Source organism: Amia ocellicauda, chromosome 10 (assembly GCF_036373705.1).
Source record: "Amia ocellicauda isolate fAmiCal2 chromosome 10, fAmiCal2.hap1, whole genome shotgun sequence".
Lineage (NCBI taxonomy): Eukaryota > Metazoa > Chordata > Actinopteri > Amiiformes > Amiidae > Amia > Amia ocellicauda.
Genome location: NC_089859.1, coordinates 18,281,393 through 18,342,340, shown reverse-complemented (window position 1 = coordinate 18,342,340; position 60,948 = coordinate 18,281,393). Strand labels below are relative to the sequence as shown.

The following is a 60,948-nucleotide window of genomic DNA, read 5'->3' as shown; positions in this document are numbered from 1 at the left end:
GTGTGCTTTGATTGTGTGTAGCCTTTCTGGGCAGGATCTATCTGGAAAACTAGATTTTTAACATCAAGTAAAAAAATAATTATATATATATATATATATATATATATATAGAGAGAGAGAGAGAGAGAGAGAGAGAGAGAGAGAGAGAGAGAGAGAGAGGACGAAATAAACAACAGTGACTCGCCCCAGGGGTTGCTGGCTCCTCCCTTTGTCAGTGCCAGGGTGCGGCGGGGACTAGACGAGCGACTAACTGGCTCAGCTGCACCTGTAGTTACCTGCACTTACCTGCTGCTTACGGGAGACACCTGTGTTCCCTCAAAGAACTCCAGGACTCAGCTGCATCAACTCACAAGCACACGCAGTGGCTTAGGACAGACTGACAGACTCGGGATATTAACGGGACTCTACAGGTAAGCTTTGTGTGTGTGTCTGTGTATGTCTCTTTGGTGTTGTGGCAGTGTCAGGGCAGGTGTCTGTCAGAGTGGAGGCTGTGAGAATCAGTCTTCTTCTATGTGGAGGAGTGTCGCAGAGGGAGAGAGAGGAGTGCAGCTGTCTGAGTCAAACTGGGGGAGCAGGGATAGAGAAAGAGGGTGTCCAGGCAGGGCTGTGAGTGTGTGTGTGAATGTCTGTGCAGAGACTGACATTGTTATCTTCTCTCTGTACCCTCAGCACAGTTCCCTGGCCTTAAATTTGCACAGACAGTAAAAACAGTCTGATTCTGACTGCCTGTCTCCAGGCTGTTCCCTGAGAGCATTCCTCTTCTCCTTCTCTTTCTGATTTCTGTCTGTCTCTGTAACTGTGTGCCTGACTGTGTAGTTGTCTCTGTCTCTTCTCCTGTCTGTCAGTCAGTGTATGTCTGTCTGTGTCCCTGCCAGTCTAGCCCCAGGGAGTTGTTTATGGTGTACATATATGACTGAGGTTTCTCCTGTTCTCCTGGGTGTGTGTGTTTGTGTGCATGACCGAGTGCATGTATTTCTCAGTGCAAGTATTTGCGTACAACTTAGTGACTGAGTGTGATTGTGTGTGTGTGTGAGGTAAATAAGTGAGTGTGTGTGTGTGTTTATGGGAGTTTCAGGGAATGAATCACTGAGTGTGTGTTAGTGTGAGTTTAGTATTATTATTATTATTTTTATTTCTTGGCAGACGCCCTTATCCAGGGCGACTTACAAACTTACAAAAGTGCAATACAAAGTGCAACAATACAGTTCAGTACAAGGCATCAAACATTACAAATTCAAATTTACATAATACAAAGCAATTCAAAGCATAATACATTTTACAACTTCCAATTTACACAAGTAAATACAAAAAATAATTATTTCTCAATTTCATAGCAGACTCCCTTATCCAGGGTGACATACGATTGTTTCAGTATATCACATTTTTAGATTTTACTGAATTATACAGCTGGGCGTTTACTGGAGTAATCTAGGTAAAGTACCTTGCTCAAGGATACAACAGCAGTGTCCCCCACCTGGGATTGAACCCATGACCCTCTGAGTCCAGAGCCCTAACCAGTACTCCACACTGCTGCCCTCTGTGACTAAGTGAGTGAGTGTACATTTATGTGCTAGTAGGACAATGGAAACAATTATGCTGGTAATTATGCAATTACGGGTGCTGGTAGATATGCTATTCAGACGGTGGTGTGTGATGTTCTTGTGGGGGTGGGAGGTCATTGGTCACAGTCTCAGCTGGGCTATGCGCTGGCTTTAGTGCAGGGTGCTGGTCTGTAATCAGACACTTAAAGACAGAGAAGCCAAGTGGAACATGCAGAGCCCTTGTAGTCTATCTGGGTGAGAGGGACTACCCCAGGGTCAGGGCATATGCAGTGACAGTCAGGGTTAGGCTTAGGGTTAGTGGTTATTTTCAGGCTCCAAGGCAGTGTAGATACTCCTGGTTATTTTCAAAGGGAATGAGGCAGCCTGGTGTGAGGTCAGCTTTGAGGAGTGAGAGTTAAACCACCCCTCAAGCTCCTTTTCAGGGTGTACTCCCCCCCGAGTACACCCTGTGTACCTACAGCCCACAGCTCATCAGAACATAGAATATCTGTTTGTGTGTGTGAGAGAGAGAGAGAGAGAGAGAGAGAGGATATGTGTGTGATTGTTTGTGTGTGAGAATGTATGCATGAGTGTGTGAAGCAGTGCTAGGCATTCCTCAGTGCAGAATGCAGTTGGACTTGCTGGGCTGCATGTCTTATGTCTCTTAGGAATGTGGTGGGTTTCAGTGATGATGCCTGAGTGCTGGTGCTCTGAGTGGCCGATCCCTCTCCCCTGGTCACAGTATTACCACTATTCACAGTTGGGCCTGGGTTGAGTTTTTATGTTGACAGTCAGCTCAGATTTTCAATAAGGTGAGGGTTGAGTTCTTGCAGGTGAACTAAGATTGGATGAGTTAGACTGAGTGTTGCTTGGAAAAAACGAAAGTACAAAGTTTTGTGGTTGTGGTGCTATTTTTGCGATTGTTGTATTTAAATATTTTGCTAGGGTTAGGGCTTCATATTTACAGTCAGCTCAGGCAAGTTTTCATTTCTACTTGGCAACTGAGACACAGTTTGGGCATTGCTTTCAAAAGAGCAAAATAGTCTGTGTTGGGGGTTCTGTGCTCTGTACCTCTCCAGTCACCATTATGACTGCACTCTGCCTCCCTGCTGTGCTGCAGTGCACTATTGTGAGGGCCAACTGTCCTGCTCTTGATACAGCTGCAGGGAGACAGGGGGCAGTGCTGTGTACTGAGGCCCACTTGCTCTCATGTCTCACCTCAAACCCACTTGTTGCTGGCCATGATCTCTGTTGGATTGCTAAAGTCCGGATTGCACTAATCCGGACTCCTGATCCTCAGCCACCTCTGCCTGTGTTTCAGTCATTCATCTGAAGAGACTCCACACATCTGCAGGGGCAGACTTCCACAATGCAGAAAGGTGAGTGTCAGTGCATATCTGTGCATGTCTGTGTGTGTGTGCACATGTCTGCATGGGTGTGCATGTATGCATGTCTCACTGTTCCCCAAATTTGTTGCATTGTCTCAGTGTCGCTCAGTGTGTGGGAGTGTGTCAGAGTAACAGAGTGTCAGCTTATCCTGTACTGCGTTGTTGAGTTTGACCCCTGTGTCCCTATTTCCTCAGCAGGTGGCGGGAAGCAGGAGGGGGACAGGCAGGCTGTTCTGCAGAAGGTGAAGGTCCGCACATCACTGAAGGGAGATCAGAGCTGGATTCAGCACCATGCCGGAGAGGGCGATACTGGGCAGCCCGAGGCGGACAAACCCTGGTAACGCAGGGGGATTGTGGGTCAACAGGCCTGTGAAAGTTACTGTTTGGTACAGAATGTGTGTCAGCTGATGTCAGAGTCTTGCTGGTTTCTGTCTATGTATGTGTGTGCATGTTGTCCTGTGTGCATGTGTGACAGTGACAGTTACACTGTGTGTGTGTGTGTGACAGTGACCGTGAGTGTTTCTATTCTTCTGGGACACCGACTGTGTATGTCATTGTGTGTGACTGTTCTCCAGTGTGTGAGTGACACTGTTGACAGTGTCTTACCATGTGTGTGTGAGTGTGCATGTGTGTGTGTAACAGTGACTGACTGTATCTGTGACAGTGGGTGTTTGAGACAGTGACAGTGTGTCTGCTTGCAGGTTAGCGGAGGTCAGAGAACGACGGATTAATGGATCCTTGGCTGAGCCAACGGTCACCTCCACCCCCACAGAGAGGTACCTGCACTGACACACTCATACCCTGATGCACTGACATGCTGACACACTGGTACGGATTGGTCAAGCAGATGGACTGACAGATGGATGGGGTGAGGTGGTGACTCTTTACTCTTGTCTCCACAGCCCGAAGCCGCCCACCTCAGGATACCTGATCAGGTAACCTGACCCCAGTGCAGGCAGAGCAGCTCAATCCATGAAAACACAGAGCTGAGCATTTATTCTGACAGTTGAACAGCTGAGATTTATTCTTGTACAGAAGGGTCAGCTTCTAGTTGTTATTGTCACAACAGGGTTCCTGAACCCCCCCACGCCCACAGTGTTTGTGCACTGCAGTGCTCCCCAGCCTGATAGGGCTGTCTGTGTTATTGTGTGAATGTGGGAGTGTGTGTTTATGGATGTTTGGTTTCATGCAGGGGCGTGTTCACAAAGACTGACCAGAAGACTACAATCTCCTCCACCTCCAACGGACACAGCACCAGGTCAGTTGACTTGTACTTGGACTTGTGGAGGGAAAGTGGTGGAGTGTGTGTGTGTGTTTGTGTGCGTGTATGTATGATTTCCTATAATTTGCTCATAGAGTTGTGGGATTAGGTGTAGGTCAGTCTCAACATCATTTGGGTGTTGCCACTGATTGTCTTGATGTTTGTGTCTCTGAGTTTGACTCTGTCTTTCCATGAATGTCTCACTGTCTCTGTGTCTCTGTGTGTCCATGTCTCTCCATGTCTCTGTGTCTGTATGTCTGACTGTCTGTCTCTATTGCAGTACCAGCCATTCAGACAGCCCCTCACCCATCTCCATCAACAAGAAACCATCGGAAGAATACAAGAAAATGTGAGTGCTGTGCTGAAACACACTACACCCACTCTCTCCCTTCATCCCTCTGTCTAATTCAATGTGTGACTATGTGGTTATATGACAGTGTACTGTGTTGTTTCAGAGCCTCTCACGTGCTCTCACACCCCCACAGCATCACCCAGGATGAGCCCCAGCTCTCCCCTGAGAAGCAGAGCAAGCGGTGAGAAAAGCCTGACAAGCTGACACTCCACACTGAGATGCTGAGACACTGATACTGCACAACACAGACACAATTTCACATTGATACAGTGTGACACTGATATACTGACATTGCACTCCACACTAAAGTCACTGACACACTACCACTGCATTCAACCCCTCTCTCTCCCACTCTTTCTCTCACCTGCTCTCTTTCCCTCCAGCACGGAAGCTGCCAGCAGTACCCTGAAGAGCTACCAGCAGCGTTCATACGTCCTATCAGCAGCCAAAAAATATGAGTGAGTCAGTCAATCAGTCAGACAGTCATCACCACTTTGACTATCATGCTGTCCGTCTGATTTTTCACATCCCTCTTTCTCTCTCCCTCAAATTTAAATTAAAAGGTGTCTTTATTGGCATGACTTACATGGGCAGTGTTGCCAAAGCAGTTTAATACAAGCAATACAATAAAACAGAATAACAAGAATACAGTGAGGGAAAAAAGTATTTGATCCCCTGCTGATTTTGTACGTTTGCCCACTGACAAAGAAATGATCAGTCTATAATTTTAATGGTAGGTGTATTTTAACAGTGAGAGACAGAATAACAACAAAAAAATCCAGAAAAACGCATTTCAAAAAAGTTATAAATTGATTTGCATGTTAATGAGGGAAATAAGTATTTGACCCCTTTGACTTAGTACTTGGTGGTAAAACCCTTGTTGGCAATCACAGAGGTCAGACGTTTCTTGTAGTTGGCCACCAGGTTTGCACACATCTCAGGAGGGATTTTGTCCCACTCCTCTTTGCAGATCCTCTCCAAGTCATTAAGGTTTCGAGGCTGACGTTTGGCAACTCGAACCTTCAGCTCCCTCCACAGATTTTCTATGGGATTAAGGTCTGGAGACTGGCTAGGCCACGCCAGGACCTTAATGTGCTTCTTCTTGAGCCACTCCTATGTTGCCTTGGCTGTGTGTTTTGGGTCATTGTCATGCTGGAATGCCCATCCACGACCCATTTTCAATGCCCTGGCTGAGGGAAGGAGGTTCTCACCCAAGATTTGACGGTACATGGCCCCGTCCATCTTCCCTTTGATGTGGTGCAGTTGTCCTGTCCCCTTAGCAGAAAAACACCCCCAAAGCATAATGTTTCCACCTCCATGTTTGACGGTGGGGATGGTGTTCTTGGGGTCATTCCTCCTCCTCCAAACACGGCGAGTTGAGTTGATGCCAAAGAGCTCGATTTTGGTCTCATCTGACCACAATACTTTCACCCAGTTCTCCTCTGAATCATTCAGATGTTCATTGGCAAACTTCAGACGGGCCTGTACATGTGCTTTCTTGAGCAGGGGGACCTTGTGGGCGCTGCAGGATTTCAGTCCTTCACGGCATAGTGTGTTACCAATTGTTTTCTTGGTGACTATGGTCCCAGCTGCCTTGAGATCATTAACAAGATCCTCCCGTGTAGTTCTGTGATTCCTCACCGTTCTCATGATCATTGAAACTCCACGAGGTGAGATCTTGCATGGAGCCCCAGACCGAGGGAGACTGACAGTTATTTTGTGTTTCTTCCATTTGCGAATAATCGCACCAACTGTTGTCACCTTCTCACCAAGCTGCTTGGCGATGGTCTTGTAGCCCATTCCAGCCTTGTGTAGGTCTACAATCTTGTCCCTGACATCCTTGGACAGTTCTTTGGTCTTGGCCTTGGTGGAGAGTTTGGAATCTGATTGATTGATTGCTTCTGTGGACAGGTGTCTTTTATACAGGTAACGAGCTGAGATTAGGAACACTCCCTTTAAGAGAGTGCTCCTAGTCTCAGCTCGTTACCTGTATAAAAGACACCTGGGAGCCAGAAATCTTGCTGATTGATAGGGGATCAAATACTTATTTCCCTCATTAACATGCAAATCAATTTATAACTTTTTTGAAATGCGTTTTTCTGGATTTTTTTGTTCTGTCTCTCACTGTTAAAACACACCTACCATTAAAATTATAGACTGATAATTTCTTTGTCAGTGGGCAAACGTACCAAATCAGCAGGGGATCAAATACTTTTTTCCCTCACTGTATATATATCTACATATGGGTCATTCCATGAATAGAAGACATCTTGCCCTTTGCAAATTCTTCAAAACTCACTTAAAATTTCCCAAATTTTCAACATTTCATTTGAGGCAGGATATATCCATCCTCTAGACATCTGTTTTCTTTGTATTTTTTTACTAACATGGACTGTAAAATGCGTCAACCCTGTTATGGACATTTGCTCATTTACCTAAATGTGATTTTAATATATGATAAAGATAAACTACACATATTCAGGTAAACGCAAATGCAAAATATACACTTTGGATTATGAAAACTTTATTATTTTGAAGTTCATGTAAGTAATTGATGTTTTGTATGCCGAAGCCCTGATTTTTTTTCCATTAAAATGGGGTCTATCTTGAAAATATTATCTGAAAAAATAATATTACTGTTGTCCCCAATCATTTAAAACCCATTTCAAAAACATTAGTACTATATTCAGCTATCTAAAGTAATTTTGTTTGAGTTGAATTGAGTTGATCATTGCGTAACAGGGTTCATAAGAGTAACAGGGTTGACGCATACAATTTCCCATTAAATAAGGAAGTTAGTAAAAGTAGTTTTAGTCTCATTAAGGTTAGTTACCTTGAGGTTAGTAACAGGGTTGCATACACTACATACTGAGACGCATACACACCATACTGAGACGTATACACCACATACTGAAATTCATAGACTACATATGGAGACGTATACACTACATACTGAGTTGCATACACTACACACTGAAATGCATACACTACATACTGAGATGCATACACTATATACTGAGATGCATACACTACATACTGAGATGTATACAGTGAGATTTGACTCTGCATACAGTGAGGTCGGTCATCAGTCACGTGTCTGCTCAGCTCCACCCATTAGCCACACAAGAGCCATTTTTAAGTGTAGCCAGGGCAAGGTTATATTTCTATAAAAATCCAGTCTTGTCTGGCAAAACATCCCAATAGAATTAGCTCTGTCTGAATAAACAGCTGTCTCCCGCAATGAGTGTATGATAATTACGATAATGTTGCCCAGCTATATAAGTGTATTGGTGTAGTTCAATACAATACCGTGTTGTTTCTATTGATCGCCCCTATGTCCCTCCCCTGAGCTCTAACTGTGACTTCACATCTTGTCTGCAATGATTAGCTCACAAGCATGTAGGACCTGGATTAATGTATTTTTTCTTATGCACTTATGTCATTTTTAACATGTAATTTGTACTGTTTTGATCTGTAATTGCACTTTTATAATGCCCTTATGTTTTGTAAGTTGCCCTGGATAAGGGCGTCTGCTAATAAATACATAATAGTAGTACCGGTATATAACAACAATAATAAAATGCAATCATGTTCCACCAGAACCCCTGAGATTTCTGGCTAAACACAGCTGTCACACCGGCCACATGTGCGGCTCGATCTTCATTTAACCCCTTTGACACGAAACTTTAAAACAATGTTGTCACACTTCAAAAACTCTATGGCCAGGGTAGGGACTCGAGCACAGACCCTCGCCCCACTGCAGTGACCTACCACCTCACCTAACCATTTCATATTGCTTAATATGCATTAACATAACCACTCTGTCACGTTTACAGGTGACATTTCCTAATGCTACAAATAAAATAATAATACATTGAAAACTCATAAAGTGTTACATTATTTTTATCCAACTATTTTTAGTTTCGTGTCAAAGATGTTTAATGAAGATCGAGCCGCACATGTGGCCGGTGTGACAGCTGTGTTTAGCCAGAAATCTCAGGGGTTCTGGTGGAACATGATTGCATTTTATTATATATATAAACACATTTCAGTGACACGATTAATAATGATAACAGTAGTTACAGAATAATAATAATCAGCTGAGGGTCCAGGTGCCCTGCAGGGTCTGCCTGTGCATCACTGTTCCACTGTGGGCCCCTCAGGCTGTGTCAGACTGCTACATATGTTGCCACCAGTGGGGGCTGTGTGTCCTTCTCCAAGGACAATTTTTAGTTTGTCTGTATCTGTTGTGGTTAATAGGGGAGAGTGATTTCTTGGGTAAAAGTTGGGTAAAAGTTTCCCTTATTGCAAGATAAAGTGCATCTGTCACCACCTCTCCTGTCTCACAGTGACCTCACACTCTGTATTCTCTGACCCGCCAGGTCTGTCTGTGTCATCCAGTTTCATTGGCCAGGCTGTGGTCATTGAGCCAGACTTGGTCACGATCTGCCACTTCTGCATCTCTCTCTCTCTCTCTCTCTCTCTCTCTCTCTGTGTCTCAATGTTGTGTACCTTTATATTTATTATTAGGAATACAGACAAAGCTCAGAGCTCTGCGCCAAAACCCATCCAGTCCTTTGTGGCCAAGCGGTGAGTCATCTTACTGTGTTAATACCTGCATGCGGGGAGTGTGGGTCTGGCAGAGCAACTCACTGATAGGGAGCTTCATCCCTATCAGTCCAAACACTGTTCAGCTGCTGTGTGTGTGTTGAGAGAGTATTTGTGTATCTGTGTATGAATGAGGCAGTGCTGGTTTAGGAGCGTGTTGTGTGTTGCGTTTGTAAATGTGGAGTGCTGCCCCTCTCATCACATGTGTGTCTTTGCTGTGTTGCAGGGTGGAGATCAGTGATGAGGAAGAAGCATCTTCTCCTGTGGACAGCAAACAGATTGTCCCCCCTGCCCCCATCCCCAATTCCACCCCCCCCACAGTCCTTGCCCCTGCACGGTGAGTACCCCTGTTCTGTCACATGACCTGCTGTAGAGAACCTTTTGTCACATGACCTGCTCAGTCTATTGCACACAAAGTCAAAGAGGGCTCGTTCAGGAGAATCTGTGTTCCCTTATCCAATTTGATGGCTGCAATTCTCCCCCACAGCACCTGTGTTGAACCAAAGCCCCCCCAGGACAATACACTGACCACACTGTCCGACAGCATGCTCCCCTCTTTTACGCCCAGGTAAGCCCGCATAGCTGTTTAAAAAATGTGTTACCAATAGAAATCTGAAAATACTGAAATGCAGCTACAGTAAATATACCACCCTTATATAACACCTTATTTAATAGCTTCCAATTGCTGGAGTATCAGTCCTTAGTGCCATTATGTCACATGACAGTCTATGGATATCCTCTTCTTCCACCTCCCCATCTCTCTGTTTCTTTCCCCAGCTCACGGACTCAGGCGAAAGCCAACCCTGCCCCCAGCACACAGCCCCAGTCTCAAGTGGCTCCCAGTCAACAGAAGACCTTGACAGAGGCTACTCCCAGCAAACTCCCTAGGACAGAAAGGACAGAGCCAGCATCCACCACACTGACACCTACCAAGATCAAGACAGATCCAGCATCCACCACACTGACCCCAACCCAGACCAAGACAGAGACGACAGCGTCCACCACACTAATCCCAGCCAAGACCAAGACAGAGCCAGCATCCACCACACTGACCCCAACCCAAACCAAGACAGAGCCAGTGTCCACCACACTGACCCCCACCAAGACCAAGACAGAGCCAGCATCCACCACACTGACCCCAACCCAGACCAAGACAGAGACGACAGCGTCCACCACACTAATCCCAGCCAAGACCAAGACAGAGCCAGCATCCACCACACTGACCCCAACCCAAACCAAGACAGAGCCAGTGTCCACCACACTGACCCCCACCAAGACCAAGACAGAGCCAGCATCCACCACACTGACCCCAGCCAAACCAACGTCCACCACACTGACTTTGACCCAGACAAAGACAGAGCCAGCATCCACTACATTGACTCCGACCCAAACCAAGACAGAGCCAGTGTCCACCACACTGACCCCAACCCAGACCAAGACAGAACCAGTGTCCACCACACTGACCCCAACCCAGACCAAGACAGAGCCAGTGTCCACCACACTGACCCCAGCCGAACCAACGTCCACCACACTGACTCCGACCCAGACAAAGACAGAGAAAGCATCTACTACATTGACTCCGACCCAGACCAAGACAGAGCCAGTGTCCACCACACTGACCCCAACCCAGACCAAGACAGAACCAGTGTCCACCACACTGACCCCAACCCAGACCAAGACAGAGAAAGCATCTACTACATTGACTCCGACCCAGACCAAGACAGAGCCAGTGTCCACCACACTGACCCCAACCCAGACCAAGACAGAACCAGTGTCCACCACACTGACCCCAACCCAGACCAAGACAGAGAAAGCATCTACTACATTGACTCCGACCCAGACCAAGACAGAGCCAGTGTCCACCACACTGACCCCAGCCAAGTCAACATCCAGCACACTGACTCCGACCCAGACAAAGACAGAGCCAGCATCCACCACACTGACCCCCACCAAGACCAAGACAGAGCCAGTGTCCACCACACTGACCCCAACCCAGACAAAGACAGAGCCAACGTCCACCATACTGACTCCAAACCAGACCAAGACAGAACCAGCATCCACCACACTGACCCCAGCCAAGTCAACGTCCAGCACACTGACTCCGACCCAGACAAAGACAGAACCAGCATCCACCACACTGTACCCCTCCCAGACCAAGACAGAACCAGTGTCCACCACACTGACCCCAACCCAGACCAAGACAGAGCCAGTGTCCACCACACTGACCCCAACCCAGACAAAGACAGAGCCAATGTCCACCACACTGACCCCAACCCAGATCAAGACAGAGCCAATGTCCACCACACTGACTCCGACCCAGACCAAGACAGAACCAGTGTCCACCACACTGACCCCGACCCAGACCAAGACAGAGCCAGTGTCCACCACACTGACCCCAACCCAGACCAAGACAGAACCAGTGTCCACCACACTGACCCCGACCCAGACAAAGACAGAGCCAATGTCCACCACACTGACCCCAACCCAGACCAAGACAGAGCCAGTGTCCACCACACTGACCCCGACCCAGACCAAGACAGAGCCAGTGTTCACCACACTGACCCCAGCCAAACCAACGTCCACCACACTGACTCCGACCCAGACGAAGACAGACCCAGCATCTACTACATTGACTCCGACCAAAACCAAGACAGAGCCAGTGTCCACCACAATGACCCCAGCCAAGTCAACATCCAGCACACTGACTACGACCCAGACAAAGACAGAACCAGCATCCACCACACTGACCCTGACCAAGACAAAGACAGAGCCAGTGTCCACTACACTGACCCCAACCCAGACCAAGACAGAGCCAGTGTCCACCACACTGACCCCGACCCAGAAAAAGACAGAGCCAGTGTCCACCACACTGACCCCAACCCAGACCAAGACAGAGCCAGTGTCCACCACACTGACCCCAACCCAGACCAAGACAGAGCCAGTGTCCACCACACTGACCCCAACCCAGACCAAGACAGAGCCAGCATCCACCACTCTGATTCCTGTTTCAACCACCTTCATGAAGAAAAGGTGATCCCCCCCCTGACACACACACTTTAGTGAGAAGATATAAATTTATGGAGTTGTTTATTACAGCCTCTCTCTCTCTCTCTCTCTCTCTCTCTCTCTCTCTCTTTCAGCTTACTGGATCCCTTTGACCTGCCTGACCCATTTGACCCATATACAGTACAATCCAGGTCCACACCCAAGAAAAGGTACTGAATCATTCTGCTATGACAACTACTCAGTGGCATTTCCAGACAATGTGAAACAGGGTGGCCAGCAGTGGTGATTCCAGACAATGTGAAATGGGGTGTCCAAGGGGATCCAGTAGTTACTCTTGGGGTGGTACAGTGTTGGGGGCGATGACGTAGTGCAACCGAGGGGGAATATTCAGTTGGAATATTGTGCCCCCTCACATATTTATTGTCCATATTCAAATGTGTTACGGTAGCCCCCTTAGTCATTTCTTATGCAACCGTGCCGAGTTAACCAGGACTGAGTGTAATCAAGTGATTGTCTGGAGTGTCATTTTTTTGTTTTTGTTTATTTTTTTGGTTTTAAATTGATGGGTGTGCCTATGCTTTTTCTAAATGTTTCCTTTAAGTTTCATTCACATCCGTGGCTTATAAGATGAAAAAAAAAAGCCTATTTGTTGTTAGACCGTTAAAAAAAAAAATTGGATTCCTCACATCATGGTGTAAACCACTGGTGTTCAATGACAGATGAGTAATTGTTCATAATTATCATGCCCAGTAAACAATGGTATAATTAGATTAATAATAATGGATACAATATATTACTTTGCATGGATTTCATTTTTATTAATAATAATAATAATAATTAATTTGTTACTATGCACACATTAATAAAGTAATTTACTTGTTTTGTTAATACTGTATTAAATTGCCATAACGTGCAATTCCTCTCCCAGTCAGTAAAATTGCTCAGCGGTTCGGAGGCAGGATGTTGGCCTGATCAGAATGACTTGTTTGTTACACAGTCATTCAGCAATCGGATTAATTTTAGCAAAGGTGTAGGGATAATTAACACGTTTATTTATGTCAGTTTAGTAGTTTATTTTAAATCCCGTTGTTTCCTTTCTGAGGAGGGCGGGGGGGGCAGTGGGGTGGCCGAGCTTCATAGCTGGGTGGCTTTGGCCCCCTCTGCCCCCCACCCCTGGAAGTAGAATCAAGGTTAATTAATTTTAGAGGAAATTATTGAACTCTCAAAACCCTTGGGTCGCGTTCTTGTAGTGCAGATTTCTCCAGTTCTGGGCAGATTTGCACAATTCCAGCGATTCCATTGGCGGAGTAGCACAGATCTGCGTTCAATTGCGGAAATCTGCAACACAAAGAAAGCGACACAAGACTTTTGAGAGTTCAGTCATTTCCTCGAAATAAATAAATAAATAATAATTAGTAGCTAGGCTACCGAGCACGGTCGATACTACTGGTTAGTTCCTAAATTGCGAGTAACCATTCATTCAGTATTTGGAAGAAAGACATTTGCAGTCTGGCAGTACTTCAACTACGAGAAAACGAAGAAAACATCTTGTAAGATATTAACTGAAGGAAACGAACCCGAATGTGACTACATTATGACTGGAAAGATTACAACAAATTCGAAGCGACTTCTGAAGAGTGAAATCAGTCAAAATCCAGCTGTAAGATTTTTGTGTTTATTTACTTCTTATACTAACGTGAAGGCTTTGGAGTTAGTCCGTGATTTTTATATATTCTTAGAGTAATGTTTAATATTTAAATTTAATATAAATGTAGGTCTATATGACGAAATTAAATAGCATGACAAACTAACGAAGATTTTAGTAAATTTTGAGTGGACTAAAAATAAAGTAAAGTGCATGACTAAAATGTGACTATATCTCATAGACATTTTAGTTGACCTGAAGACTGCGACTAAATCAAAAACGGATTACTAAATGAACACTGGTTGTGTCTCAGCACACCTAGCAGCCTCCGATATGGTTTGCTTTTTTGTTTGTATGTGTATGTTTTATTGAAAATATATGTTTGAAATTGTATTGAACATTCGCTGCAAAAAAATATAATGTTTGCATACGGGGTTCTGCCACAGACCATGCTGGTGTGTTACCTTAATATACAGTATATATATACTGTACTACCTTTCTGAAATCCGAAAAATTCCGAATTTTGCAACACATCTGGCACCAAGGGATTCGAATAGGGGATTGTGAACCTGTAATAATTAAAACAACAAAAACTAATATATGAAGCTACTTTGTCTACATAGGACTGTATACAATAAATTGTTACTGAACATGAACAGTATACAAGTAAGTATCAGTGATCGTTTGTAGAGTAGTGTAAACAGTTGTCGTACAATTTAACTTTATGCATAAGTAATCATATAGTATTAATAGTATTGTAGTATTCTCTCTCTGTGACTGTGTCTCTGTCTCTCTCAGCTCACAAGTCCTGACAGACCAGAACCTCTCCAGCCCCCAGAATGTCATGACCACCACCAAGACCAGGTACAGAGCACACTGCCATACTGGACTGTGCCACAGGAGGACAGCACTTGCACAAACAAACCCACAGCACAGAACCTTTAGAGAACCTTTAAACCATGCCTCTGCCCCTCTCTCTCCCCCAGAGAGGACTCCCCAGCCACCAATACGCAGCTGTTGAATGAAGACCTGTTCTCTCTGACAGACAGGTAACCCCCCGTGCTGTGTCATTGGGCTTACAGACAAGGGACAACCTGTCTGCACACCTGCCTTTGCCCGGTGCTGTATAGAGTGAACACGCACTCACTCACTCATCACACACCCACTAATAAGCACACATACACAATTATACACACATTAAGTACACACACACATACTCATACCACACAAATACCTGTTTATTATGTTACATTAAAATCGCATGAATGCATTTTATACCTTATTATCTTTGTCACCCCCTCCCCCTGTCACCCCCTCCCTCTCTCCCTGTGTCTCTCTCCCTCTGTTTTTGCAGGAAGAAGGACACAAGTGCAGACAATGATCCAACCAGAAAGTCATCCTGGAGGAACCAGCACACCTCCCTCATAGACAGGTGGCCCCCACTCTCCTCTAGAGGCAGTCCTACACCCTGCAATGGACTTTCTCTATTAACCTCCCCTCTGTCTCCCCTCTTTCTCTTTCCTCCCTTCCTCTCCCTCTTTTCTGACTCTCTTCACCCTATCTCACCTTCCTTCTCTCTATCTCTTTTTCTCTCTCCAGCTCTGCAGAAGCCCAGTCGCCATGGGACAGGTGGGGGACCCCTGGGGAACCTGTCACCACTATCACTGAGACCAGGTGAGCCCATCCTCTCTGTGGCTGATGGTAGTTTGTCCCATTATTGACTGGGTAAGGGGAGTTGTACCTAATCCTTCTCCTTTTCCCTGTCTGTGTGTCTGTCTGCATCTGTGTGTCTGTCTGTGTCTATGTGTGTGTGTTTGTGTGTGTGTGTTTGCATGTTGGTGTGTTGGTGTGTCTGTGTGTCTGTCTGTATCTTTGTGTATCTGTATGTGTCTGTGTGTGTGTCTCTGTCTGTGTTGTTTCTGTGTCTGTGTGTCTGCCTGTATATGTCTGTGTGTGTTTCTCTTTGTCTCTGTGTTTGCTGTGTCTGTCTTGTCTGTGTGTGCGTCTGTCTGTGTGTCATTGTGTGCGCAGTGAGGACAGTGAGGAAGACGAAGCCTTGGACCCTCTGGCTGTTAACGTGATTCCTATTGACACCACCACCCAGAGGTGAGGGATTGGGGGTGCAAAGGAGAGAGGGAAGGAAGGAGAGGAAGAGGGAGAGGGAGGTAGAGTTGGAGATGAGGAAATGTGCATTCAAACTTGGGCTTACAATTGCATCTCAATGCTTTAAAGAAAAACTCATTATAGTCACATCAGCAAAACATTGAAAATATTTGCATAAAAATATCTGTGGGTGACAAAAGGAGTTCTGGGAAACCTCTCCATAGCCTCTTAATACAGACCTGTACACAGGCACAGGTTGAAGGCCAGAGCTCAGGCGGGCACTCACATCACCCCTACAGCCTGAGCTCCTTTAGCACTGCACCTGGACTGCCCTGCCTCAAACTGTGGAGTACAAGAGCAGTGCTGCTCAGGCTCTGTGGAACCAGCTGTGTTGCCTGTGTTGTTTATGAAAACAGAAAAGAAAGTCCAATTATTATTTTCTCAACATATAACCCCCCCCCTCGAATGAAATTCAGTTCTATTAAAAAAGATTGAGAGTGCCATCAGTGATATACAGCTCCAGTGCTCAACAACAGGGCAATGGGGAACAATACATACAGTAGATATACATGTAAGAGTTTGACAGACCAATACTGACAGACACATTAAAATCTACCTCTCTCAGTCTCAGTACAGACAGGTCTTGGCACGGTTATGAAAGTAGCACCAGGAGTGACCTTCCTAGCACTCAGACCAGGTAAACATTCACTCACACTCACAACACACACACACACACACTTTATACCCCATTGTCTGTCTCTCACCCATCTATTTCCCTCTGTATCTCTCCTTCTGTCTCTGCAGGAAGGAAGAGTTCAGTTTTGACCCTGAGCCAACCAGAAAGTCATCCTGGAGAGACCAGCACACCTCCCTCACTGACAGGTAGTAGCCGCCCCCCAAGAGCCAGTCTGTGTGTTTTCTGGAGTATACTTTCTCTACTAAGCTCCCCTCTCTCTCCCCTCTGCTCTCTTTTTCACTTGAAACAGGTGGGGGACCCCTGGAGGGACACAGACTGTCACCACCATCACTAAGACCAGGTGAGCCCCATCTTTCTGGGGCTGCACATGTGTGTTTGAATGTGCATGCATGCATGTGTGTGAATGTGTGTTTGTGCATGCATATTTGTGTGCACTGACAGTGTGTGCTCTGCTGTTGTGTTTCAGGGAGGAGCCCTGCCCGGACCCCCAGCCTTTCACTGTCGTCTATGAGAAAAAGTAATGCAACCCTCCCTTCACTGCTTGAGAAAATACAGAATAGGAACTGCAACATTGCACAGTACAATGCACTGTAGACAAATATGTAGCACACAATGTCATACTATACAGAGCAGTGAGATACAATATGATTCAGTGTTATTCAGCACAGGGGAGTACAATACAGTGCAGTAGTGTTTAATTTCACACAGTGAAGAATAGTACAATGCAATAGTATGTAACTTAATACAGTGCACTACGTCTCTACTGTTTTAATTTAAAACATATATTTTGTATTGCTCTTCAACACAGGAGCAGCAACAAAAATCAAGAAAATGTCTTTGTCTCCCTCTTTTCTTGTCCTCTTCTCCTCTCTTCTCCCTCCCTCTCTCTGTCTCTGCATTTGCTTCTCTGTCTCTCAGAACGTCAGAGGATGACTCCCCATGGGACAGGTGGACATCTCCCACCATCTCCAGGATGACCAGTGACAGGTGATGCTGTGTGGGGGGTGGTGGTGTGGGGGATGTGAGTCTGGGGTGTCCTACTGTTATTCAAACTACAAACAAAACCGATCTGAGCCTGACCTGAGGAAATAATAATGACTGTTACAGTTGCAGTAGTCCAGGCTGAATTACAGGCCCAGTGATGCTTTGTGTAATTATCTGCGTTGTAAAAGGCAGATCTTATTGTTTCTCGGTTTCTTTATTATTTTTACTGCTGCTTCTTCTATTATTACTCTCGTTCACTATGAGTAATACAAATCTTATATTTTCTCTTAGACGCAAGGCTCAAAACTGAAATCTGACTTCATATTTGTAATGAACATCTTATGTTTACTTCTAAAATAGTCCAAGCACCTTCATTTTGACCTTTGACCTCCCCTTAGTGGTCAATCAATGCCTTAAACTGCTTATATTGCCCTAAAGAATATAGATAGGAACTCATATGTGGTCTGTTCGAAAATGTCCTCAATTGTGACCTTTGACCTCTCCTGAAGGTCAAACTGAGAACTGGCTCATAACTCATTCTTATTATGGAACACATATAGGAAACCATGTATGATCTATCTGAAAATGCCCTATATGATGACCTTTGACCTTCCTTTAAGGTCAATTTAAATATGTTCTCATAAATCCTTCCACATAAGACCTATCTAGCTACTTTAAAGCTACAATTCTTTCAAATATATTTAACATGCTGAACTGCTTATATTCATCAGATACTCCTTAAAATGGTTTTAAAATGGCAGATTTACAATGCAGATGAAGTTTCCAGAAACTTCTAAATCTATTTACAAGATGCTGCAGAATTACACTAATGGAAAATGTAATTCAGTACTGTGCATAAGTTTTAGGTAGGTGTGAAGGCATATAGAAGTATTGATGCAGTTTTGAAGGCAAATATGGATTTGATTTAGATTTTTCTTTTGTTCACTCACTTTGCATTTAGTTAATTGATAAATATAATCTATTAACATGTCTATTGTTGAAAGCATTCTTACTTTACAGCATTTTGTCACACCTGCCTAAAACATTTGCACAGTACTGTATATATGTCAGTATCAGCAAGTGTACTGTACACTACAATGGTCATTAAACAAACAAAAGAAAACAATTGGCAGAGTATGGATCATATGCTGATGGAATTATTAAGCATGACAATGGCATACCATTGTCTGTAACTGATCAATTGTTTGAATTACAAATGGCACAAATTTAAAACGCCCAGGTCTGTCTGACACACACATGCACTGTGCTGCTAAACAATTGTTTTCTTTTCTCCCAATCCCTCTCTCTCTTTCTCTCTGGCAGATGGGAGAGTCCAGAAGGGATAACCACCATCACAGAGACCAGGTGAGCCTCCCCCACCCCCATACACACACACATAGACAGTGACACTGAAACAAAGACCTGGAGAGACAGACAGGCTGTGAGAGAGACAGAGAGAGACAGAGAGATAGAGAGGCAGGGCTGGTGAGACACAGGGCTTGGATCTATGTAGTTCAGAGCAGTGTAGTGTGGGACCCAGGGCCACGTCAGGGTTAATGACACCAGGCAGCTTCAGAGGCAGTGAAACAGGGACAGGGAGGGGCTGTATAGACTCCTTTCATTTGCTGTCATCTCACTGAGTTCCAGCTCACAGCCAACTCATACTCCCCGCACGCCAATCTCTCGACATACAGAACTCACACTGCTGCTCTGCTGTGCCTCTCCAGACTGGCTCCACCTCACAGCCTACTGAGGAAAGACCGCACAGGACAGACGGAACAGACAGACGCACAGAAAGACATCCCAAGAGATAGTTCCTACCGGGCATTCGCAGTACAGTGAGCTCAGAGCAGACAGATACTAAGACAGGATCTCTCAGCTCAACCAGTCTTATTTATGTTAGTCAGTGCTGAGTTTTAACCTGATATCCAATTCCCACCCACACAGAGGGCGAGAGAGACACAGTGCACCCCAGAGCTACATGGAGAACACAACACCACTCAGCAGGTGAGTCTGCTTACATCGATAATACACTGATCCACCTTCTTCACCTCTGTCTCCATTTCTCTTTCCCTCTCCCTCTGTTATATAAATGATCTGCGTATTGCTTAACAGAATGTTGTGAATTTGTCGTGCCATAATGAAATGCAATACACACAATTTTAAACAATACAAACTTTTTTGTGTTTTATCCCTGCTGAATTGTTTTATAACATTGTAGTATTTTAATGCCACAATAAAATGTAGTAGTAATGCTTTACATTGCTTAAAGCAGTGTGATGGTAGTGACTGAATTAAATGTATCAGTATTTTGTCTAACGCAATGGCTCCACATGAAGAGTGCCAAAATGAAATGCGATGTAGAGGTGGAGACTGGTCACATTAAAATACGGGGCAGGATTATAGGCATGGTTGACCTGGTTGACTTCACTGATCCACTGAGAGGAGACTTTCTACAAAGCAAAAAGCAAAAGCAGCCCAGTAAAAACTGAATTAAAAAATTAACTGAACTGTGGATGTGGCAGGGAGGGTCAGGGCAGGCTTTATATAAAGTGAGCAGCCATTGGACCAACCAGCCCAGGATGTGAACTATTAGCATATTAGATTAAAAAAAAAAAAAAAAATTATCCTGGTCATCACTGGTCCACTCACTGAATCAGTGCACTGGGTAGTTGCACGGTTCATGCCTGTACCCGGATGTATTGTGGGAAACTAAAAGAATATACAAAAGATCGTGAGATTCAGACAAACCATCAAAATTCAGTTTTCAGGGCATCTTTACTTTCCCCCCTCCTCTCGCTTTCTTCCTCTCTCCAGCCCAGACATCCAGGTTTTTTATTCTATCTGATCTCTCGGTTGCATAATCTTAACTGAAGTTGTCGGCTTCTGTAGTCAAGATGAACATGATCTTTACCCATTTCAGCCTCTGATTGTAGAGGCCAGTAATATGTGACAGATGGGGCTGTACGGGACCAAGGCTCCGCCCACAGCAGCAACCTTAATGGTCATGAGATCCTCCAGTTTTTGCTGAACACCTGATGGCTCAGTTCAGACAACAATTTGATGTAGTCAGTGCTTAATTTGTAAATCAGCAGGTGCCGGAACACAAAGCGTATATGAGAGTGGAGGGGTGACAAGGCAGGCGCAGGTGACAGTCAAAAACTGAGGCGGGGGGGGGTGGAAGCGCGGTGACAGTCAAAAACTATGAGAGCGGAGGGGTTCTGGCACAAATTAAGCACTGGCTGTAATTATTTTGGCAATTATGGAGACAGTGGCCCTCCAAGATGCACTGTGTGTTTCAGTGCTATCTGTAGGGGCTGAGCTTGTGAAACTCACACCACTGATCCCCCTGAGCCCAGCCGCACAGCAGCAGTGGTACCACTCTCTGGGTCTTTGCTGATTGGCTGGCAGGGCGTTGGAGTGGGGAGAACAGTGATTCCCCTGCACTACACTTCAGATGTGTCCCCAGAGCACTCTCCACCAACACTGTGGGCTCACGGGATGCTATGAGGGATTGTTAATACAAGTAAAAACACCAAAAGAAAAGAAAAGAAAAATGCTGCTCTATGTCAGGTGTGCATTCCTGTGCATACTTTTGCATTACTGTGTATTCCTATACATTCCTATACATTCCTGTACCTTCCTGTGCAGACACTCACTTCCACAATGCAAAGGTAGTTATGGCAGTTATGGGCTGTCTGTTTCTGTTAATGGGGCCAGGAGACAATGGAATGAAGGACATGGCAGCTCTCTGCTCTCTCAGCTCTGACAGAACCTGCTGTGTGTGAGTGTGATTGATTGTGAGTATGTGAGTGTGTATGAATGCTGGGTGTGGGACATGGAGAGAACAGTACTGCAGCACACTTCACACCCTCTCTGGAACAACCTGTTGGGCTGCTGCTTCTGCTTTGAATGTGAAATTGAGCCGAAGCTGCAGGCTAGGCCTACCTGTGCTGTGTGTCTGTGTAGGGATATTATTGAGGACAAGTAACCCTGTCTGTAGGGACCTCCTGTAGTTGCAGTGTCAACTGATCACATCTGATGTAGATGTGCTGACTGCTTCAATGTCTCTCAGTGCAGGGAGGCTGGGCTGGGGGCCTATGTGCCTGTTTGCTGCAGCGTGGGTTGGCAACCTGAGCAGACAGGTGGGTCAGGGCATGGCTTTATATACAGTGAGCAGCCATCGGACCAACCAGCCCTGGTCATCACTGGTCCATTCACTGAATCAGTGCATTGGGTATTTGCACGGATCATGCCTGTAACAAGATGCATTGTGTGTACAAAAGATTGTGAGATTCAGGCAAAGTTTAATTTATAATGCCTCATAAGATATGAATTTATGAAGTTTTAACATGTTTTTAATTTCCCCAAAGTTAATTGAATAACAAATTACTGAGCTTTGTGAGCTGCACTTCCTAAGCACTGATGAAAGCTGAAACGTTTGCTGCTTTTTTCATTAAGTCCAGATTCCACAAAGAAAGAAAGATTTTGTTTCCTTTTCAATGCAGTGTGTGCAGACAGACTCTCTATTTTGTAAATAACAGAAAAACAATGTATTGGACTCGCTGTCGCTATACTTTGGCTACCATCATTTACAGAGATCATACCATGCCCCCACTGCTGTGAGAAGGCTGACCTGCACCAGATGGTTAGGACTATATTTGCATGTTAACTAGATTTTTAAACATTTAAATTTAAAATTTAATTTATATTTAACAATTATATTTAACATTTATATTTAGACTAAACATATATTTAAAAGTTATATATTTATTTTGTGACTCGATTTAATTTTTGTAATATTTTTTTTTCAAAAACAGATTTAGCATTTATTTAAGTATTTATTTATGTTTAAAAATGAAATATTTATTGGTGTGTGAATAACGGAAAAATGGAAACAAAAAACGGAAAAAGTAATTACTTAATCTGGAAAAAACACAAGATTTAAGTTAAATCTGTGAAAAAAGACACTCAAGAAAAAAGTATGTGCTGTTTTACATTTGGCGCCCCATGTAGAAGGGCATACGATAACTAAATTATGTTCTCCTTCACATTGGTCTCTGTGGAGCTGGTGGAACAGACCCTGCACAACACCGTCGCTGTTGTTCATAAAATATTACTACAATCGACTGCTACTGCTCTGATTATTGCAGTTTTTTTTACTTGTCACGGCACTGCACTGGGTCCTGTTAAATCCGTGTTTAGCAAGTTAATACACTCAGATATTAACTGTAAACAGTAATTGTTTCTGTATGTGGACTTCACTCCATGCTTCTAATAAAACTTTAATTTCTTCATGATCCCATACGGCACTTCCGACATAATGTAGCTGATTTGTATCTGATGCATTTCTTTTTCCTGTCTGTCTACAAGTCAAGCACACATCTCCACTTCTGAAAACTGAGTATTACGTCCACGTCTGGCACCAGATTAAGTGTCCAGAAAATCTGGACACATCCGTACGGGTCCACCAGTGGAAAAGGGGCATAAAGCGTCCAGACAACCTGGACGTGTCCTGATGCTTAAGGCAGTGGAAACGGGGCATAATACTTAGGGCTGCATGACTGGAGGTTTTCCAATGCCCTCTCTCCCTCTTTCTTCTCTTCCATATCCAGGGCAATGGCGAACAATATATACAGCAATCATATATTTAAGTCCCCCACCCCTTGCTCTCTCTCTCTCAGCTTTAGCCAGTACTCCAGGACCATGGACAGCTTGAAGCAACCTGAATCTCTGGACTCGGACTCCAAGAAGTAAGAGAGACTCAGGGAGGATTAGGGTGTGGGGGAGGGGGGTTGAAGGAGGCAAGGAGGTGACCAAATGTTTCCATTGTGTAGTGTTTATACTTCACTGTGCATCTCAACCCTCTCTCATAGCTTCTCTCTTTCTCTTTCACACAGGAGCATTGTGTACGTGAAGGAGTATGTCAACACCAGAGCGATGTCCACATCAGGATTTGGAGACTATGGAAGGTAATGTGCTGTCAGTGCGGGTGTATTGTCAGTGGGCTGCGCTGTCAGTGAACTGTCAGTGCGGGTGTATTGTGAGTGGGCTATGTTGTCAGTGTATTGTGAGTGGGCTGTGCTGTCAGTGTACTGTCAGTGTGGGTGTATTGTTAGTGGGCTGTGCTGTCAGTGTGGGTGTACTGTACTCCGTATAATTCAGAGTAGGCATGCAGTACATGATGTTGGCAGTGTGTGTTTTAAGTGTTGGCAAAGTGAATCTTGGGTCGCTAACCACTATTACTAAACCAGTTTTCAGAAATCTAGGAGTGATCTTTGATCTTTGAAAATCATATTAATGATAATAATAATAATTATTATTATTATTATTATTTATTTATTAGCAGATACCCTTATCCAGGGTGACTTACAAAACATAAGAGCTTTAAAAAAGTGCAATACAATTTAGAATACCAGATCAAACATAGTACAAATCACAAGTTCAAAATTACATAAGTGCACAAGAGAAATATACAGTTCATACAAGTCCTACATGCTAGATTTGTGATCTAATAATAATTGCAGACAAGAGGCGAAGTCATAGTTAATAGCGCAAGGGACATGGGGCAGTCAATATAAACACGAATACTAGCAATGTAAAAGCAAGTTGTACAATGAAAACTAGATATAATGTGCAATTTAGCAGGAGAACTGAGCCCAGCAGAGGAAAACGGATAATTACAGGTACAGTCTGAATAGGTGTGTCTTGAATAATCGCTGGAAGGAGGTCATGGACACTGCTGTCCTGAGTTCAGTGGGAAGATTGTTCCACTACTTAGGGCCCAGGGATGAAAAGGTGCGGGCTCTGGAGGAAGGGGAGTGGAGAAGAGGCAAAGTTAGTCTTCTGGAAGACCAGAGAGGTCTGGAGGGAATGTACAGAGAGGTCAGGGTCTGAAGGTAGCTCGGTGCAGTCTGATCGAGACAACGGTAGGTGAGGGTCAATGTGTTGAACTGGATGCATGCCAGGATCAGGAGCCAGTGGAGGGAGCGGAGCGGTGGAGTAGCATGTGCGAATCGGGGGAGAGAGAATACCAGACAAGCTGCCAAGTTCTGAATGAGCTGGAGTGGTCGAGTAGTAGTTGCAGTTATGCCGGCCAGGAGGGAGTTACAATTGTCCAGGTGGAAGAGGACCAGGGACCGGACAAGCAGCTGAGTAGAGTAGTTGGTGAGGAATGGTCAGATTCAGCATATGTTGCTCAGGAAGTATCGGCAGGTATGTGTCAGCGTGGAGATGTGCCAAGTGTAGAACAGCGCAGGATCGAGGGTGACTCCTAGGTTCTTAGCTGAAGAAGAGGGAGAGAGAGTTGTAGATTCCAGTGGAATTGAGATGGATATATCGGCAGAAGGTGAGGAGGATGAGGGGGAAGAAGAGATCAGATTTGGAGAGGTTGAGCTTGAGGTGGTGTGAGTGCATCCAGACAGAGATAGCAGACAAACAGGAAGAGATGTGAGAGGGAATGAGAGGGTCAGAAGAGGGAAAAGACAGGAAGGTCTGGGCATCATCTGTGTAAACATGGTAAGAGAAACCATGGGATGCGATGAGGGGGCCCAGAGAGCATGTGTAGAGAGAGAACAGGAGGGGGCCCAGGATGGAGACTTGGGGTACGCCTGTGAGGAGAGGTTGGGGAGTGGATGAGGAACCTTGCCATGTCAGTTCGTAGGTCCGGTCATTGAGGTAGGAGGAGAACCAGGCGAGACCAGTTGCAGAGATGTTTTCGGGATACAGAGAAAATATCTCCGTTTAGAGCCTGCATGTACCTGTGCACGTATAGAAATCTTCCATCTGTTGCGGCAATCCATTCACCTTTTAAATGGTTTTATATTATAATTGCTAGTTTTTTTATTAGTTGTACTTGTTTAGTTGTAGTTTATGTATTTTTTACCAAGAGCTATACAGTGCTGTGGCGAGATACATTCAGAAAACAGTGCTGAATACAAGGCAGTGAAGCAGCGTTTGCAGCAGCTAGATCCATCACAATGCTGCGCGGAGCCCTGTAGCGGGTAGCGCTATCTTCCAAGCTTATTGTATTGAACATTTCAATACATCACACAGAGCAAGCCGCTGATGGCACAAGTTTTGATAGATTGAGTTTTAGTTGATAACTACTGTTCATTGTTTATTATTACAGTGTTTCAGTGTATTTTCTTGTATTTCAGTGTATTATTATTTTCATATGAGTTCCAGTGTATTGCATATTATTAGTTTCAGTGTATTGTTTAATATTTTTATTTTCATTTTAGTGTGTTTATTGTTTTTATTACAAAGGTTTGTTATTTATTAATAAGTATAATATTGTAAACCAAAAAAAAAAAAGCATTTGCATTGTTTTCTTTGTTCAAAAACCCTTGTACTTATCTCTTTACTGAACCTGGATATAGTACACAAGAGCATAAAGGGGTAATGAAAAACAAAAGTTGGTTATATATTTTTTTTGTATTTCATACATCATATATTTACATTTTAAAGCAATTTCAGGCAATCATTATTATAATTATTTTCTAAATCTGGTACCTGGGAAAGGTTTTATTTTTTTAATCTGGAGTTTAAGTGATTAAGTGTAATGTAAAATGTCTAGTCCTCCTCAGGGCAATCAGAGCCCTGTATTTACAAAGTTGAGTGAACTTGAGAATAGGATACATTGATAATAAAACTTTTTTTTTTGTTCTTGTGATTATTCGAATAATCGACCATTGTATGTATAGAATAATCGATTATCATATTAATCGATAGCTGCAACCCTATTTGTTACGCAAGTAAATTACTTACACTGGTAGTTTGTATCTTTTTGTTTTCCATGGTGAGCTATGCAATTGCATATACACATTAGTTGTTTTCTGTAAGGTTTCTGTTTTTTTTAAGTAAATAGGTAACGTGAATATGAATAAATTATTATCATCATCATATAGAGCCTACGAGACCTGGAGCCAGTTGCATTAAAGCCAGAACCTAGACTTAACTCCCAAGCAGGACTTAAAATCAACTTCAAAATGACATTTCCCCATTAACTCTCCCATTTTTACAGTCCATTTCCAGGACGCTTGGAATCCAGGCCTCGAAAAATTGTGTAGGATCTCCTTGCTCTGTATTTTCAGGCAGTCCCACTACTCTTATATTCCGTCTCCTGCCCCAGTTTTCAGCGTAACTTTTCCATAGCTTCTTTTACTTGCCTCTGAAAGGATTCCACCTGCTCATTTGTTGTGTTCACAAGTTGTCTTGTCTTCCAAGTTGGAGATTTGAGATTCGGCCTCTGACACTCTTCTCGCATTTATTTAGGTTTGTACACAGATCATCGATCTTTTCAGTTGCCCTATTCAGTTTTAAATCCAAGAGGGATGAGATCTGAGTAACAAACATTGTAGTAATGCCTTCTATCAGCTCTTGAGAAGCACTTGACATTGCTTTTGTACTTTTCGGACTTTTCCTAATGGCGGTGGAAGAAGCCGTCTTTTTTTTTTTTTTATGCTGTTAACTTGTACAGACGCACTCGCTGATTTTAACTGCCTCGTTATTGGCATTTATGAGGTAGACTAATTCTTTAAATAGTACAATATAAACATGAGACAAGTTTGATACTGAAATTATCCAATTCTTGAAATATTATCCACAGAACTCACCAGACATACTGCTTTTTTTATTCAAGCATCACGTGATCAACATTTATTTTAAGAGTTTTATTGTAAGTTTTTATTTATTTTATATTTTTTATCTAATGCATTTGTTCTCCCCATTTTAATTAGCTTTGTTTTACATGTTTATGTACTTTCCTGGTTGAGCTTGATAAGTGCTGTTTTTAAATGTATTATTATTAATATTAATCATGTAGCAGCACTGTGTGTGCAGCTGCTACATCTGCTATGAATCACTAGCCCCACCCTGAATAGTCCTCTAACTCTCACTCTGATCTCTGTTCTCTTCCAGAAACTTCTCTGATGACATCACCTCAAGCTCTGCCACCTACTCCTACAGCAGCCCTTCATCTGGATACCGCAGGTGAGTCCTTGACTGTTTTCCATCAATCCTATTGTTACCCATGTTCTCCAGGGTTCCAGATCATACTGTTGATTTTTGTGTGTTGGTTCCTACAATAACAGTTAAATGCCCAGTTTTATAGACTGTAAAGCTAGGGTGTAGAACACACTACACACAAGCACTGCAGGTGTTTGAGACCAAGGACCACAGCTCACCATCCTCCTGAGGCTAATTTGTCCGGATCTCTTCCTGGAGCTGCTCTGGGTGGGGCTCGCTATAACCTCTGACCCTTATACAGTGTTGGGATGACCCCTTGCACATACTGCGGAGAGATGGTGGGAGATGATGCCAAAATTACTGTGGAGCACCTGGGCATTTCCTGTCACCCCACCTGCTTCAAGGTAGGTCTGTCAGCCTGTCTAAAGTGTCAGTGTTGTGTCAGTGCCGTTGCTGTTGTCAGTGTGCCAGTGACAGTGAGTGCTATTGTGTCAGTGATGGTGTTGTTGTTTGCAGTGTGGCGTGTGCAAGAAGCCAATGGGAGACCTGTTGTGCAGCATGTTCCTGCACGACAATGTGGTGCACTGTGAGAGCTGCTACACCACCCTCATCTAGGTCATCAAGGTACCACCCTCTCCCTGCTGCACCTTCGCACACACACTTTTCCTCCTGCACCCTCTCTCACTCACTCACAGACTTTAATATCTACAACATCTCTCACACACTTCCTCCTGCTCCCTCTCTCACACACACTCTCCTTCCTGCACCCTCTCTCACTCACACTGCTCCCTCTCCCTCTCCCGTTTAAAACCAGTTGTAATACACTGACAGTTCCTTTTCTGACCATTTTCACAGGTGTGAAGATGTGAACTGCACTTGGCATGGACTCCTTGTTATTTATTGTTTTTGATTTGTTTGAATCCGGATATTTTAGTTAAAATACAGAAGAAAAAAAACAAAGGCAAATTTGAATATTAAAAAGTGAACTTTTCCAAAACATACTTTGATCATAAATGATGTATTTTAATGTATTTAAAGGCTATGTACACATTGCTTTAGGGTGCCAGTAAGGGCCTGGGAATGCAAAGCCAGTGCTGTGAAGTTCTTATATTTTGTAAGTCGCCCTGGACAAGGGCATCTGCTAATATTAATAATTTATCTAACAGTAGCGATGGTAGGCCAGACTGTCCCGTCACAGTCAGGGTTCTTCACACAGCCCAGGCACACAGCCAATAATGCTAAAAACACAATTATAACCCTCATTGCATTGTCTCTTCTGGACTGCTGATAGTTTCTTTATCATGGCCACAGCAACACGTGCACCTTGGCCTCCAAACCCCCAATGCTCCATCTTCCTTATACGACTGCTGTGTGTATTAGAACAGCGCTGGGCAGCCTTGTTCCTGGTCTTAATTGGCAACCCCCCACTCACTGTGTGCTATGACTGCAGATCTGTTAATAAACCGTTGGGATCTATATTAATAAACTGGTGAACTCACACTGGGAATTTTCTCGTTTATTTGATGTATTTATTTAAAAAAAAAAAAACTGCTGATTTGCATAAATGTAAAATATATAAAAATATACTTATATCTATATACATACAGGTTTAAAAACTGAAGTTAAGGTGTGAAGATTAGGGTAGCTAAGGGGTAGCTCTTTCTCTTTGTCCTCTTCTCCCCCTTGGACGAGCTGGCCTGGGCTAGACTGCCCCCCTCAGTGCTGTCCTGCCCGCCTCACGGCCAGCTCCTGGATGTGGTGCCACAGCCGAGCTGGGTCTGACTCGTTCCTCAGGATCAGGGATTCCAGAGCCTCTGCCTGGTCCAGACTCTGCCAGTAGTCCTGCGGCCACATCTGCAACCAGCTGGAACACAAAAAGCATGCTGAGAACAGAACTACTCACACACAGACTCACTCACTCACACAGAGCATGCTAAGAACAGTAATCACAGCTTACTACTAAGGTTAAATTACAAGAGACTGTCTGAGTTCTAATGGGCTGAGAAGGTTGTTCCACTCATTAAAATGTTATTTCTCTCACACACACACACATTATATATATATATATATATATATATATATATATATATATATATATATATACACTCACCTAAAGGATTATTAGGAACACCATACTAATACTGTGTTTGACCCCCTTTCGCCTTCAGAACTGCCTTAATTCTACGTGGCATTGATTCAACAAGGTGCTGAAAGCATTCTTTAGAAATGTTGGCCCATATTGATAGGATAGCATCTTGCAGTTGATGGAGATTTGTGGGATGCACATCCAGGGCACGAAGCTCCCGTTCCACCACATCCCAAAGATGCTCTATTGGGTTGAGATCTGGTGACTGTGGGGGCCAGTTTAGTACAGTGAACTCCTTGTCATGTTCAAGAAACCAATTTGAAATGATTGGACCTTTGTGACATGGTGCATTATCCTGCTGGAAGTAGCCATCAGAGGATGGGTACATGGTGGTCATAAAGGGATGGACATGGTCAGAAACAATGCTCAGGTAGGCCGTGGCATTTAAACGATGCCCAATTGGCACTAAGGGGCCTAAAGTGTGCCAAGAAAACATCCCCCACACCATTACACCACCACCACCAGCCTGCACAGTGGTAACAAGGCATGATGGATCCATGTTCTCATTCTGTTTACGCCAAATTCTGACTCTACCATCTGAATATCTCAACAGAAATCGAGACTCATCAGACCAGGCAACATTTTTCCAGTCTTCAACTGTCCAATTTTGGTGAGCTTGTGCAAATTGTAGCCTCTTTTTCCTATTTGTAGTGGAGATGAGTGGTACCCGGTGGGGTCTTCTGCTGTTGTAGCCCATCCGCCTCAAGGTTGTACGTGTTGTGGCTTCACAAATGCTTTGCTGCATACCTCGGTTGTAACGAGTGGCCCATTCTCCTCTGACCTCTAGCATCAACAAGGCATTTTCGCCCACAGGACTGCCGCATACTGGATGTTTTTCCCTTTTCACACCATTCTTTGTAAACCCTAGAAATGGTTGTGCGTGAAAATCCCAGTAACTGAGCAGATTGTGAAATACTCAGACCGGCCCGTCTGGCACCAACAACCATGCCACGCTCAAAATTGCTTAAATCACCTTTCTTTCCCATTCAGACATTCAGTTTGGAGTTCAGGAGATTGTCTTGACCAGGACCACACCCCTAAATGCATTGAAGCAACTGCCATGTGATTGGTTGGTTAGATAATTGCATTAATGAGAAATTGAACAGGTATTCCTAATAATCCTTTAGGTGAGTGTATATGTATATATATATATATATATATATAATTATATATCCCTGGACTGGAGCAGTGTTGTACCCATGTCTGAAGCTATCTGCCAGTGTGCACAGGCCAGCTCACCTGTCATCTGAGGGGATCTCCTCTAGGTGCCCGTAGCCGGGGCTGGGCAGGGGGCAGCCCATATGGTTGTTGCTGGCAGTTCGTGGAGGGGGGGCAGGGGCACGGACACGGGCATCGAGGGGGTCTCTTCGGCGATCACGCTCTGAGTCCAGGCGGCGGTTCTCCTGGTCGCACACAAAGCACTCGAAGCCATTGAGGTAGTTGGGCTTGCTCATGTCGCCCACTCCCCACTCACGCCGCTGCAGAGCATCCTGCAGCAGGGCATTGGCCAGGCCACCAGGTGCCTTGTACTCCAGGTAGCGGGTGTACTGCACGTCATCTGCGTCTAGTTCTTGCAGAAAGTTAGCCAGGGCTTGCGGCGAGGGGAAGTCATCCACCAGCACAGCAGAATGGGCGTTTGGCAGCCAGTCGGACACTGAGGGTGAGCCGCGGTACACTGGCACACAGCCCAGGTGCAGCGGCCGCCACAGCTTCTCTGTTATGTAGTCAGGACACAGCCCGTTCTCCAGTGCCAGGTGGAACTTGTAACGGGCAACAAAGCTCATGAACTGGCTGTCCTCGCCCGTCGCCGTGCCTGTGTCCTCCAGCTGCTCTGGCAGAGGCATGTTGTTCAAGCACTTACCATAGGAGTCTACCTGTGGAGCAGAGAGGGGAGATGTTACACTCACAGACAGCAGCCTGCACCCTCCCTTGCAAAGCTCACCTGAGTGTGCAGGCAGTGTGCTTGGAATTTGTGTTTTTAAAAAGAGACAGAGAAATTGAACTTTGGACTATGTGTGGAGCAAAGCACTCTAGCTGTTTCCTTCATTAGATTTTGTGTGTCTCTATGTGTACATTCATTCCCCTGGTGAGTATGAGTTAGTGTGAGCGTGAGTTATTTCATTATCTGGTGAGTGTGTGTGTCAGTGTGTGAATGTGTTAGTGCTCATCTGTTCTCTGGCAAGGGTGTGAGGGGAGGGCCAAACCTTGATGTACTTCATGAGCTCCCTGATGTAGCGGTCACGGTCGGAGGGCACATCACAGTGGGACTGCATGTACAGTACAGGCGCCAGCCCTGCCCTCCGCCATCGGTTCTTGACGTCCAGGGAGACAGCAGGGGGGTGCAGCAGGTACTCCAGCGAGGGTAGCCACTGTAACGTGAGCGGATAGTCCGATTCTCGCCTGAAGGTGGCGCTGTAGTTGAAGAGCCGGATGGCGGGCGCATGGGACAGCAGGTAGTTGTTCATGGGTGACTCCTCGTGGAACAGTGCCCAGCTCTGGTGAGGCAGACGTGGTAGAGGTGCCTCGTATGCCCGGAAGTCGGTGCCGTAGAAGATGATGGCAGTAGTGCGGCGGTGCAGCTGCACACGGCGGTTGCGTGTAGCGAGGCAGGAGGAATGGGCACAATCGATGCGCTCAGTGTCATTGGGGAAGTGCGGGAACAGCCCCGAGCTCCACCACAAAAGGATGGGCAGCTCCCGGTTGCCTCGGGAGTCATTATTGCCGGGGCCTCGATAGGAGTTTACCACATTGAACTGCATATCGGAAAGCACGCTTTGTGGATTAAATACCCCCGACTCTGTCTCCAGCGCCTCCATGTCCCTTAGGGGCTCCTGGCTCAGACACAGCACCAACCGCAACAGAGACAACCACAGTGCCCGCTGCCCCCCTGCCACCGCCCTGCTCATCTCTTCAGCACTGTGTCCAGACTGTGAGCATATATGAGGCTTGACAGAGACCTAAAATAAAATACAAATTTATATTATGGTGATCTGCCTTGTCCAAACACTGACACTTGATTGGTTAATGTAGTGTATCTGTCCATTGAAACCTTGTCCACATGTATATATTGAGGGACATAATATCACCTTCGTTTTGTACTTCTGTTCAGACAAACAAAAAACACATGGATCTACTCTAGAGACATAAAAAAGACAATTACATTTACATTTATTATGTTTATACATATATGTATAACAAGTAGAGCCCGACCGATACAGGTTTTTTGGGTCCGATACTGATAACGCTAATTGGGAAGCAAAATATCCCGATTACCGATATACATCTGCAGATATTTACCTTTTTTTTTTTTTTTCAGCATGCAAAACAGACATTTTCTAGCATGGATCCCTCGAATCTCTTCCTGTCAGAGAAACTGTCAAATATTAACTGAAGGCAGGACTTTTATATGTATACATTTTACATAATAAACTTAACATTAATTTTCATCATAAATAACAACCACAAATCAAACATTTAAAAAAAAATAAAAAATAGAATAAGGGATCATGAAGGAAAAATATGCATGGTCTATACATTAGAACAAAGACCAAGGTACATGAGCAATTTCACACACAAATAGAAAAATGTGCATGTGCAAATAATAAGATAGTGCTGGTTGGTTTGGCTTATATTTACATTTTACACTTATCGGGTTCTCTCAGGTTCACAAGTCCTCCTCAGTGCTCAATACTGCCAATACAACAGCGGCAGGTTATAGTGCAGGCAGCACAGCTACTATTGCTTTTAAGAAATCTATTTAAAAATGCCCTTGAAAGTGTAACTTATTGAATACGTATATTAAACTTATTGCAATACGAATCACAGCCAAAACACCATTTGAAAAAGTTTTATAAATAACATTGTCTGCCATAGTATACGGTAATCTTCAGTCATGACGAATATTAACAATCAAAACCATGGATACCAGCCTTATTAATCTTCTTGTAATTGTTCTACCGTTTAAATCCAGGAAGAAAATATTAAGTTATTATTATTAATAACCGGTTATTAATCGGGCACTTATTAAAATAAGTGTAATGGTCTTTACATGGTTGTGCTACACAGTAATAATTTTAATAAATACTAGGCATTGATATTACAGTAGCCTTTTAAAATGCTTAACGCAGTGGTAACACAAATATAAATGTATATTAAAAAAAAAAAACAATCAGTGAGATTTTATCGACAATGCGTGACATCGGGCGGCGCACAGATTATTTATCCCCATATGAAAGTTTACCATTGTTTACCATAGTACGTACTATGTTATACTATGGTAAACTTTCATATGGGAACAATGAGTAGGAATAAAGATTTCTACTAATTAAAGATTATTAATGGATTGGAAAGCTACTCAATCTGATATGAACTGATTAAATGGCCTATTTTCTGATTACACTGTAAAGTATGAAGATGGTGCAGCACGAAGGGAAATTCGATTGCATTAACTTCTGTGATTAGGCCTGACTATGGATTTCCTAGCCAGGTGTGCGATTTACAAATTCACATAATACGTGGAAATTGGATTCTAATGTATACGTACACCACTACACATGCATGTTCTTTTACTGATGAGCTGACGAACTCTGAAATATTATATTTCTGTTATACTTTGCCATATGTACCATGAAATCCATAAGATCATGCCCTTGAGGCGATCCACTCCTCCTGACTAGGTGGCGCTCCATGCAGTGTCTCTGGCTCTGGCTGATGCACGTCTTCGTCACACAGCGCTCGGTTATTGTTTTGCAGCCGCGGCTGCTCCAGCGCAGTCCCTCTTGAGCAGCTGCGCGGCTGTGCAGACCTTGCAGCCGGTGGATGCGTCGCATTGTGACGTATTTTCCGGCTGAGTTCATGCAGACGGGTAACTTGGACAGTATCGTCGCAGAGTCTGAAAAGTCTGCGGCCGATCTCTTCACTGACTTCACTTCCTATTTGTTAGCATAACAAGAAAGTTAATCCTTACTACCGTACTAAAGCTGGGGATCAGCTAGTCTCATTTTCGTTGCAATGGGTATTCACTATAGTACGCAGCTGGGGGTGATCCCGAAATAGTACTTGGCACTTACAACTCCGTAATAACTCTGCAAGTTCGTTTCTTATTTGATCAATCCCAGATCCCTGTGCATTTACTTGAGAGAGAGAAGTTGTGTGTTAGGTGGGTCATATCAATCCAAACCCGTTCTCCCTGCCCCAGCCTCCGTCCTCAGGATTGCCAGATTTGTTTGAGGAAATAAATAATCTTAGTTGTAAAAACAAGCCCAACCTCCCATGAGCGTAATTTCCGGTCACAGTTTGACTTCAATGTCATCTTAGTCAACTAACACAAGCGTAGTAACTTTGCAGTATATGACTAATTAAACAATATAAATCATAACATTTTATTCTTACCTTTATGGTTGGGGTCAGCTATGGAATTTAGAAAAGCGCCTCTGTCTCGGTGGTGTCGCTGGCTGCGTTCACGACACGCATACAGAATCTGCACAGACTCCGCAACAATCCTGTCCTAGTTACCCGTCTGCATGAACGCAGCCGGAACAGACGTCACCGGGTCACGCATCCACCGGCTGCAAGTCTGCACAGCCGCGCAGCTGCTCAAGAGGGACTGCGCTGGAGCAGCCGCGGCTGCAAAACAATAACCGAGCGCTGTGTGACGAAGACGTGCATCAGCCAGAGCCAGAGACACTGCATGGAGCGCCACCTAGTCAGGAGGAGTGAATCGCGCTGGAGTCACGTCATGAAAGATCTTATGAATGTCATGTTAGATGTGGCAGAAATGTAATATTTTAAAGTCTGATAGTTCAACAATAAAATAATATGCATGTTTTAGTGGTATACGTATACATTAGAAACAAATGTCCATGTATTATGTGCATTTGTAAGTTGCACACTGCAAGGAAATACATAAGAACATGACGTTTACGAACGAGAGGCTATTAATAACTAAGTGATCCAAGGATCCTATCCAGTCTGTTTTTAAGTGTTCCCATATTTTCAGCTTCAACCACATCGCTGGGGAGTTTGTTCAGATTGTGACGCCTCTCTGTGTGAAGAAGTGTCTCCTGTTTTCTGTCTTGAATGCCTTGAAGCCCAATTTCCATTTGTGTCCCCGGGTGCGTGTGTCCCTGCTGATCTGGAAAAGCTCCTCTGGTTTGATGTGGTCGATGCCCTTCATGATTTTGAAGACTTGAATCAAGTCCCCATGTAGTCTCCTCTGTTCCAGGGTGAATGTTTTACATGTGTATTTCTCTCAAAGGCATAAAACAATTTCTGTCTGCTTTAGCCTTGATGGAAATAAAACTGAATGTGTTGACACAGCACTGCCCCAGTCTCAGCATTGTCTCATGAAAATGACAACACTTCTGTTGCTATAATAATAATAATAATAATATTATATATATATATATATATATATATATATATATATATATATATATATATATATATATATATATATATATAACTAGTAAAATTGTATAAAATGGAAAGAGAGCGTTACTGTATCTTCTGTAACTATGTTGATTCAGGCTCATCTGTACTAGATGGAGTAAGAATAGGTTCATGCATAGAGAGATTCCAATGTAAATGGCCAAATAAAATTGTGTGTGTGTGGTGGGGGGGGTGAGCTGTGACCCAAATGTTTTTGGGGGGCGCCACCCAGAAAGTTTGGGAACCTCTGGGCTAGACCACTTGGTATGTTTTAAGTAATATAAGTACAGGCATTTTTAGTTAATTAAGGATATCAAAGCTGGAGTTTATGTGTACAGCCTAAAAAATTGCTTTGCTTGCATTCTTTATTGTAATCAAGCCCTTTATGTTGAACAGCCGGTTTAGCAGTTATACTAAATATTGATTAATTATTTGTTATTGACATGCATTGTTGGATAATGAGGTATGGTTTCTGTGCCTAATATTTATATTGTGTTTTGCAGTCTCCTAATCAGGCTTTCAATACACAGTCACTGAGGGTCTGCTGTTCTATGGTGTCTATGGTGGTTGGCGAAATACACCAACAATCTTCTGCACGGTCTATACACAACCAAGTATATGGCATCCCGGACTGTGGCTGGGGGCACATCCTGCAAAACTGTTGGTGATGCCAAGCCAGCCTTACCATGAGAGGAAGTTGTTGCTATCATTGGTAAATCAGAAGTTTATTCTTTACATAAAATAAGAATGAAAATGTACATACTTTACATAAAGGTACTAAAATAAGTATGGAAAATTAGTAACAGATTCATATATATCTCATCCCTGATGAAATGCTCCCATGGTGAATGTATAGTCCTTGGTAATGGCATCTGCTAATAAAGTTAATTAGAGAGCACCATACCCTGCGTTACATATAAACCCCTCACTGCCTCTCACACTGCCTGATTGCCCGACCCTTGACTGTGACCATGATGACCCCTTTTGCCCAGCCTTTGATTGCCCTGTCTTGCCAGTATTCGACCCACGCCTGTCTGACAACCTCTACAATGCACCGCAACTGGTCCCCCTGTTCCCATGTCCCGCAGAGTGTGACAGCTGTACAACGAAAACTAGATAGTGTAATTTAAAGCCCCGCAGGGGAAAACAGTTAAGTTACAGGTACAGTCTGAATAGGTGTATCTTTAGTAATCACCGGAAGGTATTATACAGTACTGTGCAAAAGTTTTGGGCAGGTGTGAAAAAATGCTGTAAAGTAAGAATGCTTTCAAAAATAGACATGTTAATAGATTATATTCATCATTGATGCAAAGTGAGTGAACAGAAGAAAAATCTAAATCAAATCCATATTTGGTGTGACCACCCTTTGCCTTAAAAATTCTTCTAGGTACACTTGCACACAGTTTTTGAAGGAACTTGGCAGCTAGGTTGGCCCAAACATCTTGGAGAACTAACCACTGTTCTTCTGTGGATTTAGGCAGCTTCAGTTGTTTCTCTCTCTCTTTGTGTAATCCCAGACAGACTCGACAGACTTTTTCTGCACCCCAGTTCCTGTGGTTTCGTGCATAGTTGAGTCGCTTGGCCTTGTTGCCACGTCGGAAGTATGGCTTTTTGGCTGCAAGTCTTCCATGAAGGACACTTCTGACCTGACCTGACATAGAGTGTGCTGATTGAGGAGGTTGTGCAATGGTGAAGCAAATAAAGCCAACTAGAGTTCAAAAAGTTGGTACCATTACCCAAGGCAACACACATTTGATAAAACTATCACGCAAGAAGTTATACAGTGGCTCTCAAAAGTATTCACCCCCCTTGGACTTTTCCACATTTCATTGTGTTACAATATTAAATCAGAATGGTTCATCAGGAGTTCTTGCCACTGATCAACACAGAAAATGTAATTGTTCTTAATTAATTACAAATACAAAATGCATAAGAATTATGCATAAGAATAACTAATGCATAAGAAATCACCCCCTTCAGTCAATATTTGGTAGAGGCACCTTTGGTAGCAATTACAGCCATGAGTCTATGTGGGTAAATCTCTACCAGAATTGCACATCTGGACACAGCAATATTTGCCCATTCTTCCAGGATTTCTCTGTGCTTTGCTGCACCCATTTTGCCCTCTATCTTTACAAGGTTTCCAGGTCCTGATGCAGAGAAGCATCCCCATAGCATGATGCTGCCACCACCATGCTTCACGGTAAGGATGGTGTTCTCAGGATGATGTGTGTTGTTAGGCTTGCACTAAATGTAGAGCTTAGTATTTAGAACAAAACTTTACTTTGAGATTATGGACATTTTCTGTGTTGATCAGTTGCAAAAACTCCTGATTAAATGGATTCTGATTTCATGTAACACAATTAAATGTGGAAAGGTGGTGAATACTTTTGAGAGCCACTGTATGTACACAACATAGCAAAGTGTGACATCACTACAGAAAATACTTCAGAGCCTGTAACTAAAGTAATATTCTTAAACACATATTAAATATAATAATGACTGAAATGTATGAGTTATCAATTGTGACTGCTGTAGCATGTACAATATTCCACATTTTTAAAAACAAGGCTTGCCAGTTTATTCAGTTTCTTATTCCCCATTTCTGTGTACAAGCAGGTTGTTTATTTACTTTAGGGAAACTTACCATGCTCTTAGTCCAAGTGAGAGCTGTGCTGGAGTTTGCATTCAGATACCCAGTGCCTGTGCCTCTGTTGTACCACTTCTCCATGCTGTAGCTCTCACCTGTATCCCTCACTCTCTCTTTTCTAACTTTCCCTGCCATAGCTCCCTCACTTGAATTCATTTTTGTTTCCCCAATTACTGCCACTATTTTGTTGCCATGCAGTGCACAGGTTGTTTAATGTATTTATTCCAGTTTATCTCAGTGTACACTTGTGGTTTGTCTGGGCAATTGTGGTGCTGGCGTGGTGCTCACATTCACCTGTTCACTGATGTAATACAGACAGTCTGTTGTTACTCTAGTGAATGCTCTGCATTGTGTGGAGAGTTTCCATTCCTGAGCTGTGAAAACTTCCACAGGCTTGTTATTGAGACTGTTTTGTGGTTCTGTCTTGTCATCACATAGCAGAGAACGTCATGTCACACTTTGAATAATTCAAACTACAGCTGCTACAATAGATAACAGTAATTATTATTATGTATACAGGTGCTTCATAGCAGGTCTGTACTTCATTCTCCACTAAACATGCAGTGTGAGGAGTGGGGAGTAGAAAATGAGACAGTACACCATTCTGCCTGCAGAGGGCACTGTGATCTCTGCATCCCAGTGACTGTTAGAACATAAGAAAGTTTACGAATGAGAGGAGGCCATTTGACCCATCACGCTTGTTTGGTGTCCATTAATAACTAAGTGATTCAAGGATCCTATCCAGTCTATTTTTTAATGTTCCCAAATTGTTGGTTTCAACCACATTGCTGAGGAGTTTGTTCCAGATTGTGACGACTCTTTGTGAAGAAGTGTCTCTTGCTTTCGGCCTTGAATTACTTTAAGCCCAATTTCCATTTGTGTCCCCGGGTATGTGTGTCCCTGCAGATCTGGAAAAGCTCCTCTGGTTTGATTTGGTCAATGCCTTTCATGATTTTGAAGACTTGAATCAATTGCTTGCCTCTGAACTGCCTTTAGAACAGTGATATCTTTCTTGAAGTGTGGAGCCCAGAACTGTACACAGTATTCCAGATGATATCTAACTAGTACATTGTGTCTTAACATTACTTCCCTTGTTTTAAATTCTATGCTTTTGACAATATACCGTAGCATTTTGCTTGCCTTTTTTATTGATTCTCCACATTGTTTGGATGGGGAAAGTGATGAGTCCACATAAACTCCTAGGTCTGTGACAGCTGACCATGGGTCGTATCTTGTAAGGCAGTGGTTCTCAAACTTGGGTCCGTGACCCCCAAGGGGTCTGTGCGAGAGTCGTATGGGGTGGGGTCTGTGGCAAAATGCCCCCCCCCCCCAACAAGGTTATTACCGTCTGCCCCCATCCCCACCATGATCTAATGTTTTTACCATCTGCCCCCCTACACCCTGCTCTCACAAATGTATACTGTCAACACCCCCTAGGTTTTGGCATGCACACCATCTCTCTCATGGGCTGATTGACCATTTCTTCCATATCACTAATACAGCGGAGATCAGCAAGCTGAGCCTCAAGACCATGGAGTCTGATCTCTATCTGATCTCAATTGTTTTTGCAAAGGTCATTTGAAATGTAGATTCAGCGTTTCTTATGGGCTCAAATTAGTGCCATAAGTAACAAATTCAAAATAAAAAATATTGTAAACAAAAAAAGTTGAGAAAAAATTGATGTTGAGATCAAAAATAAAACAATCAAAAGCAAAATATATAAAATTGTAAACAAGAAAATTATATCAAAAGCAAAAAAAAAAAAAACTCGAGATGTTAAATCGAGAGCAAAACTCGAACTGATTTGAGTCCATTTCACTGCCGCGCTGGCCTGCAGTCCCTGTCTGTGGTTGCGATGCTGCGATCTTTGCTTTCGCCGCCAGTTTCTTTGCTTTCGATTTTTTTTTGTCGCTGTTTTGTCGTGAGAGCGGGATTTACAGGGAGGCGTGGATCATGGGTCTCCATTGGTCCAGCAGGTTTGAGTGACAGTTGTTCCTAACCCAATCAGTGAGCAGGTGTGCTGGTCTGGTGATCTCTGTGTGGGATGGGAATCGATTGTTTCGGTTTCAACAGCAGCGCCGATTCAGCGACTCATTAAACCCCTGTGTGCGCAGAGACCTGCAGTCGAAACATGGAAAATCCCCACATTGGATCCCACCACCTTCTTCAAAATATCCTCCCCCCACCTAGCACTGAAACAAAACACAGGATTCACCTGCTACGTGCAGAGTAAAATGTTTAATATCGTGTTCATATTAATGTAACCTGCATAGCACTTTAATTCAGCTGTTCAGATAACACAGCGCCAGACTGATGGAGCACATCATTTAGCAAGAGGCAATGCAGGGGCATCGTATTCACTAAGATCATGCCATGTCCCTGTTTATATTTAGGTAAGAAACACACACACACACACACACACACACACACACACATACATACATATACTCATATGCACAGTCAGCTACAAAATTAATGGCTCCATTGATAAAGATGAGAATAAAGGCTGTATAAAACAAACACATGTAATATGTAGAAAGCGGTTGTCCACAACTTTTATTAAAAACATGCTTTGTTTATAATTAAATTCCGAAGCCATGTAGTTGGACACACTCAGTCTATGGGCACAATCATTGGTAAAGTCAAAGATTTGATGCAGAGTGGTGACTGTCAGACCAGAACCGTGATTTTTGTTTTGTTTACAATTCTATACATTTTGCTTTTGATTGTTTTATATTTGATCTCAACATCACATTTTTCTCAACTTTTTGTTTTTGTTTACAATACATTTTTTTTTTAATTCGTTACTTATGGCACTAATTTGAGCCCATACTTTCTTCATGTCTGGAAACTTCTTGAGCCAAATATTGGGGAAACCAAAAGAAAACCATGTTTAAATCATGTAATATTTCCCCTGGTCACTTTAAAATGTGTTTCTACACCTGTGCCAAAAGTAACATGTTAGTCAGCAGTGTAATATAATAATGTAATTGAGACAGGATTGTTCATGAGGTTTAATTTAATCTGTCAATTTAGGTTGGGAATATGGATACTCCTCCAGCCCTGAAAATAGGAACTCAATGCTAGAGAACAGCAGAATTTGAAACTTCGCCAAAACATTTCAGTTTAGCCGTAGAAACTCCAATCTCTCCCACCCCCACCCCAACGCTATTTAAAGTCTGTGTTCTCACCACATAACTGCAGCAGTCTGTATTTTCACTGTTTAGGATGGCAGACAAAGAGCCCTGTTACAGCCGGGGGAGAGGATTGACCTGGTTGTGAGTTCAGTGCTCGGCTTCCCTGCCAGTTTCTATAGAGAGCCGGGCATCCTGGGACTACTGGGCAATGGCATCAGTGCTTTCCTCATCCTCATGCAGAACTTGAATGGCGCGTGGACAGGAGTGGCACTACTTGGTGTGGAGAACATACTGGCTGTTATTCCCCCCCCCCCCCACGCACACACTACTCTGCCATACTTCAGCAACAAATAGGCACTGTTCCCTAGTGAGAAGCCTTTAGTCAAGTAGTTTTTTGTGCTTAATTACTGAGGCCCAGGAAAGGATGTAAATCTCTTCCCCAGGAAAGACTCAGGCTTTGATTTACATCTACAGATCTCTGATAAAGCTGAAACAGGAGTAGATTCAGGTTCAGCCAGTATTGTAACAATGCAAATCAACATTTCTTAGGAAATGTCACTAGAAAGCAAAAACAAAATTCAGGCTTCTCTTTCCCTTTAAAGAGCCAGTGTAACTCTTGTTTTTGGTGCCATCACACTCACACTGGTGTTTGAGGCTGGGGGACTGGGCGCTGGTGGTTTCAGGCATCATGGAACTTGTATGCGGTGCCTACGGGGCAACCGCTCTACTGCTGAAGGGTGTCATCCAGCACTACATGCTCTGTGGTTTCGGGAGCCCCTTGTGCAATGTGCTGCTGCTGGGCACAGTCAACGGCAGCAGCTTTCAGAGGCTGGGCGACGAGAAGAAGAACACCAAGTATTCTGAACCCATGGCTCTGTGCTTCCTTTTGTGACACTATCTCACCCTTCTACTGCTTTGGCTACATGCCCTCCTTCTCCATGCGTGTCATCTGGGTCTCCTTCTCTTTGGCACAGCTCCTCTACAGCTTCTACGTCTACCTCCGCCAGGACTACTACCACACCACCAAGTTCGGGTTGCACTGCACCTACCTACTGGCTGGTCAAGGCATGGGAGGAATTTGTGCTGTCTGTGCTGATTGGACGCTAGCAGGAGACCGTAGTTTGCCAGTGCCCGGAAGGGGAAGGTAGAAGACTGGTTCTTCATGGCGTTTGCCATCATGCTCTGTCTGATGTCTCTGAAAAGAGATAGCCTTAAACTAGCCCACAATGCTCTCTTCCTGCTGCTTGCCATTGCCACTGACCCCCCCCAATCTCTCTCCAGGTGTACTACATCTTCCTCGAGGTGGCCTGCTGCCTGTTCTTTGCCCTGTCCCTCTACAGCACCTTCACCCAGCTCATTAACACCACAGCAGAGAAAGCTCTGATCTCCACTGGGCCCAAGCCTCTCTCCACCCACAGGTTGAAGAGTGCTCTGGGCTTCCTCAAGCATTGCTGGGCAAAACCCCAGAACCTGCCGCCCAACTGATGTCCTCTTCTACCTCACCAATGGGGTGGTGTCCCTCACAGCCACGACAGCCATGACCTTCCTGCACCTCTCCCTGCCCTGGGTGTTGGTCTCTGGGGCCATCATGCAGGCCTATGTGAGCAGGCTGGAGGCCCAGGGAGGGCAAAGGTTCGGGCCCATCATCCCCTTCACCTACACTCCCTTCTGGGCTTCCTGGACCTGGTACCGGTTTGTGAGTAAGGGACGAATTGAGCTTGTGGGTATCAGTGCAATATTGTTTATTAATCGTTAAGCTACTGAAGTCACTGGATGGCTTCCTCATGTTCACGGGTGATTCAACCCAATCCAGCAATTGTTTATTTATAACCTCACTGTGCTTTAGAATAGATTATTATTATTAGTATAGGACAAAGCTTTGTCTCAGTTTTGTTCTCCTATCCTGCCCCTGGCTAGGATTATGCCACTTTAGAGTCATACCTAGGTGTTCTTGGCTGTTGAAGCATGTAATTTAGCATCACAAAATAAATAAAAAATGGGCAAATCATTCCTCATGTTACATGTCATGTTACAATCTTTACTGCACGTTCACATTGCTTACTGCCTCTCAATTCTGTCTGAATGAAAACAGTGAACTGGTTCCACAGGCCAGAGAATCATTGCCTTGACCTCTTGCCAGGGCTGTAGTGTACTGTCTGTCCCAGTCTCTGACGGGCTTCTATATTTCCTGTTGCTTCTTGTGCGTAGCTGCCTATGAGGTCTTCAATGAAGGTAAAGTATGGCCAGCTCTTCATGCCGTGGATCACTCTTCATTTCATTTTTTAAATCATTGTAAAAATACTTGGAGAAATACATTTATATGAATTCAAAAAATATAATTTAATATGTCACAAGAAAAGTAATTTTGTTTATCATCTTCTTTTATATATATGTATATATATACACTCACCTAAAGGATTATTAGGAACACCATACTAATACTGTGTTTGACCCCCTTTCGCCTTCAGAACTGCCTTAATTCTACGTGGCATTGATTCAACAAGGTGCTGAAAGCATTCTTTAGAAATGTTGGCCCATATTGATAGGATAACATCTTGCAGTTGATGGAGATTTGTGGGATGCACATCCAGGGCACGAAGCTCCCGTTCCACCACATCCCAAAGATGCTCTATTGGGTTGAGATCTGGTGACTGTGGGGGCCAGTTTAGTACAGTCAACTCATTGTCATGTTCAAGAAACCAATTTGAAATGATTGGACCTTTGTGACATGGTGCATTATCCTGCTGGAAGTAGCCATCAGAGGATGGGTACATGGTGGTCATAAAGGGATGGACATGGTCAGAAACAATGCTCAGGTAGGCCGTGGCATTTAAACGATGCCCAATTGGCACTAAGGGGCCTAAAGTGTGCCAAGAAAACATCCCCCACACCATTACACCACCACCACCAGCCTGCACAGTGGTAACAAGGCATGATGGATCCATGTTCTCATTCTGTTTACGCCAAATCCTGACTCTACCATCTGAATGTCTCAACAGAAATCGAGACTCATCAGACCAGGCAACATTTTTCCAGTCTTCAACTGTCCAATTTTGGTGAGCTTGTGCAAATTGTAGCCTCTTTTTCCTATTTGTAGTGGAGATGAGTGGTACCCGGTGGGGTCTTCTGCTGTTGTAGCCCATCCGCCTCAAGGTTGTAAGTGTTGTGGCTTCACAAATGCTTTGCTGCATACCTCGGTTGTAACGAGTGGTTATTTCAGTCAAAGTTGCTCTTCTATCAGCTTGAATCAGTCGGCCCATTCTCCTCTGACCTCTAGCATCAACAAGGCATTTTCGCCCACAGGACTGCCGCATACTGGATGTTTTTCCCTTTTCACACCATTCTTTGTAAACACTAGAAATGGTTGTGCGTGAAAATCCCAGTAACTGAGCAGATTGTGAAATACTCAGACCGGCCCGTCTGGCACCAACAACCATGCCACGCTCAAAATTGCTTAAATCACCTTTCTTTCCCATTCAGACATTCAGTTTGGAGTTCAGGAGATTGTCTTGACCAGGACCACACCCCTAAATGCATTGAAGCAACTGCCATGTGATTGGTTGGTTAGATAATTGCATTAATGAGAAATTGAACAGGTGTTCCTAATAATCCTTTAGGTGAGTGTATATATATATATATATATATATATATATATATATATATATATATATATATATATATATACCAATCAGCCATAACATTATGACCACTGACAGGTGAAGTGAATAACACTGATAATCTCGTTATCATGGCACCCGTCAGTGGGTGGGATATATTAGGCAGCAAGTGAACATTTTGTCCTCAAAGTTGATGTGTGAGAAGCAGGAAAAATGGGCAAGCGTAAGGATCTGAGCGACTTTGACAAGGGCCAAATTGTGATGGCTAGACGACTGGGTCAGGGCATCTCCAAAACTGCAGCTCTTGTGACGTGTTCCCGGTCTGCAGTGGTCAGTACCTATCCAAAGTGGTCCAAGGAAGGAAAAGTGGTGAACCGGCAACAGGGTCATGGACGGCCAAGGCTCATTGATGCACGTGAGGAGTGAAGGCTGGCTCGTGTGGTCCGATCCAACAGACGAGCTACTGTAGCTCAAATTGCTGAAAAAGTTAATGCTGGTTCTGATAGAAAGGTGTCAGAACACACAGTGCATCGAAGTTTTTTGCGTATGGGGCTGCACAGCCGCAGACCAGTCAGGGTGCCCATGCTGACCCCTGTCCACTGCCGAAAGCGCCTACAATGGGCACGTGAGCATCAGAACTGGACCACGGAGCAATGGAAGAAGTTGGCCTGGTGTTGGGGTAAAATTGCTTTCCAGTAAGATACTAGTTAAAACTTGCTCTTATAAGGGTTTCCTTGTTCTTATTAGGATTTCCCTGCTCAGGCTTATCTGTGTGGCAGATAGAGATAATTTCTACTGCTATGGACATTCTTTAGTTAACGAACCAAAACTATATAACATGTTCTTATCAGTATAGTGTGTGCTGTGTCCTTGGTACCAGTGTTTCGATGTCTGGATGAAATATTGTTTCCCTAATTATAAAGAATACCTCATTAATTATTGCTTCCCATGTCTCGGAACTGCCCAGGGACATATGCCAAGAAAATATCATCCAGGTTCAGGACGGCCCCAAACCTCCTTTGAAATATTGCTTGTAGATGTATAAAAGTCTGTGTGAAACTTTTAATAAACAAAGATAAACGAACAGACATTGTGTCAGTGACTTTACTTCCAGGGCCTGTCTCCTGCTGAGAGTCTACACTGTTACTGGAAGCGCTCACTGGGGTGCCTGATTCACTGGGACCCGAAGGGTTGCTTCAACTGAATCATTGTACCTTAACACCTGGTCTGATGAATCACGAGTTCAAGGTGTTGACTTGGCCTCCAAATTCCCCAGATCTCAATCCATGGAGGCCCCACCTCGCAACTTACAGGACTTAAAGGATCTGTTGCTAACGTCTTGGTGCCAGATACCACAGCACACCTTCACAGGTCTAGTGGAGTCCATGCCACGACGGGTCAGGGCTGTTTTGGCAGCAGAAGGGGGACCTACACAATATTAGGCAGGTGTTCATAATGTTATGGCTGATCTGTATATATATACATATATATATATATATATATATATATATATATATATATATATATATATTAATGTAACTTAAAAACATCCGTGCACTACAGCGTCTTCACTTCTATGAGGTGCTCGCCCCAAATAAGGCAAAAATATATAAAGAAAATATTTTTTTGTAGCCACACTCTCACTTATTAGTTATTTAGACCATATATATATATATATATATATATATATATATATATATATATATATATATACTTACATTTACTTTACTTAATTTAGCAAATATTTTTTCACACACAGGCAACAACAGACAAACTGTGCAGACACAATGAGCACATTGTCATTGCCGCTTTCCATACCCATACACCATCACCATTTTGAGAGAAGGGGGTATCCCGGCCGAGTCAGGCAGATATTTGAGAGAGTGAAGAGTTGAAGAGTAGCATGGTTTGAGTACATCCCACCTAACAAAAACAGGTCCCCGCAATGTCCCCTAAAGGTTCTCTAAAGTTGTTAGCATAACGTTTGTTTGTAGGGTTTCCTAAGTCTTTTGCAGGACGTCTTTTGTGACATTCCTATGACATTCTATGAATGTCCTGTTACCATTCCCAAGACCATAAAAGAACATCACAACGAACATTACCAGAAAGACTTTTTTGTAGGGTTCCCAAAGTGTTTTGCAGGACATCTTTTGTGATGTTCTTCTGACGTTCCATGAATGTCTCCATACCATTCCCAAGTGTCATAAACCAACATTAATGAGACATTATTTTTTAGGGTTCCCTGGACGTCTTTTGTACCATTCCTAAGACCATAAAAGAATGTCACAAGTAAAGATTAGGATGTTATTTTGTAGGGTTCCCTAAATGTTCCTCAGGACATCTTTTGTTTCCTTTCTATTACGTCCCTGATGAGTCAAAATTTGAAATATTTGGCTGTAGCAGAAGGCAGTTTGTTCAGGGGCTGGAGAGCGGTACACGAATGAGTGTCTGCAGGCAACAGTGAAGCATGGTGGAGGTTCCTTGCAAGTTTTGGGCTGCATTTCTGCAAATGGAGTTGGGGATTTGGTCAGAATTAATGGTCTCCTCAATGCTGAGAAGTACAGGCAGATACTTAGCCATCATTGTTGAACTGCATTTCTTTCCCTGTGTGTCTGTGTAAACAAGGTCACTGTCTCACTGTCTTACTGTGCTATGCTACTGTGATATAGTTCAACCCTGATACCTAGAAGAACAGAGTCTGATAAGAACCAGTTTTCACCAGTAATTTGGGCTTGATACATTGTACAAACCCCCCTTATATTAAACATTAGATATGCCTTACATTTTTCCCGGTTTAACCATATATGGGTTTTCCTGAGCAGATGTCAGGCAGGAACTGAACTTGTACTCATCACGGGACAGACATGTGGGTCTGTTATCTTTCTCTCCTGTCTGGTCTGTATAAATGTGCCTGTTTGAAACTGTATCTTTGGAGAGAAACCTCACGGAGACTGCCTCCGTGTGTCTTTCTTCCCCTAGCCGCTTGCCCGAATAAACTTTCTGATCAACGCTCAACACTCTCTCAGCTGGTTTTATTAAAAGGAAAATATCCACAGAGAAGTTTTATTCAACAATCATGCAATACCATCAGGGAGGCATCTGATTGGTCCCAAATTTATTCTGCAGCATGACAACGACCCCAAACCTACAGTGAACATCATTAAGAACTATCTTCAATGTAAAGAAGAACAAGGAGTAATGGAAGTGATGATGTGGCCCCCAGAGCCCTGATCTCAACACCATCAAGTCTGTCTGGGATTACATGAAGAGAGAAGCAACTGAAGCTGCCTAAATCCACAGAAGAACTGTGGTTAGTTCTCCAAGATATTTGGGCCAAGCTACCCGCCGAGTCCCTTCAAAAACTGTGTGCAAGTGTACCTAGAAGAATTGATGCTGTTTTTAAGGCAAAGGGTGATCATACCAAATATTGATTTTTCTTCTGTTCACTCACTTTGCATTTAGTTAATTGATAATTTAATCTATTAACGTCTATTTTTGAAAGCATTCTTATTTTACAGCATTTTTTCATACCTTCCTAATCCTTTTGCACAGCACTGTATATATATTTAATTTATAATTTAATTTTGAAAGTTTAGGAATGGCATTGCACATCTACAGTGTTTCCTTCTCATGATGTCCTGTTGGCTTGTAACTCATGTGTAGAGGCTCCACTGTCTTGGTTGATTTAATCAGTAGTTTTACTAAAACACTGTGGTTACATTCACTGTAAAGACAGCTCTCATTACATTGATACATTGATGGGTATTCCCATTGTGGACTATAATGTCCCAAGTTTTAGTAATTGAAACCCAACAAAAAACACTGCTGCTGAACATCAGTTTTCAAGATTTTTTACATTAAAAAAAAATCAGAAGTTGTCGCTGTAGCACCAGCACAAAAAAACTGGCTCACAAAATCAGATTACAGGGAATGAAGGCATTAGATTCCAGAAGTCAAAGGTTCTGTGTGTTTCTGTGTTCGAGATCCAAGTCATGTATATATATATATATATATATATATATATATATATATATATATATATATATATATATATATATAATACAATTAAAACAAGTGAGATAATCTCAGACTGAGGTGATGGGGGGTAAAAAAAAAATAAGTTCAATGAATGAAGGACAGGAGTCCACACACAGGGGTCTGAGTATACAGTATTGTTATCCTGCTTCCCACATTTATGTCAATTATCAATTATATGGCTAGGCCCAGGGATGAGCAGTATTTATGATACATGTATTTAAAACACGTATTTCAAAAACAAAATAGGATTTTGTAATTTGTATTTGATAGGGTTGATGAAAAAGGCTTCATATTTTGTATCAAAATACTTTAGTGTTTTGTAGTTTAGTTTAAAAATACTGTAAAATACTTTGTGGGAAGTCTACATGATGACATCATAAAAGCGCTGCCTCTGATTGGTGCCTACTCAGTAATTTGCCCAGACTTGTTGAGATCAGAACAGAAAATTGATCCATACCCGAAGAAGAAGAAGGTCAAGGTGAGAAACGTGTAGGTTGCCAACTTTCCATCGATTTTTAGCATAAATTCCTACAATTTTTAACAGTTCATGTTAAGATTTGGTATTTGTTTTAGCCTAGGCCAAATCATTTACCAATTTACGTAATGTTCTAGATAACTATTTGACCCGAGTAGCAGCCCTCACAGTTAACGTTAGCTTGCTACTTTCAGCCTATGTTAAGTTTTCGTCAGTTAATAATAAAGCATTTCAGTGTTGTACAACATTACATTATAATGCCATTGGTGTAACTTGTTAAATGCACACACGTGTGCCTTATTGTCATTAACAATGTTGTGTTGCAACGCTATTAAAGGCCAGGTTGTCAACCCATCCACCACTTGTGTTTGTTGTAGCTCACATCATCTCGTCAAGTCTAAGTGTGGAATGGGGGCTGTTTTGTGTTTCATGTGAATTGTTCCCAAATAAGTCTGCTATTGAACAAGACTTGGCACTATACTTGAAAATGCACGCCTCAAAGTCATTTTCCCTCTTTTGCTAGTCAGAATGAGATTGGAGGCAGAGATAGGAGTATAGAGAGGCAGTAGCCTATGAGGAGAGACATGAGTGAGAGGAAGGCAGACAAAGAAGAGAAGAGGTAAGGGAGTCGTGCTAGTGTAAATTTGTAGCCTATGCTGCACTCCTGAAACATTCACAATCGTTTGTAACACAGTTTTCATGATAACATCATCATTAAAAAATATAACTGATCCCTTGCAACTACCTACCTGTCTTACATGCAGTTAAATTCCATTAATGGTATTGATTCCTCAAAAGCTACTCAAAACAAGACAAAATTGGCACGAAAAAGTTTATATCAGGCTCTCACTGAATTTATTTGCTATTACTAATTTATTTTATATTTAGCAACATGGTGGATTTCTAGAATGCCAGAATTTGGGTGAGAGGCTGCAAAGATGTAATATTTACTGAGTACTGAAGGTACCATCAATTGTATAATAGTAATTGTGATGAACTAGGAGTCAGGGCAAGTTCAAGCTGAATGTAAACTGTGCACAGAGCAGAAAAACATAATATCTGGTTCTATGCATACTGATGTACTTCCTGAATTTGAGCAACATAAACATGATTTCAGTACTGGAAAGAAAAAGACACCTGTTACAACACACTGGCAGACCAAGCTGTTTACAGGGCCGTCTCAGATATCACAAAAGAAAGTCGATTATCTTATTGTTGCCTATGTGGTTAAAGGGATGCATCCTCTTTCAACTGTTGAGCAGAAAGAATTAATCAACCTGATTCAGGAAGTGAGCCTACAAACATCTGTGATATCAAGATGAACTCTAGGGAGGAGGATTGATGAGGACTTTTCCTCAAAAGTTAATCGTTTAAACGAAATCTTGAAAGGTGTGAAGCACCTGTGTACCACAGCTGACATTTGGTCTACTAGTGTGTCACACTGGATTAAGCCAGACACATTGGAGCATCAATCCACTGCCCTTGCATGCTGCCATTTCCTCAGTCCACACATATATCATCGAATAGCAGAGATACTGAATGAAATTCACTCAGAGTATGGGTTGTCCCATGAATGCATTGTTGCAACAGTTACAGATAATGGGGCCAACTTTGTGAAGGCGTTCAAAGAATTCAACATGTCGGCAGTGTGTGTGGATGAAGGAAATCACAATGATGAGGAAGAGCTTAGTTTTGTGACCATAGACTCAGACTCAGACTCAGAAGATAATGAGACTGGGATAATTTTGCCCACTCATCTGTGGTGTGCATGCCATACCCTCAGTTTAGTGGCTACAACAGATGCCGGAAGAGCAATGAAGGACAATTCTACTCTCTCACGCCTCAATAACTCAGCAATGGGAAAATGTTCTGCTCTGTGGAATTTCTCAGGGAGACCCAAAACAGCTGAAGACCTGTCTAAAGAGTTTAAATGCAGCTTGATAACAGCTTGTGTGACACAGTGGAACTCTCTTTATGACAGCCATAATCAGCTATCAACCATGCGAGAGAGACTTGCTGATGTCATATCAAAGCTGAACCTTCCAACATTTATTATGCTGAGATGGATTACATAGAGGAGTACACAAAAGTCTTGAGGCCAGTTGCAGTGGCCATTGACCGATTACAAGCCCAGTCACCATGCTGCTATGCAGAACTGATCCCTATCCTTTTTGCCGTTGAGTCAAAACTTTGCATGCCACCAATCTGCGATACTGCTCTCACCTCTTGCATGCTGTTGTTGATGGTTTCCAGTGTAGATTCAGTGCCTTTCTAGAGCTTTGCCCAGAAGTCAATGAAGCAGTCCTGGCAAGGGTGACGCATCCATACTTCAAAATGCGATGGCTGCCTCCACAAATGGCATGTAAAAAAAGAAGGATTCATGAACTAATGCTTCAGGCTGCCACAGATCTTGGGCTTGTGACAGAGAGTGAGGCTTCAAGTTCAGCTGCTACAACAGAGGAAGATGATGACTTCTTCATCTTCCCAGAGGATGTGGACGTTTTCCAGAAGCCAACTCAGAGCAAGGCAGAGCTGAAGTCTTTTCACACCTTGAGGATCAAAGGAGGGAATTGGCATCTTTGGAGCAGTATCCCCTAATCAAGCACCTTTTTGTGAGGTTTAACACAATCATCCCATCCTCAGCTCCAGTAAAGTGTTTATTTTCCTTTGCTGGACTGATCAACCAGCCCCATCGACGACATCTAAATGCCATACTTTTTGAAAAGTTAGTTTTGCTTAAAGGCATCAGTAGCTAAAGAAACCTCTGCAATGTAAGCTACAGGGCTCACACACTCATTCAATACACTCCCTCTTTCACACACACCCACATACTCACTCAATCACACGCTTACTCTCTCACCCACACTCACACATACATTTGATTGTTTGTGGTAGAACTTTTGAACTGTTTTGGAATACCTGGTCTGTAGCATTCTCTATTGTAGTATTCTCTATTGGAGTTTAAGTAAATGATCTTACTACACTATGAATATGTATGTGTCCTCTATACCTATATTCTGAGGCTCTCAATAGATTCAGTGGTTGGAGTTGGGTTAATACTCCACAACAAGTTCTGTTGCTACTTTCTGGTTATGTTTCTGGCTAAATTTAAAATCAAAACATATTGATCATTTAATAATTGTTGACAAAGTGCTAAAATGTTTGTTTTGAACTTCCAAATAGGTGTCCAATGATTGATAAATAAATAATTGATTGCTAAATTATTGTACCCTAATTGAAGTAGCTGTTTAGTAGGATCATGATTTTGCATACCATTGCATGAATGATTGCCTGACACATAATTTATTATTATATTTATAATTAACAATCAGATGATTAATTACTTAGAAACTAGTTGCCATGAATAAAGGTGTCATCAGTTGTCTTCTTATGAATGACTTGTTTGTCAATGAGTCTGTGTTGCTGATGCAAAGTAGGCCCTTCATTACAAAACACCAAGTAACTAAATTAGGATACAATTATGAGTCATTAGCGGACTGTTAGTTAAACATTAAACTGTTGGTTACTTTAAAACTAACCTTCATCTGGGTGATCACAGGGATATGTGAATATTTGATGTGTTAACTGGTTGCATATGTCAGATTTATCGCACGACTCGTTAGGTAGAGGAAAGCTGTTGCTATCAAACACTGTCTACTTAATCAACTGAGTCAGTGTACTGGTTAAGGGATAGATCAAATAGGCCGATAGAAAGAAGGTTTGCGAAGTGATTTCATGCTCCCTTGTAAAAGTATTTTTAGTATTTTTAAAATACAAAAATACAGCTGTTTATTTTGATACATGGTATGGCTGCTGTATTTTGTAGTTTATTTTGATACACTTAAAATTAAGGTATTTGATATCTTATTTTAAAATACATTTTGATGTATCCTTGCTCATCCCTTAGGCCTATATATTTGTTTTGCTACTTTATTTTTCTACACAATGTTTTCTCCAAATTACCTTTTTAAAAAACTGGTGATTGAGATGAAACCTACTGCCAAAGTTGCTACATCTTTCAGTGTTTCTAACTCTGACCACAGATTATTCAGGCCACAACTGAATGTTACACAAGTGCCACAAGAGTTTACGTGGAGCTGTTTTTCTGTCTGCATGTCTGCACTGATAGAATGCTTCCCTTTAAAAAAAAAAAGACGTGTTCTTTTTCTTTCATGTGCAACTTGACTAGCACTCTCTCTGGGGTAGCTTTAACCAATAACTTGTGAAACCCTGAGAGAAAATATATAATTGTTTTATAAAGGAAGTAGGGTGGGCATTGAGTAACAAAAGGATGGGAAACAGTCCCCCAGGTCTTTTTAAAGATGAAGCAACTATTTTCCACAAATCACAATAATATTCACATGCTATTGTTGAACCTCTGACTCAACTCTTGACAAATGTCAACTATATTACAGAAGCAATTCTTCTTTCAAATAGATACAGCTAGTTAAAAAACGAACCAAAAAAACATCAAGTTGTACTGGACAAAAACAAGCCAAAATAATTAAATAAATAGATGCCTACATAATCGCTGCAGATTGACTTCCTTGCAGAGTTCCTGAGCCTTTACAATCGCATAATGATCAAGAGGCTTGTTCATTAAAATACTACAAGAAAACACTGTTCTTCTGGACTTTATCCAGTCTAAGATGTTTCTGTAAAGCATATGTGATCTGGAGTGTTGAGGGACTTATTGAGTAATGTCTTCCTCCTTGAAACAATGAGACAGGACTGCATGTACCTGGGCCTAATTCTTTGAATTGGTAGAGCTGTGTATTTTGTGTAGAGCTGTGTTTTTATTTATTTTATATGAAAGTTAGTCCTAACATGTTAGGATTGTTATATATATATATATATATATATATATATATATATATATATATATATATATATATATATATATATATATACAGTATATATATATACCGATCAGCCATAACATTATAACCACTGACAGGTGAAGTGAATAACACTGATAATCTCGTTATCATGGCACCTGTCAGTGGGTGGGATATATTAGGCAGTAAGTGAACATTTTGTCCTCAAAGTTGATGTCTTAGAAGCAGGAAAAATGGGCAAGCGTAAGGATCTGAGCGACTTTGACAAGGGCCAAATTGTGATGGCTAGACGACTGGGTCAGAGCATCTCCAAAACTGCAGCTCTTGTGGGGTGTTCCCGGTCTGCAGTGGTCAGTACCTATCAAAAGTGGTCCAAGGAAGGAAAAGTGGTGAACCGGCAACAGGGTCATGGGCGGCCAAGGCTCATTGATGCACGTGGGGAGCGAAGGCTGGCCCGTGTGGTCCGATCCAACAGACGAGCTACTATAGCTCAAATTGCTGAAAAAGTGAATGCTGGTGCTGATAGAAAGGTGTCAGAACACTCCACTGTCCACTGCCGAAAGTGCCTACAAAGGACACATGAGCATCAGAACTGGACCACGCAGCAATGGAAGAAGGTGGCCTGGTCTGATGAATTACGAGTTCAAGGTGTTGACTTGGCCTCCAAATTCCCCAGATCTCAATCCAATCAAGAATCTGTGGGATGTGCTGGCCAAACAAGTCCAATCCATGGAGGCCCCACCTCGCAACTCACAGGACTTAAAGGATCTGCTGCTAACGTCTTGGTGCCAGATACCACAGCACACATTAAGAGGTCTAGTGGAGTCCATGCCATGACGGGTCAGGGCTGTTTTGGCAGCAAAAGGGGGACCTACACAATATTAGGCAGGTGGTCATAATGTTATGGATGATCAGTGTATATATATGCATTTATTTATTTATTTATTTATTTATTTATTTATTTATTATTATCTATTTAGTATTTTAATGTTTTTGTTTGCAAATTGACATTTGGCTTTAAGATAACTGGCACTGTTTTTTTTTTTTTTTTTTTTTGTAGCTACACAGCAACTCCTTCAACAGAGTCTTGGGAAAACAGAGCTTTCTTGTTGCAAACTTTAAGGGAAGCTTGATTTGTCCCACAGGGGTGAAGCTGGCCAGAGCCTTTGAACTAATTTAGTTTTCCAAGGAAAAACTGTCCTTCATGAGTTGAAGATTATTTATAGTTGGCCATATATTTTTAGCTTGCCTCCCACAGACAGGGAAAAATATAGAAAATGTATGTTATACTGGTAGATGTAACTGCTGCAATATAGACCGGAACAGGAAATATGCAATATATTGTATATTGGCACATACACATAAGCAGTGTTATTAAAAACGCTTATTTTGAAACAAAAATGGTCCAATCAAATGTAAAACACTTGAATTAATCTGCTTTAAACAAACAGTAACTGTGGGGTTGGATTTCAGTTGGAGACATCACAGCTGGGTGTGCTTCTGACTGTGTCACAATGCCTCTCCTCATGCTGTTCCTGCTCATGAAATATATGACTGTTTTTTTTCTAAATAAAATTAGTAACATATATTGCAAGTGAATTCACAGCTCCACAACTGTGGTATTTTATTACAACAGGGTAGGGCATTTTAAGGATGGTTACTCTTTCAGTATTTCCAAGTGGAGTCACTGGGAAGCTGGTTAAAAGTCCCCTTTCATCTCTCAGTTGCAGGTAATATTCTTAAGAGACCTTAAATGAGCCCTGTGCATTTATCTCTGATAATCTATATAGTCTATTCTGACACTGAACCTGACCACCATGTATATTGATAGCACAATAGAAAGCTGTGTTCATTTTCCATATGCAACATGGTACAGACATAGAGGCACTTCTACATCAGCAAAAGTCTTCCCCACATCTTAATGAGAGGAATCAACCTAAATTAGATTTTTTCAAGACAACCAGGCAGACAATGCAATGCAACACAAACATTGGCTTTCAAAAAATGTAAACTGAAAATTAAAAAAAAGGAAAATTAAATAAAAATCTGTTGGACAGCAATATGCTGGATTTTATACAATTTTTTTGTATGTATTTTATAAATTGTGCTGTTTTGTAAACATAGTTTTCTTTATTACACACTCACATTACATTTGCAAAAGCAATAACAGACACAGCTCATATAAGGCAAGGAAACAACTACCTGAAAATAAACATTTAATTTGTGAAACTTTGGACTTTGAGATGGAACTTTGGAGGAAATTAAACATTTCATACTTTTCATGGGAGATTACAGTATTTGTTCTATACATAGAAACAATAGTAAACTTAAAATCTATTTTAGCAACTGAGCATTGTAAAGAATAAAACAAATAGGAATGTGAAACTATTTCAGAATCAATACTGACAATTAAAACAATATGTGGCCACTGCAGTATCTCTAAGAGGAAGGAGGGTGTCTTTCTCCGGTCCTTCTGAATCATCACCATTACTAGGAAGCATATAAAGCTCAACCACATTGCAGTTTAAATGCAGAAAAAACTCAAGACATAAATTGCATGGTTGGTTTTGTTTTTCAATGTAAAGCCTCTGGTGCAGACATACAGATGGGCAGTGTTGGTTTGTTAAAAAAAAAAACATTCACCACCACAATGACAACATGATTTCACTTATCTGTCCTGTAGGTAGGAATGAGATGGGGGGAGGGGCAGAGCAGGGACAGAACTGGGTCTTGTCCCCCCTGGTTTGCACTGACTCATTCATTCATAAAGAACAGAGTTTATCACAGAGTCCTGCAGGAACGCTTCACGCTTCAGTTATCAACCCCAAAATTTAATTTCTACCTTAATGAGCAGCACTGGTGCGTCTGCAATGAACAGAGAGGACATGTTGAAATTACAGAAGGAAGCCAAGTTGCAAGGAAGTTTTGCAATACCCAGTTCCAGAGTGGTCTGACACAACTCCTCACATCACAGTTCCTCCTCTGTTCAGTACCTCTCGGCTGGCCAGCCCCAGGACCATCCATTTGATTTAATAAAAACACCATCTACATTCATGATATAAGCTTAGCAGCAAGTTTCAATGTGTATTTAATTATTTACCTGTGCCTTGCTCACCACCTGCTAATCTAACATTTGTCCCCTCTGGTGAGAAATCTTCACCCGGAAAATAATTCAGATCTCTGCAGGTTGTCTAAGATGCAGACCCTCACATTGTTGTGTGATACAACATTTGTACCCATGAGACAAGAAGATGTTTTGAGCTTCTGTATGTGCTCTTTTTTTGTTTTAGTTTTTATCTTGTGAGTAAAGGGTGGATCAGGTGTCCTCACCACACTCCTGTCTGAGAGCCCTGGTATATCTCCAACCCCACTCCTGCCCACAGTACCAGCTGTCACAGACAAGACAGGAAAACAAATATTTTCCATTTCATTATCTCACATTTCAGGACTGGTTTTGATGAGGCTTCCTCTGACCTTCTAAAATCTCAGTGCCTCTCCACAGCACCCCAGGCAGAAAGGAAATTTAGTTTTTCCATCTGATGTATTGCCACAGTCATCATGTTCTTCCTCTATCTACTTAACAAGGAATTAAATAACAATATTTGAATTTTATATTGTTTTAAAAATCACACTTACACACAGCTTTGATACAACACAAGAGTATTTCTATGATGAAATGTCATCATGTTCATTATCCTTCCTGTAAGACAAAACTGCTCTGCAGAGACGGCTCATGTGGAGGTTAAGGTTGAAGTGTCGGAGAATCTGACCAAGGGGGAGGATGTAGATGATGAAAAATAAGGGGCCCAGCACAGAGTCCTGGGGGACACCCTGTTATTTTTATTATTATTTATTTATTAGCAGACGCCCTTACCCAGGGCGACTTACCAAACATAAGAGCTTTATAAAAGTGCAATACAGTCGAGAATTACAGCTCAAAACATTGTACAAATTACAAGTACAAAATGACATAAGTGCATAGTAAAAATATACAGTTAATTTCAAGCCCTACATCCTATATTTGTGAGCTAATAATTGCAGACTAGATGTGAGGTCATAGTTAATAGCTCAGGGGAAGGGATATAGTGGCAAACAATATTAACAACTCAAGTACTAGCAATGTAAAAGCAATTTGTACATTAAAAAACTAGATAAAATGCAATTTAACAGGAGAGCCGTGCCCCGCGAATAAGAGCTTAGTTACAGGTACAGTCTGAATAGGTGTGTCTTGAGTAATCAGGGACTGCTCTCCTGATTTCAGTGGGAAGGTCATTCCACAACTTAGGAGCCAGGGATGAAAAGGAGTGGGCCCTGGAGGAAGGGGAGTGGATAACCCTGTATAACAACAGTGGAGTCTGAGGTGTGGCCATTGAGGGAAATGTAGTGAGTCCGATTTGTAAGGTATGATTGAAGCCATGATAATGGTGCCCTCAACACCCAGACTCCTGAGCCTAGTGAGAAGGAACTGATGGCTCACTGTGTCAAAAGCGGTACTCAGGTCAACGAGAATTACGATGTGGAGGGCATCAGCACCAGTCCGAGAGAGGAAGTCTTCAATAACTCCTGCTCTCCCCTTCTCTCCCCTTCTCCCCTTCTCTCCTCAAGTTCATCCAAGAAGGAGGCGAGTGGACCGTCCTCCTGAATAGTCCAGTCCCTGGTCCTCTACCGCCTGGACTACTGAAACTCCCTCCTGGCTGGCCTGCCTGCGACTTCTACCCGCCCGCTCCAGCTCATCCAGAACTCTGTGGCTCGTCTGGTATTCTCTCGGCCCCAATTCGCACATGCAAATTTTAGGAGAATACAATAACAGTAATTGAACAGGATGACTTGTAAGCAATTTATTCAAATGAGGAGATTGTAAGGAGAGATAGTTCAGTTAATTTAATTTAGAGTTGTACAGTACAGTGAGGCCAGCAATGCTGGTGGGTTGGGGGTGACACAAGTAGCCATAACCAGCAGGAGTAGCTTGATTAAGTAAAAATAAATCACCAGGCTGTTGCCACATTTTAGTTAGGAGGAGGAAGTAGAGTTTGTCATTTAATATTAGTTAATGGAGCAGGGGGGCTTTATTGTTCATGGATTGAGTGTTGAGAGCAAAGTTAATATTGAGAGATTGAGAATTGAGTTTGTGGATAGTAGTTGATTGCTCACAAGTTTCCTCCTTGCTTAGCTGCTCAATTTGCAGCCTGTTCTAGCCAGTGTCTGGGTGGTACAATGCACCTTGATTTCTTGATGATTGAGTACACTGTGCTCACAGGGATATACAGAGACTTTGATATGTTTTTGTACCCTTCATCTGACCTGTGCTTTTCAATGGTCTTCATGGTGGAATCTTTGCTTGAAATTCACTACCTGACCACGGAACCTCCCAGAGACAGTTGTACTTATTCTGAAATCACAAGAACCACTATTATTGCACACAGACAGAGGCCATTCAACTATATTGTGTGGCTCGTTAAAGTAATTTTGTGTACCTAAATTAATTTAGGTTTGTCACATCTAAGGGTTTGAATACTTATGCAGTCATGACTCCATTGTAATGCATATTAATGATCTATTTTCTTCTTTCCTTTTGTTTGGTTTTGCATGTGTGGATTTGGTTGTGTATATGACAAATATTAATTCCTACTTCAAAGTGTCATGACTGCAAGCTTTATATGTAAAAACTGTGAGAGGGTCAGAATACCTTTGCAAGGCATTGGTTCCATTGTACCCTCAGTAGATACAGTCAATAATGTTTCCTGTTAAGCATATCAGGTTAACCTTAGCATACCTTGGTCAGAGAATAATACAATTATTTAGCAGCATGAGGAGAACATTTCCACAAGGTGTCAGGACTTAATGAAAAATGTGCATTATCATTCAGACAGCAATGTGACCTAGGCACTGGGTTGTGGCTCCCATGGGCAATGTGACAGGGAGTTGACAAACGGGCAGAGTCTCTGAGTGGGTTTAATTGTGTCAGTTTCCTTATTTTTACATATTTGTTTACAAAGTCAACCCCTCCTGCCTCGGCCTTCTCCATGCCCCTCTTTCATTCTTCCTCACACACTCCTCTATCTTC

The 60,948-nt window shown here is 42.7% G+C and overlaps 2 protein-coding genes across 9 annotated transcripts; one reads left to right on the top strand and one right to left on the bottom strand.

Moving 5' to 3' along the window:
• The first annotated feature begins 206 nt into the window (after positions 1-206).
• Positions 207-29,054, top strand: znf185 (zinc finger protein 185 with LIM domain). Of its 4 annotated transcripts, none has more exons than XM_066715358.1 (33): positions 207-410; positions 2,863-2,920; positions 3,128-3,266; positions 3,631-3,705; positions 3,832-3,864; positions 4,122-4,187; positions 4,471-4,539; positions 4,646-4,723; positions 4,926-5,000; positions 9,073-9,132; positions 9,377-9,487; positions 9,638-9,718; positions 9,928-12,180; positions 12,291-12,365; positions 14,600-14,665; positions 14,788-14,850; positions 15,156-15,233; positions 15,401-15,475; positions 15,833-15,907; positions 16,530-16,601; positions 16,709-16,786; positions 16,891-16,941; positions 17,068-17,118; positions 17,520-17,588; positions 18,909-18,950; positions 19,280-19,423; positions 19,533-19,592; positions 23,270-23,338; positions 23,486-23,557; positions 27,507-27,578; positions 27,856-27,958; positions 28,071-28,178; positions 28,410-29,054. In XM_066715358.1, the coding sequence occupies exons 2-32, from the start codon at positions 2,911-2,913 to the stop codon at positions 28,167-28,169; spliced, it is 4,464 nt and encodes a 1,487-aa protein (XP_066571455.1). In that variant the 5' UTR covers positions 207-410; positions 2,863-2,910; the 3' UTR covers positions 28,170-28,178; positions 28,410-29,054. The 4 variants fall into 4 exon arrangements, with proteins under 4 accessions (XP_066571455.1, XP_066571453.1, XP_066571454.1 ...); XM_066715356.1 differs by having other exon boundaries at positions 208-410; positions 3,125-3,266; XM_066715357.1 differs by having other exon boundaries at positions 208-410; positions 2,842-2,920; positions 3,125-3,266.
• Positions 29,055-29,061: 7 nt separating this feature from the next.
• pofut4 (protein O-fucosyltransferase 4) lies at positions 29,062-35,245 on the bottom strand. Of its 5 annotated transcripts, XM_066715361.1 has the most exons (6): positions 35,092-35,245; positions 34,326-34,631; positions 32,998-33,061; positions 31,905-32,657; positions 30,940-31,574; positions 29,062-29,418 (listed from the first exon to the last, which is right to left on the bottom strand). In XM_066715361.1, the coding sequence occupies exons 4-6, from the start codon at positions 32,604-32,606 to the stop codon at positions 29,271-29,273; spliced, it is 1,485 nt and encodes a 494-aa protein (XP_066571458.1). In that variant the 5' UTR covers positions 32,607-32,657; positions 32,998-33,061; positions 34,326-34,631; positions 35,092-35,245; the 3' UTR covers positions 29,062-29,270. The 5 variants fall into 5 exon arrangements, with proteins under 5 accessions (XP_066571458.1, XP_066571457.1, XP_066571460.1 ...); XM_066715360.1 differs by lacking the exon at positions 32,998-33,061; XM_066715363.1 differs by lacking the exon at positions 34,326-34,631 and having other exon boundaries at positions 35,092-35,240.
• Between the last annotated feature and the right edge of the window lie 25,703 nt (positions 35,246-60,948).

Coding starts and splice junctions, on each gene's coding strand:
- znf185 (XM_066715356.1), top strand. Junction 14,666..14,787: donor ATGACCACCACCAAGACCAG/GTACAGAGCACA, acceptor TCTCTCCCCCAG/AGAGGACTCCCCAGCCACCA. Junction 15,234..15,400: donor CACACCTCCCTCATAGACAG/GTGGCCCCCACT, acceptor TTCTCTCTCCAG/CTCTGCAGAAGCCCAGTCGC.
- pofut4 (XM_066715360.1), bottom strand. CDS start 34,556: ATGAACTCAGCCGGAAAATACGTCACAATGCGACGCATCCACCGGCTG. Junction 31,575..31,904: donor AGCTCATGAAGTACATCAAG/GTTTGGCCCTCC, acceptor TCTGCTCCACAG/GTAGACTCCTATGGTAAGTG. Junction 29,419..30,939: donor GAGATCCCCTCAGATGACAG/GTGAGCTGGCCT, acceptor TTTGTGTTCCAG/CTGGTTGCAGATGTGGCCGC.